Below are 72,089 nucleotides of genomic sequence, written 5' to 3' on the forward strand. Positions count from 1 at the left end.
ATCGAAACAGATTATTACTGCTGGACCTATTTTATATTTTTTGTAGTGAGTTTCAAATCCTGCTGTGCTGCATCAAATCCAAATTCAAAAATGTTTTATTCATGTAGACCTTAACACTTATGAAGACGTTCATACATATAACATGTTACCACTAATGTTAGGTGAAGGTGATAACTACATATGCTAACTTAAAACTAAAACTTGGAGGGTTTCAAAGAACTGTCTCTCAGCCTGTTTTTTTTTTGTTATCACCATCTCACAGTCATCCAGCAGCTCCTGCAATCAATAATAAGCATCAGATAATTAACTTAAAAAATCTAATTATAAAGCTACGAATACGACTTTATATCTTTAATTTTGTGAATTGGTAGAGCGATCTCATTTTCATAAAGGCAAATAAAATTGTCGACCCGTGAATTATAGTCTCGCATAAGTTAGAAATTCTCGCAATAAAGTTAATGCTGTACACAGGCTTCTGTCATATTTATCTTATCCAGATACAAGGATTCTAAATTTGTTAAATATTTCTAATGGGCTTCAGAAAATATCAAGGTTAGGGAAAATGAACTCTTTTTTCTTATGATATTATCCTTTAAGCTCTACACTATATTCCCACTCGTAACAGAGGAAGCCGTAAATCATCATTCTATAAGTTTTACGTTGTCTTCTATAATTGAGGAGGCCAGTGCCCATCAGTAGTAATTGAAACATAAATATGTTTTTTTTATGAAAAGCTAAAAATAGCACTAAAAGTTAAAACAAGAATAAGCTTCTTCACAGTATTTTTAATAGGTTCCTATTTCATAAGTCAAATAAACTACCACTATGCAAAAAAAAAAAACGTCGATCTCAAAACAAAACAAACATATCCTAGGGGAACCTTTATTTGTCCATAACATTTTGATTTGCCTATTTGATATCCTAGACTATAATCTATGTGTGTAACGAATTGTATTAAAATTCACCTTTCTAATTCAAAATCTATCCAACCTAACTTTCTTTTATATATAAGTAGGTAGTAAGGAATAAGATAATTAATTAATTATAACAATAAACGGGGCTATAGATATACAAACTTAATAAGCCTCAATTTATATCTGCTTGCTGTAAATTGTCGAGCAAATATAGCTCTTTTGAATTGCTCTCATCAACTTTATTAAATTTAATGAGGTTTACTCAATAAAGGCCACTCCTCCAAAATTAATATTCTTCTTAGAATATTGTTATACAAGATAATATTAGGTGAGGTGTTATAATATTTTTGTAAAGACAAGACAAGAATAAAGAGCTACAGATAAAATAACTATGCTAATCTAAACTATGCTCTGCATGGTACGCCTTAGAGTATAAAGTATAGTGTTAACCACAGTTGGCTTAGCATGTACCTTATGAAATTAAAGGTAAAAGTCAAATTTAGACTTTCAAAGCCGGTCACCCATTCATTTACTGACTTGGATCACTTCCCATAACCAGCACAAATGACCGATTTGCTCTCTTTTCAATTTTCTTTAATTTCTAATACTATACATTTGTCTAAAGTATTTTTAATGAATAAGTACATTTTTTTTAATTTTATAAATTTAAAATGCATATGAAAAATTTCGGAACCGACAGGAAATAATTTTTAAAATTGATAATTCAAGTGTTGGTAAAAACACTAATAAAAATTATAAAACAATACATTTTTGTCCAAAATTTAAAAAAAAAACAATTTCAACATTTGCTATTATATCTATTTGATATCAAACTAGATCCATTTATGTACTTACGTAACATTTTAAATTATTAAATACATGAGAGTTGAGATACATAGATTTTTACTTTCTCTTTTATATTTTTTGAATACCCACACTGGAGTGATTACGTCAGTGAATACCCATAAATAATTGAACGCCTAGCGAAAATAATATAAATGGCACCGTTTTACTCACAAAAAGAATCCAGTGGGATGTGAACGCGTGTACAACGCAGAAAATTGACAAATTGGTGACGACAAAGGGATTTAAGAATCCCTAATAACGCCGTCTCTGGACCAGCCTTTGAAGCCTTATCTAGCCTTTGATACTGTGTCGAAATTGGATACAATAAATACCTCAATAGATATTGGTAAATTTCACGATTCGGCATTCATTAAGCGATGGGAATGACTGGGTAACTACAAAGGTAAATTAGATAAAGAGAACTTTCAATTATACAACGACGTTCACAACGAGAAAATTCGGATTCGGTCTAAAATCTATACTTTAGGTTCGAAATCATTAAAGTAGTGCTCTTAAATCGATCGTGGGTTACTCACAGTGACCTGAAGTATCGTATTAGTTTATTTTGGTCTTCCAATCTCAGTTATTTGTTTACGTTTGGATCAAGAAATAAAAAAATATACTTTTGCAGGTGGCTGATAGCGAGCACCGGTGATTGAGTTTTGATAACCAGCGAACAAACATTTGTGTGTCGTTAGTAGTTTTCCGTTTATCCGGCTAGCTTAGTGCATATAAGACGTATGAAGTTGTGATAAGGTTTAGTTTGGTACTATGTATCTGTCTTGAGTAGGTCAATACAGCGTTTATAGTAGCTTATTTATTAACAGCGTTCAAGAAGCGAATATTCTGTTCCGATAATCAACATGAACTATTCTAAGATCATGTTTAACACAACTATGTCCTACGCGGCGTTAAATAATAAGTTCAGAGAAATCCAGTGAAAGTTACAGAGTAATGCTCTACATATGAGAAGTTCTGTAGAAAACCAGAGTAATTAAATGGGTTAGTCAGGGTTACTCAGAATTGGTAAGCCTTTGCCAATATTTGTTTTAAAAAAATGTAATTTCAAGAATGGAATGGAATAACAGAGCATAGGGTGATACAGGAGATGATTATTTAGTCTGATAATTATGACGAACTGCCTTGCTTACTTCTAGTAAGCATGTTCAATTGCGGATCACGAGGTTTTGGGCTCGATTCTTAGGTTGGGTTAAAAATTGTTAGGTGCTTGATTTCTTTGTTAAAATTTCTCAGTGGCATCTCGAAGTCTGGAGATACCTCCATCTCTCGGAGAGATGGAGGTATCTCCAGTTAAGTCGGTCATTAACTGTTTATGAAGCTATAAAAACATTAATCGTTACTAATGAAAGAATGAATACACTTTTATTGTACACCAAAGAAAAAAGTAGTTACAGAGATATACACATAGAGCAAGAGAGTACAATTTGGTGACCTTATCGCTACATAGCGATTTCTTTCCCTGATATAATTTGAAGCGATGATGGGCTATCATCGCTATATTTTTTTTTTCAAATGACCATCCCTTATAGCATATTATATGTGATAATAATTGATAAAGCCTACCATATAAATTGAGCAGCGGGATAAGTCTAAGCTCTAAAACCCTCCTTTCTATGATGATACCGGTTTTTAGCAGTGGGACTTTATTTGGCTGATGACTATTGGCTTTTCGACATAATCGATGAAAATAACATTTTTTTTTAGCAAGTACGTCAACTGATAATATGTACAATAAAAGAAATAAACGAAATAATTCATATGCGCAGTATAGTTCGACCTCAGATATATTTTTCTGTTAAACGATCTGTAATAGATGAGAAAAATATCAAAAGTAATATTTTTTTGTAAAAGTAAAATCTGAAAAGCGTAACAAAGGAATCAAAGACCCGAATCAGCTTCACAGTTGAAGTGTCAACTCGGCTGAATTTACGTGAATACATAAATCTCTGCAAACGTGCAGGAAAGAGTAAATCTTTCAGCAAATTTCCATTCGCGATTATACATTGCTTTGGGGTTAGGGTTTTTTATATTCGTACGCGTTTGTATTTGTTTTGAACAGATTATTTGAGAGATGTGTGGCTTTCAAATTAGGTGTAGTTCTGCGGATATTTTCAATGGAGTTCGAATCCCGGCAACTCTAACTTTTCTAAGCTATGTGCATTTTAAGTCATTAAAATATCACTTTTTTCAACGGTGAAGGTAAACACCGTGAGGAAACTGCATGCCTGAGAGTTCTTCATAATGTTTTCCGAGGTGTGTGAAGTTCACCATTCCGCACTGGGCCAGCGCGGTGGACTACGGCCCTAATTCTCAGTGTAGGGGGAGATCCGTGCTCTGTAGTGGGCCGGTAATGGGTTTATGTGATGATGATGATACTGATGAAAGTACTTATTATTATCAGCGCACGCCAAGTATTGAATTTTCGAGGCCCATTTTTCTATTTTGTAACACAACGTTTAGTATAGTAATTATTGACAGACCAAGAGGATGGCCTACCTGACGGTTACTGGAATCGTCATCTATAACCAGAGCAACACTCAGGGCAGAGCATGCACGGAGGCGTAGATGATAAGCCTCATGTGCCTGTAATTACACCGGCAACCTTAAGACCGGAACCGGAAGAAATAAGAATAGCGGTAATACGTACTCCTTCGATCGAGCTCTGACACAAATAGCTGTACAACTATATAGTGTAGCGTTAGATAGATAGATAAATACTTTATGGCGCACAAAAAAGAAAAAGAAACAGCACAAAAGATAACCTAATAAATTTATTATAAAAATTAAGCTTAATTTGCTATGCTCCGCGAACAGCAAGACCGTATACTCCACACCAAACAGATCCTCGGCAATGTACTCTCTACGCACGTTTCGCTCCGAAACCGGAGCATCCTCAGGAGATGATGACTTTACAATGAATTGTTAAGTTAATAAATTTAAAATAATATTGGTATGTAAAGGCGGTCTTATCCATTCACCCACCATTTAGTATTAGAGCTTTTTGTGTCAGATAGTAGTAGAACTTTTTGTGACAGAGCTCGTCCGGGGAGGTACTACTTAAAGTACTACATAGTTTTTCTTGCCGGTGTAATTACAGGCAAATGAGGTTTAAAACTTGTTATTTAAGAACTCGCCTGAAATTGTTACTTATAGAGACAAAGGTTTGATATTTTCTATAATACATAAAAAGTGCAGTAAAAAGCCTATCAACGCTGAAAGTCAAATGATAGTTTTAGCTTTTTGTGACAGAGCTCGTCCGGGGCAGTACTAAATACTTATTCGTGCCAGTGTAATTACACTTGACATTTTAGAACTCGCCTGAAATTGGTACTTATAAAGAAAAAGGTTAGATATTTTCTAGAATACCAAAAAAGAACAGCAAAACGCCTATCAAAGCTTAAAAATTTCTAGACAGAGTAACAATTTTTTTGACTCGACCCGATGGTTGAACCCAGCGTTTTGTAAGATAATTATTTTGTGTGTATGCAACACAAAATATTAGTTATGATCATTTGTTATTTGGAATACCTTACGCCGATATTTAGGTTATTCCGTTTGAGAAATTGAGAATATTACTATCTCTATTTGCGAGCTATATTGCGTTTCAGTTATGAGATTGTGTAATAAACCATCGTTAGTAATGCTGCTAGTTCACCTGGGCTGGAAACAACAGTTATGTTTGGCTAACAAAGCCTTATAATACCCGTTCTCTGGCTGGGTAGTTAATTTAAGTGCTTTGTTGTGTTGATTAGTTACGTGTCTACTGCAATATTTATTCTAATTCCATACGTTTAATGTGTACGTATGCCAATGTGTGTTTTTATTTCAAACATCCATCCGAAGATTTTGGGTTGGATTGATTATATTAATTGCGGGTGTTAGTAAATAACTTTAATTGGAGACTTTGGGACCGGGGACTCGTGCTCTTTTTAAAGAATTGTCAAAAAGAGTTATCGAGTCTAACGTTGATCCTAAAGATGGCAGTCACTTATGACTCGCTGCGGTGGTTTCGAAGAAGTTTTTAGATTTTATTTAGTTTTATTTTGGTACATAGGTTATTTAAGGTTATTTTTGTTTATAAATATGTATTAAAAATAATATACGTTTAATAACAAGCGGGGATAAACTTCTGCTATTGCCATGCTTTGGCAGGTGGACAAGTAAATTTTATCCCTTGTCAGGGGATATAATAGAGGGATATTTTTGTCTGCTGCCTATGCTAGTCGTGCAAAAGAGGAAAAGACTCGAGAAACGGTACTCCAACTAATGACTATTATCACTACGACCACTGCTATGATTGCACGACTATGACAAAATAGTCATTTATGCTATAAGGACATAAAACAATCCTCGACTTCGGCTCGGTTGATAACCATCTTTGATAAATAGGGTTTATGACCGAATTTAACACTGTTTTGTAATTCGATTGCGAAGAAGAATAGACATATAAAAGAAAAAGAAAGTATAAACTTATTTTCATAATCCTTAAAACATTACTTGCTGGAGAAAGCTTATTATAAAATAAATTACTTCCTAAATGAGAATATTTAATATTGGCAATAATAAGTCCGCCTCTCAATCTAGTTACAGCGCCCTCACAACTCCATTTCAAATGTAAACATTAGATTGACATTCATTTTGAAAAATATAATAATTATCTAATCTATATGACATTGTAATGGACTTGTAATTGAATAAATAAATAAATAAAAAACAACTACATAATAATAGAATCTCAGATAAAAATCCCATAATCCCATAACTGAAAATAAAATTAAGAAAAAAACTACATGACTCTCAGTTTCGTGATTTCCCGCCACATAAATATACCACTCGTCGAATGATAAACGGACAATACCTACGTTATTATTTTGTTGTCGTTGCTATCATTTATTAATGAATATCGGTATTTAAAACTAAATAATAAATTACTATTAACGAGAAACGAAATATTAAAAATTATCCTCACCTTAAAAAATTATAAATAACACTTAAAACCAGAGTCAGAAAGTCAAATATAATCCATGCACAAGTGCATAAAATTGAGTTTTAGTCAGCCTACACATAGCCTAAGATACGACTTTAAGAGCATGAAACGTGAAAAAATTATTTTTTCGTAACAAAATTAAAAAGGAAAACCCTTGTATAAGAGAGATGGCCGCAGCTCTGCTGAGTTGTGAAACATTGATTATTTAGTAACCGATGACTTGCAGCTAGGACTTATCTTTTGGTTTTAAATGAATGATATAAAAGCATTCACTGTTCCTTGCGTTCCATAACCGGTTATTATTTGTGAAACCACATAATATTTTTAATCATCGTGAAAAAGTGTCTACGATACCACCTTTTCCTCCAACACCCTTTACCTTCAAAGTACATGTGTGTGGTTCAACAGTTGAACATAACGTAGGTAACAAACATACATACACACTTTCGCATTAAGGTATAATATTAGTATGGAAATGCAATTCAGGTGCAAATACTCAAAATAAAAGATAAAAAAGCATAGCCGCTACTAAAAAACGATAGGTACAGAGAATCGCGAAATACAACACGTCAATTCGCTACGTTAATTGACATGTACGATGTATGTCCATAAAAAAAATAGGAAACTTTTTGTATTCGTCACTAGTTTTAACTTTTTAACGGTTTTACCGGTTTTTTAAAGAATCGTAGTGAAATACCGCTAAAGTGATGCGCGATCGCGTAAGCTAAATGAATTACACGCTGCAAACCGGCGACACTGCCTGAATTATTCATCTCACGTTTTGTGCCCTTTCATTTATATTGCTCGGTTGAAACCCGCTGAAAGTATCTATACAATTGAAGTTCTATTCTGCTATGTTTGCCATTGGAGTGGTCTGTGTACAGCCACTATAAAGAAGGGAGACAAAAAGACTTTTCTTAGGTTAACTTTTCAGGGTATTTCTAGGGACCGGGACCCTTTTACTAAGCCTCCGCTATCCGTTAATCCGTCTCTCCGTTTGTCTGAAATGGGGCTATTTCTCATGAAACTTCATTGATGAAGTATTCGAATTTTCACAGAATATGTATTGTCTCTATCATCATCATCAACTTATTACCGGGCCATTACAGAACACAGGTCTCCTCACTGAATGAGCAGGGATTAGGCCGTAGTCCACCACGCTGGCCCAGTGGCGATTGGTGGGCTACACACGCCCTTACGAACTTCTAGTATAGCTCTCTCCATCGCTGAGTGAGTCTGAGCCTTCTAATGAGGTATTTAGTACACCACGTTCTAGATCCGTAAATCATCACTGGCAATACACGCACCGTTTCATGAACATAGGCACTGAGTGATTTTGGATGAAAAGATATCACGAAGTATCCCACACGCGGCCCATCCGAGCTCCACCTCTTCCTTGCGTCCTAGGTATAGTACTCGTCTACAATTTTGAGTGCAGAGCTCCCAATATTACTGGGTAGATCGGAAAATGAGCGTTAGACATCATTTTCGTCTTACTTGTGTTCATAGTTATACGTAGGCCCACCTGTTAAAAAACTCTACTGAGGTCATTAAGCATCGTATTAAGATCGCCCAGAGTCTCTGCTATTATGACTACATTGTACTTGAGGCCTAAAAAAATATTAATTCCCGAGGGTAGTGGTTTACAGCAGCATTCCTCTTTTTACACTAAATATCGTCCTTTCTTAACGTTTTAACAAATCAATCAAACAACTTATACATCGCGGGTAACACAAGCGTATAGTAAAGCTAGTAAGTAGTATTTACTAATGATATATTGGAAAATTGCAATTTCATCCGTCATCAAAATAATAACAAGTCGAAGCTGCAAATTACATACCAGTAGGAAAGCACATTAGCTTCCATTCATCAACGACATGTGCGACCCTGTAATAACACTTCTAACGTGTCAGGTTATTCCCACATACTGTCAGGTTAATAACACATACAGCTCTATGGGTACGTAATAGAGTTGAAAATGTTTCGCCAAGCTATGCAAAGATGTGGAATGTGTTCAAGGCTTATTAGTTGCATTATTAGCTTGTTTATTTCCATATTATTAGTAATATGACTAAGAAGGATTTGTTATTTAACGATACAAGAATATATTTTTATGATTTAAAAAGATTTTCATATTTACTTAATTAAATAATATTTAAACAGTATTTTAACAGATAAACATAAATTTAAATAACTGTATTCAAAGTGTACATTACTTAAATATACTCGTAGTTAAGCATGTGAAATTAGCCAGTGAATTTGGAATATACAATTCATATGGACGGCCGATTGGCGCAATGGGCAGCGACTCTGCTTTCTGAGTCCAAGGCCGTGAGTACGATTCCCACAACTGGAAAATGTTTGTGTGATGAATGAATGTTTTTCAGTGTCTGGGTGTTTATATGTATATTATAAATTCAATTCAAATTCAAATTCAAATTCATTTATTTCAAGTAGGCCTACTTTATAAGCACTTTTGAAACGTCAAGTATGCATGTTTGTGTGACTCTACCACCGGTTCGGAAAGCAGATTCTACCGAGAAGAGCCGGCAAGAAACTCAGTAGTTGCTCTTTTCCAACATCAACATTTACAATCATTTTGCTATCTTGCGGGAGATGAGAGCGAGGCTGGCTGCTTCCATTCTACCTTGTCATTGAGGAATTCATCAAATGTATAGTAACCTCGCTGTACTAGATGCGTTTTTACACATTTTTTAAATGTATGCATTGGTAGGTCAAGAATTTCCTTAGGAATCATGTTGTAAAAGCGTATACTCAACCCCACAAAGGAGTTCTGCACCTTTCGCAGACGATATGCAGATATCACTAATTTATGACCGTTTCTGGTAAGTCGATTGTTAATTTCAGCTTTTGATTTATAAAGATTAATATTTTGCCTCACAAAGACTATATTACTATAAATGTATTGCGAAGCTACTGTAAGAATACCTATTTGTTTAAATTTTTCACGAAGCGATTCGCGTGATCCAAGTTTATATATTGATCGTACGGCTCTTTTCTGTAGTATAAATATACTTTCAATATCTGCAGCTTTTCCCCACAGCAAGATCCCATAGGACATAATACTGTGAAAGTATGCGAAATAAACAAGCCTAGCTGTTTCAACATCGGTAAGCTGTCTAATTTTCCTGATTGCATATGCAGCTGAGCTGAGTTTACTCGCTAGGCTTTCTATATGGGTACCCCACTGTAGCTTACAATCTAGGGTCACTCCTAGAAAAACAGTGGAGTTTTCTATTTCAAGTGTTTCTCCATTTATTATGATGTTTTTATCAATTTTTTTTACGTTAGGCAAAACAAATTCCAAACACTTAGTTTTTTTTGCATTTAAAAGTAAGTTATTAACAGTAAACCAGTCTGACACATGTGACAAAGCACGGTTTACGTCGTCAAAATTATCTTTGTTTCTATCAGTCTTAAAAATGAGAGATGTATCATCTGCGAACAGTACAATCTCACAAGTGCCCCTGACATGGTGTGGCAGATCATTTATATACACCAGAAACAATAAGGGACCCAAAATTGAGCCTTGTGGGACACCCATTAAGGCAGATGATCCCTTAGACTTTATGTCTTTTACGCATACCCTTTGAACTCTATCACTTAGATAAGAGGCAATTAAATTGAGTGCAACGTTTTTGATGCCATAGTGGCTTAGTTTTAATAACAACGTTTTGTGTTCAACGCAATCGAATGCTTTGGACAGATCACAGAAAACACCAATGGCATTCTGCGAACGTTCCCAGGCATCGTAAATATGCTTTATGAGTCTTGCGCCTGCATCCGTTGTACTACGACCTTTAGTGAAGCCGTACTGCTCCGGATGAAGTAAGTTATTTACATTAAAATGATTTAAAAGTTGATAAAGTATAATTTTTTCAAAGACCTTACTAAGAGTTGGCAAGATTGAAATAGGCCTGTAATTGTTAAGGTCATTTTTATGACCGGATTTAAAAAGGGGTATTAATTTACTACATTTCATTAGGTTCGGAAAAATACCCATATCAACACATTCATTAAAAATTACAGCTAGATAAGGGGCAATAACGTCAATAATGTTAGAAATGACCATCACCGACATACCCCACAGATCACCGGTTTTTTTCAACTTTAATAACCTGAAATTCTTTACAATATCTATTGCAGATATATGTTTAAAATTAAATAAAACATTGCACTCTTTAACATTATCTCTCAATATACGCTGAGCTGCTATTGGTGAAGAGCTTAGAGAATCTGTTAACAAAATGGGAACATTCTGAAAGAAGTTTTCGAAAGTATTAGCAACCTCCCTGTCAGACGTCACTTTATTGTTATCAACAATAAGTTCAAAATCCACATCACGAGATTTAGTTTTTCCTGACTCGTAATTAACTATTTTCCAGGTTGTTTGTATTTTGTTATCAGATTTCATTATACTATATTTAATGTGTAGCGATTTCGCATTAGTGCAAACATTCTTAAATATTTTAGAGTATTTTTTTACGTGTTCTACGAAAGTTGGAGTATGATTAAATTGTTTTTCATCATACAGCTCATACAACTTCTCCCTACTTTTATATATACCTACAGTAGCCCAGTCACTAAATTTTAATTTATTACTGACATTGATGTGCTTAAAGTTGAATACTCTATTAAATTCGTTGTTTATAGTATTAAATAGTGCACTATAAAGACTGTCCGGATGAAAATGTTCGCACGCAATACCAGGGATTTTCGCAGTAATTTCACGTTTGAATCGCATTAATTTAGTCTTAGTTATTGGCCTACACTTTATAATCTGTCTGCTTTTATTGATAGTATTTAAAACAGTAATAAGTTGACCACAATGATCTGACCTTAAATTATTAATTATTCTTTTATCTAAAATGTCACAATTGAAAAAAATATTATCTAAGCAGGATGCTGAAGTTGCAGTTACTCTAGTAGGTTCACTAAAAGTGTGACACAAATTAAAACATTTAAATAAGTTAAGCAATCTAGCAGTTGTTGCATTTTCTAGTAAAATGTCGACATTGAAATCGCCACATACAATTACTTTTTTATAAGTATTTATGTATGTTATTCATAAAAATATTAATCAGTCATCTCATCTCACCCTTAACTGGAGCTACGCTTACTTTAGGGCTAGATGGCGATGTGTGTATTGTCGTAGTATATTTATTTATTTATTATTATATGAAATAATGTGATTGGGTAAAGTAATATTTTCATTAGTGAGTGAATACTTATAATAAACCATAAATAGGACATTTTAAATTTGTTTTTGGTTTTTTGATAAAAACCTCTGTTGTCTCTAAATTAGTCTGCAACGTATCTTACTATCAATGCAATTTTTTTGAATATACGACACATATGCAAAATAAAAAAGGAAATTGTAGTTTTAATGCCAAATATCAAACCAGAAAGGTAGGAGTCGGTATTTTATAATATTTATCCTTAGCGGCTATTCGCTACTTTCCATTACGTTTTCGGTTTATTTTATTTTATTTTTGAACTTGTTATTTATATATCAAATTAACTACGTATTATATAATAATACAAAGCTGTGAAAGCCTAGTTCGTCTTCACTTTTGGAGGACCGAGTTAGCAACCCAGCACGCACCTATAACTTCTTAGTTATGAGTGTTTTAAGCAATTAAAATATCACTTGCTTCAATGTGAAGGAAAACATATTTATCTATTTAACATTAGTTATTTATTTTAATTATTATTCATTTTTCTTACACATTTTTGTGTACCCTATAACGGTTACCCACGTTATATACTCTAAAACTGTATGTATACAGTAGAATGTACAGAAGAATGTATTCTTCAATATAATTTGAATATGTTCCTTCTCCTGAAAACTGAGTCGTTTGTAATCGTGCCTTTATTCTTACTTAGCATACGACAATTTTTTCGCCCTTGACATTCAGGGTGCATAAGCAATGTGCTGTGAATGCCAGTGGCACCTAATGAGTTGTGAACATCGAGCTGCCCTCGTTGTTAGAATGACTTCATACAGCTGAGCGATACACGAGTGGTTAAACAGGCAGCATTTATAGGAGGGTGATTCTATTATGGGTCAGGCGCAATAATTTATTATCATACACGTATTTATGGGGTTACCCTGGGGGGCTAGGGGAGAGCAGTTGCCCCCCTGGAAATCTCGGCGACAATTTTTGAACTCTCTTAAAAAATGTGTGGAGGCCAAGATACAGAGAAAATGAAAAAAAATATCGTTTTGGCTTCAGTATCGATTATAGAGGGCCCACATCCGCGGCTGTTTTGTGTAATTGATACACAAAACAGTCACGAATGATCTGACCTCAGAAGCGTGCCCACTGCAACTGATCATCCACGTATTAAGTATCAGAAGTTGAATAGGACATCAATTAAATGAAGTATCACTGTTATATTGGATAGAAGCAGGAGTTATTTTGCGGAATTAAAGTACTCGTATATGCAAATTAGATTAAACTTAACATGCTGTGAGTTGTTAAGGGAAATGCCGAAGCTACTTGATGCGGCAGTAACGCTCAACCGTTTCCAGGAAATAGCGGAAATGTGCACCAAATCAGTGTAACCTGTGAAAGTTGTTAAGACCCTTTTCTCGAGAAGGAAAAGAGCTGATGTTTTCTAAGACACAGAAAAGATCTTCATAAAGAATCTTTATAGCTGAAAACCATATCAATCATGACAGCGTTACTCAGAATTAACAGCATCAAAATCAGTTAATTTGTTTGGAATCTGAAAACTTGTAAGATACCAAATGCACCCGTGTTCAAAGAAGAAGCCCACATCAAACTAAGCATGCTTTTGGTTATCAGAACCGTGTCAGTTACCAAGTTCAAGTAATATATTTGGAGCATATTATTATACCCAAGCTTTTTTATCGGTAACATAATCTTTTATGTTGTAATAGGACTTTTATATCATGACATTCCTTACAAAATTTCTTTAACCAGCAAAAATCCGTATTCCCGAAAATATTCATAAATTCTCAAGAAAGGATGATCCATTCTTAAATTAAATTCCAAGGAAATCCTGAATGTCCCGTATAGAAAATGTGAAACTTGGATAAAACAATTAGAGATAATAGTTGTTTCCAAACTAATAGGATTCGGATGAAATTTTAGATAGATTTGCGAATACTTCGCAAATTAATTGCTTTTAAGAGCTTTTGACCGAAATTAATTCAAAATTAAATCACTATTTTATTCGTTTACTTTCCTTTCGTGCCTAGACGACGGATAATTAATTAATGGGACTTCGAAATTTCAAACTCAAAATATTCTTTATTCAATTAAAAGACTTGAAGCTCTTTTAGATCGTTAATTAATTGGTTCTATTTAGTCGACCGTTTGTAATTCACACTGTTTATAGTATAATATATATAATACAATATTTTTTCTCAAATTATCTTGGACCCCAAAAGTAGGATATCCCGTGTCTTGGGGTTGAGGTGTCTTCCCATATGTGCATTGAGATAAGTGCAAAAACAGAGAGAATACATATTTAGAAGTTTACATTATCTACATTCAATTTATTATGTGTATAAGTGTGTGTGTGTATGTGTGATGCGTGCATGCGCGTGTGTTTGTGTGCGTGCGAACCAAGAAGTGGCTATTTTTTTTTAATTCGAATAAGTCAAATTTATAGTAGGTACTTAAGTTCCGTTCGTGTATGTGTCTGTGTATCTGTATTTCGGTTAAATAAACCAGTTTGAACCATCGTCATTTTATTAGTGTCCCACTGCTAGGAAATGTTCTCTTTCATTTTCACAGAGGCATTTATTTTAGAGCAAATACCCACCATCTTGATGCATCAATCGCATAACCTCTTGCGCGGCTAGCCCAATTTTTTGAGAAGGCTATAATCTATATAATGATGATTTGAACTTTTAAATTACAGCCCTAGATATCTCAGCCCTTAATATTATTAATGTTAGTATTAAAGTCCATCATTTTTCAAAAAACATGTCAGGCTAAAACTTTGTATTAAAAATATGGCTAACCACACCGACAAAAATTTTACCCCCAGAAGGATGAATAAAGAGGATGAAGTTAGTTTGCTAGAATTTGCTTTTTTATTCATTTTTAGCCCAATTATTGTGGAAAGCTATAAGTTAAATAACATCACGCTACGACCTTTAGGAGTCGGACGATGCAAGGCAGTGGGTGGCATGATATAAGTTTGTATGCGATAACGATAAGAATACGACTAGTAAATAATATTTGTATCTGCAATATAAAAACGTAAATAAGCCGTAATTTAAGCCTACTGCAGAATGTTTAATAAAATTTCGGCCGGCTTAATATCGTAATGACTACGGGGTCGATTGATTAAAACGGTTATCACTAACGAGCAGGACCTTTTTTGTTATTTGGTCACGTACTTATAACAAAAAAAAAACACAAAGCCAAGGCCTAGCTGGGGATATTAGGTTATTAATTAAGGATATTTCATTATTTTTTTTGCGATTATATAGATGAGATGGTCTGTACGGATCACGATGTTGTATGTTCGATTCCGGGATAGAGTTAAATATTGTTAAGAGGAACCGATTCTTATTTAAATTCATTCAATCGATTGGAATAAAACGATTTTACGAACCTCAATTTCAGTTCTTTTATGGATTTACTGTGCGCGCAGCTATGACTACGAGTATTTTGAAGCGGCAGGACGTTTAAATGGTCATTAGTTATTCCATGCAGAACATTTCTCTTAAATTGCTTTCTTATTCTTTGAAATTAGTTAAAAGGGTTCCTCATATTTTGGGTACCTAAGTAATTTTTATTCCTAAAATTAAGCTTTTTCTATTTTAACTTCTTGCTTTAATCGACACAAATCTATTTTAAAAATTTGTATAAATTATTCCATTTTTGTTCTTGGCAGTGAATATGCACGTGGGAGGTTGGAGTTTACCGGAGATAAGCGTAAAAACAAACTCAGATGAGTTATATATATATAGTATTAAGTTATTGATATAGATTTCAAGGGTTCAAAATGCAGAATATCTTACTATCAAGAGGCCGGGAACAAGCTGTAGGGAATGTAACAGTTAGGTACATGTATTGAATAAAGAGGTATTTATTCGCAATTTAATTTGCCTGTAGTCTAACTGTTAGTAGGTATAGTTCTGATTTCTGAGTACGTATAAAAACAAGAGCTTGCGGCGAGAGGTATATTCGGCGGCCATCTTGACACTTGCGATTTTGCGGATAGATTGAGAACGGTTCAGTCTGCGGAGAGAAAAGAAGATAAACATCTTTACTCACGCCTTACCTTTTTTACCGTAACATCTCAGTTGTGAGACTTCATGCCTTTTGCTTTTAAAAGAGTATCACATAGCAGAAACGACGAAGGGGAAATTAAATTGTCTCTAGAAGAAAATGTTTCTTGCGTTATTCTTTCCACTCAATGATGACGCGTTCATAAAACTCTCTCAGTAAAAGTCACGTCGCTGAAATAAATTATTACGACTGAAAATAAATAGACTGAGTGTTTCAAGTAAAACCTTTTCACGAGTATTCAGTTTTATGGTATGGGTATACTCAAGTTGTTAAGTTTATTATCAGACAAAATTATTGTGCTAGCTTTATATATTATGTTTCGAGAAGGGTTCGCAAACTTATTTATTCTTCCTAGTCTACTGGGAAACCGGCTGTACAAAAGTTACGTAGTTATTTTCTATTATTAATCAAAAGTTCCGCCACAGATGGTGTCGATAATTATTTATTCGGTTTAATAAAAGTTTTTGGACAAAAGTAGGTTAGAACATTATTTCTAACGAGAAGTTGAGTAATACTGATATACAATAAAAAAGTGGTTTAAGTTGTTATCTCAAATACAAGGTTCCTGATGGTACGACCACTTAAACGGCTTAAGGCTTTTCACACGTGCATAGTTGCTTATCGTACATTCAGAGAGGTTTCCAAGTTAGTAGAATGAGTATTAAGTATTCATGACAGCTTGGTAGTTACCATGATGGTATAAAGGCCCGCTTGCACCAGGGTTATTTTTTTTAACTTAGTTCTGCTAATCTGGGGTTAAATTACAAATATGCCTTGTACAAGTGCTAGGGACTAAGCTTGGGTTATATTTTTAAATTTTTTACCCACCAATACTGAAGGTTAAATAACTAACTCAGTTACTCAGGATTAGTAATGTCAACTTTTATAAGTACGAGAGAGCCTTTGAGTTCAATAAAGAAAGACCCATGTTCTTATTGAACTCAAAGGCTGTGTTCCAGCATTAATCATAATTATCAAATATAATATCCCATTACATTATTATTAATAATTATATTAATAATAAACAAAGTAATTATTTATTATAATACACGTTTAAAGCTCTCTCACGCATAGTACCCTATTTCATATTTGTTCGAATTATATTACGTGACCGATGTTACCAGCGTAAAGAAATGAAATCCCGGTTTAACTAACTGTGTTACTTTTTGATGACGCAACAAAATATAGCATTAAAATTTTAACCACTTAGTGTAAAAAACCCGGTGTTACATAATTTTAACCCAGCTATTTACGCAAGGTTTCCTAAGAATACTATTATAGACTAATTTTCAAAAAAATAAGAAAAAAAAACCTATAATTAAATTAAACGATTTCTCATACGGATGTCAAAAAACTTATTGCATTCGTAGGAAAGGTTATATCAAATGTCTAGTAAAGTTTTTGTTGTATTTAACATCAGGCTGGAGCTAAGCGATAGTGGTAAGAGAGTGTGGGTAATACGTGATGGTTCGGTGTATATCGTGTAGATAAAAGTTTGTATGGGACATTCGAAAGGCTTATAAATTACTAGGCGATATTCAACCTGTCAAACATTTTGTATGATCGCGTCGACAGGATGGGCAATTTTTTCGTGAAACAAATCGCCACTGTTACATTAATTCATGAGCACGCCGAGTAACACCTGCAGCCAGATACTGTAGAAATGTTTGATTACATGAAAGAGAGACGAGTGTTCGGGGTACTATAGCGGCAGATTTAAAAACTTTTTATACCACTCATGCCCCTTTTCACTTACGCCGAACATGCCAATGCCTTAATAAGTAATACCTAATCTATATAGTACCCACTATGCAAGCCTTATCTGGATGTCTATAAAAGTTTTGATTACTTTTCGCACTGTTTACGCTTACTGAAGTTTTTTCATAATTCAACTATTCAAGAAAGAGGCATGCACTTTTTTACACGTTTTTACTTAAGCCAAACAAGTCACTGCCTAAATAAGTAACACCTAATCTAAGGAGATTCATTGGATAACATACATATATTGGTATATATACATTTAAATTACAGTTTACACCAATCGATTTTCACTAGGCAACTCATATGCTCTATGAAAATGAGTTACCTAACTTGTCTTTGAATTCTTGTGACGTTGTCATAATTTGTGTTTGATGTTGTTTTGGCTTTTAACTGGCGATCTTCTATTTTTATTTTTCGTTAAGATTCATGAAGGTTTCAAGGTTATTAAAAAATACTGAATTTATATTTTTTAAAATCTTAAAACCAACATTAAAGATTCCCGTGACGTTTCCTAGGAAACTTTACTAAAACTATTTGTCACGTAACTTCCACACAAAAATCGTTCGTATTGTATAACGAAAATTTGGCAGTGAATATTATTTATAGCTGGAGAGATGAATGGAAAGCTACTAGGGGACCGACAACAGATCTCTTCGATCCCGCTAAGAAACCCAAGGGTTTTCATCTGCCTCGTAACCTGTGGTGACTAAACCGGCTAAGAACAGGGCCTGGACGCTGCATCTATCTTTTGCATAATTGAGGATGAAAACCATCCAACACATGTGGCTGTGGCGAATATGATCAGACGATGGAGCACATAATCCAGCGCTGCCTATCTATTATACTAGGGATTGCCCAACGACTTTTTGATCTCCCTGTTCGGACTATCACATGGTTGGAGAATCTGGAAATTGACTTATAACTGATTAATTTTTAGATAATATCAATAAAATAAATCGCAGTAACATCCCTCTTTTTTTAATTAATACTCGTGCATAACCGGAGGAGTTGCTAGTTCCAATAAAATACATCGATGTCCAAGCATCTTTAAGGAGAAGCTTATAATAATTCCATTACGCAAGGAAGACTGTTGATATTCTATTGAATAACAATATCATGCTCTGCTGATTTTCCGATATAGGATATTGTCGGTTCCATAATAAGAATGCGTTCTACACGATATTGGGTTCCGAGGAAGGGTTCTTTTATATTTTTCTATTACACTAAGGCAATGTGGCTGTTTAACATCCGATACATGGACGTCACGTCACGTCAAGGGTTATACGGTTTTCTCATTTACAATGAACAATTTATGGCTGGACAAGAACACGGTTCATCGTCATCATTGTGAACCAATTACCAGTCTACTACAGGGTTTCCTGTATATCTACCTGTGTATCTTCTTGATCTACTATTTACGTATATTATATATATTCATCATCACAATAAACCCGTTACCGGCCCAATGCAGAGCGCAAAGGATCAGCTTGGTTGTTCAGCACTGAAATGCAGCCAGCATTCTTGGCACCATTTCACGTGCAGTGGCGTGCATAGAGGGTATGCACAGGGTATGCAGATGAAGAAAATGAAGAAAATCTCCTGTATGAGTTATAAATACTTAAGGGTGGGCTTTTTATAACTCTTACAATGCCTATCCTTAAGTTTTTTATAACTCGTACTGGAGATTTTCTCCATTTAATATCATTTGCATACAATGTGCATACCCTCTATGCACGCCACTGTCCACTTGGCTAGGACTTGTAGAGTAATTCGTTTAGGAATACGTTGTATTGTATCATGTCCAATAAAAAAGTAGTTATACTTATATTACGTAAAGACGCTGTTTTCGCAAGTTAAATAGCAGGGAACTGCTAGTCTATTTTAACAACATGATGAGCATTAAAGCGATATGAAAGGCACTAAACCACGGCAATAGATTATTTTTCCATTAGATCACATTTGCTTGATAGCAAAAATTTCTCATCATTTTTCCTGTGTCCAATAAAGGAAATGAAGGTATTTTACGAGCGCCAATAAATCCGATATAACGTCAAATTCTATTACTTACGAGTATATAACGCTATGAGAAATTGTTTTTACTGACATCATAGCTCTAAAAACTTTATTGAATGTTGATATTTGGTGGAAAACTCGGCGACCTGAAACAGTGCTACTTTGATACATTAAAGGGTTACCCAATTGATAAAATTGAAATTTATAGTAAATAGCATTTTTACCTACATGTAACAACTTCAGGCATTTAATGTCCCAATGATGGACACAGTCGTCCGCTCTCATAAGAGGGATGTAGAGGTTTTGTGGGCATTGTAGTCTTATAAGTGTTAGGTATCTCTAAATTTATGACTGCAAAATTTTCTCGAGTCTGGTCCGATCTTTTAGCCGTGGCTAATTACCACGCTGTCGACAAAGATATGCTGCCAAGTGATTTTGCATACTGGTACCTGCCAAGTAGAAACCGATTAGTCTTTAATATACCATAGTGCCAACAGATAGCTGGCTCAATCTTGAACAGCGATACAGCACAACCAGAAAATAAACATCTACCGTACATACATATATAATATATATACATATACATGTATGTATGGGAATATCAATCTGTATCACCTATTTAATATTTTCAGGATAATTTTTCCCTGAATATTCAATAGATCGTATTATAATAGAACAGCAAATTATGTAAGGCATTAATAACATAATTTAACATTATGATGATTGTACACGTCATTTTCAGCGAAGTTTTTAAAAAATGTTTGTAAAATAAATTTCATCTCAAATATAAAGTCTCTAATATGATTTTGTTTTATATAGGATTTACTTATCGTCGTTCCCATAAAAGCCCGCCTCTTCTATTACGTAGGCATAAAAAGACGCGAAATTTCAATTTAGGGTAAAACTAAATGTACGAGTATTTTACGGAGAAAATGGGACGTGTTTTCTTATAAGTAGAGACTTATTTGAGCTCAAAGCCTTTATTGTGTAAAAAGATTTATTTTGAGGGTTACGTACTTCATAATGGAAAAACAGGACCCCTAAAGGAACTCTTTGTTATCCTTCCGGATGTTTGCTTATATCGCCGTATATCAAGGCCATTTTAACCACTTCCTTTTAAAAAAGAGAGGATGTTCTCAATTAAGAGCCTCGATGGTGGAGTGGATGGCATGTTCTGTAGGCCAGCATAGGGGACGTCAGGATGGAGCAATTTCATCTCTCTCAAACGTTATTTGAAACGTAACTTTCAGGAAATAAGATACATTATCCAATGTTCAGATATTGACCCGGGAAGCCCGCTTTGTTGCCAACCCAGCAGAAGGATTCCGTTAACGTGCATAAGTATTTAATTATAAATAATTAAAACCTCAATGGCCTAACAGTTTCGGCGGAAACTGATAAAATCCGATAATAATTTTTCAAATCATTTCAGACTGTTTCCCTGAGATAATTTTTTACAAGAGATATAAACATTAAAATATACCTTCTAACAAAGTCTTTAAGCCTGAAAAATATAGTACAACTCATATGTTAGTTTATTTTATCATCCCTGTTTTATGTATAATAAGATAATATAAAAGCAATTAATTAAGAAACTTTAAATGCACTTTGCCACATGTGCATATGCTTATTGTAAGTAATTGCTTCTGTCTGTTTGTTTGTGATAGAAGTCAAAGGAAACGAAAATATCTCGAACTACTTATCTTGATCGATGGCACACTGGCCAATTAGTTTTTTTTTCAAATTAACCACGATGCAGAAAAGAATGATGCTTGAAATTTTACTGCTATTTCGGTCTGTGTTTCTATTTCATCGAAGCGTTCAAACGGAATGACTGCATCCTCGATTTTTTCGGTAATTTCAATACCCTCCGTATGCCGTTAGTATTAAGAAGACGAAGATTAAAAGTATCGTAGATGCATTTCCAAGATGTGATCAATTTCATTACTATCAGTGAGTCGAACATTAGATCGTACAAATGAGCAAAAGAACAAACATGCACACTTTTACATTAGTAATATATGAATGAGTGGAAGAAGAAAAAGAAGATATGCTAACCCTTTAACGTGCGATAGTGGCAAGAAGGAGAACATTTTTTTTTTAATTACAGTTTCTTCCCTCTTCTATTTTTTACTGGTCATTTGCTATAAATGTTTCCCAAATTATACCAGATAATAACCTTATTTTCTTAACGTAGTTCGTCCGTTGATTTATAACATTCGCGTATCTTTACAATTTATGAGCCTCCGACAAAAATCATAAGATTTAACGTCTTTTTCTACGAAAAAGTGTTTTGAATTTACGCTTCTTTTAACAATATTCTCACAATATAAAACTTCCAAATAAATAATTAAATGTAGACCATAAATTCAATGGTCCAATCAATTGATATACAATTAGCTCAGATAAGTGAGTAGGTAAAGACGGTAATTTGTTACTTTAAAAAATATAAAACTGATATAAGATAACAAAACCCAATTAAATTTAAAATATATAATATAAAAAATAAAAGGAGTGCAACTATCCTAAAAATTACCCAATATGATAAAGAATTTGTACTCTAACTCTTTCCCTGGCTTTTCTTTTGAGGCATTAATATAAAAACAGCCAAGTGTGAGCAAGTAAACGTAAATATTATTATTTTATTTTACTGAATGAAAAAAAGAAAAGAAAAATGATTTATGCTTAAGGATATATTTTAGAAAAAGATAAGGTAGTAGACTTTCGTTGCAAATGTCAAAATGTGTTAATATGACTTAGAAATTTTGCTGTTTTCACAGCTCCAAGTGACTTTTGTTTTGAGTGTTTGATATTAATTTCAACTTGATATCACCAAGCGTTGCTAAGAAAAGGATCTTAACTGACTGACAGACAATTAAATAATCTTGAAAGTGTACTTTTACTGTCTGAGGAACGAAACGCTAATGAAGAGCATGACCCCCACCAAGGTTCAACAATAAAACGTACAACAATTATGAAGATATTAGCAAGTGACCCCTATGTTCTGATAAGAGCGCTCGTTATGTCTTATCGTTTTGTTGTGAATTAATATGTTACATATTGTATGTTTCGCGATGTGCCGTATTATAACAACCAATCAGTCAGTCGAAGCACAATCATGTCTGGTAAGTAAAATAAATAAATCAGATTTAATTATCATTCATTTTTTTTTATGAATGTTATATTTTAATACTTATTATCCTATTCCGGTCTAAGAGAAATCCAAAAAATCAAATATCAAACAAATTGGTCCAGCCGTTCTTGAGTTATAATTGGTGTAACTAACACAACTTTCTTTTATATATATAGATTTTATAGTTTTGCTGACTAACCTTTATTTGTATATTCATCCGTAATAAGCTTAACACAATTGTTAATAATTATTAGGAATTCGGCGGTATCCCCCACGTTATTTCGAAAGTGGTAATTATTAATGAATCCTTGAAGCCCACCAGCCCGCATTGTGGAATCGAGCTAAAACCCTATTTCAGAATAAGAGAGGGAGGGGATCGTGCCTAGCAGTGGGATGTTAAAAGGCTGATAATGTTCATGATGACGTTTGGTGTTGTTATATTTAAGTCTACTATAGTTAAAATATATGTCCACCAATCCGCAATGGGCCAGCGTGGTGGACTACGGTCTAAACCGTTCTCAATGTAAGAGGAGATCCGTGCCCTTTAGTGAGCCGGTAATGGCTTGATGTGATGATAACGATGATAGTTAATATTTCTACAGTTCTGAATATTTAGACTTAAAAATACATAAAATTTCATATAGAATAACTACTTTATGAGATTTAATAATGAAGTATCATTGTAAAAAAAGTTGAATAAAACTTTAGAGAAATCATAGAACTTACGTCGCTGCCTATACAAAGTCTAGTAATTGCAGTAAATGTCAAAGTGAATGGTCAAAGTGGGCTATTAAAACTGCTGGACTAAAGGCACTAACTAGGCAAAAATACGTGACTCGATTTCAATGGGTCTTTGAAATTGTGCAACTTTTTAAAGCTGGATTATGCAGAACGTTGCACAAATCTTTGTTGTTGGTTTGTTTCTCAGTTCTCACTTCTATCATGAAGAATTTAGTAATCATCATTACTAGCCTATTGCCGGGTAATAATCTGGGCACGGATCTCCTCTCAGAATGAGAAGAGCTTTGGCCGTGCTTCACGTTCACCACGCTGGCAATCAGTAGAATGGTGGACTTCACACGCCTTTAGAACATTATGGAGAAGCCCTTATTATGCATGCAGGTTTCCTCACGATGTTTTCCTTCTATTCTACGTACGATATGTGCGAGCGCTTGGCTTCCTAGACTCTAAGTCGCAATACAAAAACTGGAATTCTCTTTCCGCTGATGAGTGCTTTCGAATAAAGTTGAAAGAACAGCATTTACTAAAGCAAGCTCCAACTTAGTTTATAGGGTACGGTAAATTGATTATGATCGATTGCCACCAGCGGTAAATAATTGTGACTGCATAACCTCGTATTACCTAAATAACAACCATTGGAAGATGCAATTCCCATAAAAAATATTTTTTTCGGGTTATATTATTTCTCTTCAAATTTAATTAATTCCTTTTTTGTTCTCGTGCGGAAATCCTTATGGATCCACACTACGGGTAGGTGCAGTGGTTATGTCGGACTCTTACCGACTAATACCCTACGGTTATCCAACAAGTCACCTTGTGACTGGGTCACAAGAAAGCTTTCGCAGACAACCGAAACCCAACCAGCGGCGCCCACCGAGGCAGATCCCCCTCTGAGAAACACACTCACATCAATATCCCTAAACACTATCGAAGGCACACCAGGAATATAGGGAGTATCTTAATTTCATTTAGGAATAAATTAAATTTAAGTATCCAGTATTAAGACAAACAAATCAAAAAAATATCAAATTGGTCCAGCCATTTGCGAACTCTTCTGAGACACACGCATGTTAATTTACTTTTATATATGAATAAGATAAGATTAAAGATAAGACATTACAATAGATTTTTTTTCAGCTATTCAATCAGTAAACATTGAAGATAGAGCCTTAAAAGTTCTCTTCAATGATGGAACGTCTATAGTGTTCGAAGACTGTTGGCTTAGAGATAATTGCAGGTAATTCCTATATCTGAACAATTACGAGGATCTGGTTCAAACCAGCGTATAATGCATTAATTTGTCTAATTATTAAATAGGCTGCAAATTTGCACTGTCCTATGGTTTCTGGTGGAACGCTTTGGTTTGAATGTTAATGACGGAATAAACTTGTTGGAATATGACCATATATTATAAAATTATTTTCAAAGTATTTCGAAAATATTTTCCAACGTAATGACCAAACAATCAATACGTGGCATTCTCACCTGGAAATACTACCTAGTAGAATTAGGAAACTAATTTGGATTTTTACACACACAAAGAAAAGTCACAAAGACGCATAAGAATAAGAATAGAAACAAGTATTGTGAAAACCAAACTTGCGAGTAGGTATACTAAACTATCAGCTTATTCAACGTGTTAATAAAGGCTTTAGAGGTGCATTATGTACTGTCTCTGAGACTGATCTGTAAAGCTGAAAACCTAATAGATTTTGCTGCACTGCCATAGTTTTTACTGAAAAATCCGATACAACCCTAACATCAACTACTAAACTCCTGTCACTTTATTAGGTACGTCGCGTACCGTAGGTACTATGCGCGTGTCGGTCTTTTTTCTTCAATAGGGTTCTCATAAGTAAACACTTAGAGTGTTTTGAATTCATTTGTATGGAAAAATAAATATGCTTCTTTTGATTTAATATGTTTACAGGGTTTCCTTATGAAATATACTTATGCATTCTTCAATATTATTTCGTAATTCTGTTTCACGTTGTATATACAGGAAGGTAAAGAGTCTGTTAAAAATATATTCATTTAATGATTGCGAACTTAAACATTGTCTAACCGAGTGGCTCATGATATCATATTATGAAGAAATTAAGGCTTTACTCTATGTTATCATATGAAAAACGTACACGTATTTACAATTTTATTTTATTGTCTGATAATCCAAAAGTTTTAGTTATTATTTCCCCATAAAGCTTTTTTTACGGAAGGGCGGGACATCCTGACACAGGTGTATTACTTGTTTATAAGTATGTTACAACAACGGATCAATGCTTTGTAAAACCTTTTTATGAATAAAAAATTGTTATTTTTTTCATTTCACGTACCTACGAGATAGTTGCCGACAGGACGAGCTGCCAAGCTATTTTGTTTAAGCGTTTAACGTGTTATGGGTTTCATATAACTTAAATCATCATTTACTTCTAGTTGAGATTGCAGTTAAGGACTAACTTCATACATACAATTAAAAAAAAATTGCCCGTAGGTGTTCGATGTGTTACGATGCAAAAATTATCCAGAGATCTAAACATTTACTCGACATACCAGATGTAACCATTAACAGCGTGGAGTACGACGCAAGTAAAGTTCTAATAATATGTAAGTGTTAAGAAAAGTAATATGCACAAAACAAAAGTAAAAAAAAAAACCCAAAATCGTAGTGAATAATTAAAGTAAATTACAATATAAGAACTTTCTTTCAAAGTAAAAAATAACATTACTGATATCGAATAGATATAGCAAAGTTTTCTTTTTTTCGAATCAAAATAAAATGAATACTGCATTAATTTTATTTTGATTCCGAATAAAATATTTTTGTATTTTCTGAATCTTTGTTATTAATGATATTGAGATATATATATATTTCCGAGTCCTCCAATCCGCACTAGACAGCGTGGTGGACAACGATCTCAACCCCTTCTCATAGTGGGAGGAGACCCGTGCCCTGTAAAGGGTCGGTAATGGGTTGATATGATGATAGATTTTTTTTCAGGGAGCGATAATCATGAGTCCATTTATAAGGCAGATTTTTTATCGGAGTTTGAGTACAAAACTTGGACAAACAAAAGAAGACGACGGCCGCTTCTCTGGCGTGGAAAAGAAGTGGCAAACAAAGTACCTAGAATCCATGTCGACAAGTTTCTTGGCTCCGTGGAGGGTGCTGAAGCTGTTTTCACAAGCATTGTAGATTATGGATTTGCACTTATTGATGGAGTACGTATATTATAATTTTACAAAAAATACGCATCAAATATCACACTTAAGTTTTGAGTATTATTAAAAGCATAACATTTTAATTATAACGATATATTTAGTGATAGTAGATTGTGAATCAAGTAAAGTTACATTGCGTTTTACAGTCGAGGTGGAATTAGGCGCATGACTTTTTAAAGCGAATGCGCTAAGAAATCCTAGAAGGTAATAAGTAGGTATTGTACCATACACGTCATACCCAAATTTTCATCACACTTGTAAGGATAAAGACCAAAACATCTTTGTTGATTAAAAATAAAAATCTGTAGGTATTACCCGGTAAGATTAGAATGATCCATCTGTAAAGGTGCATATAACTTACAGTGAGGTACAAAATAAACTTAATCAGGTCATCATAAATAAAGCACAAGTACGGTAAATTTTAATAAAATACGCGTGTCTAATAAGTGACAAGGTCCACGGTACGAGAAAGAAAATATTGCCTAATTTTCTATTATATCAGTTATTACCATGATATGTGAATGATCTGTTATGTATCTACAATAGTATAACCTTCTTATTCTCACAGGCAGTGGTTTTGGCAAAGCCAGACAACAACCACAGTCTGGATAACATATGCATAATAACACATTACGATATTTAAACAATAGCGTGCATTTACAAATCCTAAAAATAAATATCTTTTAATATTGCTGAGTCAAGAATCATGCAATCAAAATAATTTTAATTTGTCTATGAGAAATGGGTGACGTTATGAACACTTATTTCCAGTATTCAATAACACGTCGTACGTGTTTGATAACATAATAACACGCAGAGTGGCTTTTCTAGCAGCGGTGCGCGTTGCTGCCTTATAAATGTCGAGGTCGCGTAAAAACCGATTAGGGGTTGAATCACATTCCATACCCTACCTAGGTTAACGCGCTTCCATCATATATTGCATCGTCGCTTACCATGAAATGAGATCGCAGTCAAGCGTTAATATTTCTGCAAACGTAAATTACTTTTGAAAACCACATTGAAGAATATAGCCATATTTGGAAATAAATAAGGATTTAGAGTTTTAAATTAATGCAATGGATCATTGGCATTGTAATAAATCATGAATTGCACACGCCAGACTTAGGTCTAATTTAGGTTACGTAACAGCCGAAATACCCATTTCTGAATTAACAACACATCATCATGTTAAACTATCACATTTTTCAATTCAATGGTATTCTTATATATAAGTAGAATGTAGAACTACCAAAAAAACAGGCATGAATTCACCATAAAGGCGAGTCATATTTGTTTTTTTTGTAATGTACAAGTATTAAACAAAAGTTTTTAGTACAAGAATTTTTTGTAGAAGAGCGTCCGGTCAAGTATCTACTACAGCCATTCTTATTTCTGTCGCCAAGCAGCATTTTTATGTGTTCCGATTTGAAGGGTGTTGGAGTAGTTACAGAAAGTTTACTAAAGTTAATTAATCTTCCTTAACCGTTAAAGCAAATAGTACTTTAATTGCTTAAATTAAAAACGTACATAACTCCGAAAAGTTACAGGTTCGTGCCGGTGATACAGCTCAGCACCCTCGGAAAGTCAAAGCTGTAATCACTAGGCTATCACCGCTTCATATCACCGAAAGTGATAATGATTATTATATATATATATATTTTTTTTTTTTTTTTTTATATATTTTGTCTGGCTTTGGCCGTGGCTAGTTACAACCGCCAGACGCGCCGCTCAGCGATTTAGTGTTCCGGTGCGATGTCGCGTAGACACCGATAAGGGGGGGAATGTAACTTGTAATGGAATAATAAAAAAAAATATTATTCAATACTCTTCAGCTGGAAGTATCAATGGAGGCGACAGAGAAAGTTTGCAAAGCTCTAGGCGGTATTCAGCATACGATGTTCGGTGGGATGTGGAAGGTGCAAAACAACATGTTGCATTCTGATACCGCTTACACTAACATACCGCTGTCGCCGCATAATGATAACACTTACTTCAACGAGGCCGCGGGGTGAGTATATAACAACGAGTTTTTGGAATAACATAATTAATATAGAAAGTTTTTATATTATTAACACCTGGTCCATGTTTTCCCGGGAAGAGACTGATATTTTATAGCTATAACGCCGCCCAATTGTATACGCTCTTTGGTACCTGGCTTTTTTGTGAATTATTCCTACTTGTGTTAGTTTTTTTGATCATAAAACGAAAAAGTAAAGCAAAATATTTTTGTTTAATAACCGCATTTATTCTCTATATAACTGTATGTTATACAACAATAAGTTATAATACCTTAGATAAAAGATAGTTAAATACCACAAATGGTCAAAAGTATTTTTTTTATTTTTTGGACTAAAATTGAAGAGAGCAAGAATTGTTTGCTTGTATAAATTAACGCACCTATTTTATTCTTAGTATCAGCAGCTACTTAAGGTTTCGTACCCGAAGCCCTAAGCCTCCACTGTCTGTCTGTGCATCTATCCATTTATAGACAGTTGACAATATAGATAAAAGTTCATGAGATCAACTCAGAACTTGTAGAGTTCATGTTTCCACAGAATTTGCAGTCACTTATAATAGCGAGCAACAAAAATAAGAAATTGTAGATTAATTATTCTCTTTTTTTCCACGAATCGTTATTTTTTCTTGGTCTTATTAATGGTATTACTTTAAAGTATTTCATAGTGGTCTTTTTTTTATAAATTGATAATTTTTCCAAGTGTAGGTAAAAACATTAATAAAATTTTAAAATTATAGTGGTCCTTGTTACAAAAACTTTTGCAAGTTTTGTTTAAAATGACTATTTCAGGCTACAAATTTTTCATTGTCTGGAACATTCCAATGGAACTGGCGGGGAAACGATCCTCGTGGACGGATTCTACGGAGCGTCACAGTTGAAGAAAGAGTACCCAGAGGATTATGAATTTCTCACTAAATTTAACGTTGAAGCAGAGTACATGGAGGACGGTCATTACTTAAGATACTCAGCACCAGTCATACAAGTGGATAATTTGAAGGATATTACGCAAATAAGGTGCTTATCTTTTGCCCATCCAATTAATTAGTTACTTAGGTCAAAGTTGTTTTCCAGCGCAATCGAATGATTGTTTGTTGGAACTAATTACTGGAAGCAAGACAAGGGTGAGACAATGTTGTCTTATTTGCAGAAGTCTGCAATCTTTGGCAGCCCTGAACACACGCAAGCTGTCTTTAGGGCGGGCAAAAGGCAAACTACTCTTTTTGATTTCTCTGAACCATGCGCATGTTTCCTTTGGGGCGACAAACTGCTATTGTAAACAGTGACTGCCAGTGCTATCTACTGCGTCAATTAATCGCCTGTTGATATTACCCAGTAGGTAGCACTTCACTTTCGATGGGCGAATTCGAATCACAGCACGCACCTCTAACTTTTCTAAGCTATCACTTGCTTCATCGGTCAAGGAAACATCGTGAGGAAACCTGCATGCCTGAGAGTTTAACATAATTTTCTCAAAGGTGTGTGGACTACCAATCTGCGCTAGGTCAGCGTGGTGGACTACGATCTTAACCCCTTCTCATTTTGGAGGAGACCCGTGCCCTGTAGTAGGCCGTGAATGGGTTGATATGATGATGATGATGAGCTATTATGCATTCGCATCTATAATATTAATATGGTTTCTGGAACAGAACCTAGCACACTTAATTTCTAAAATATTAAAAGCATACAGTTCGCAGACAGATTTTATGCAAAAAATCACATAGGTCCGTACGTTGCTCTGTTGCTTATAAAAAAAGGGATCACGAAATAAACACGTGATTTCGTATTTATAATATTAGTAACGATTTGGCACCGGGACTAAGATAAAACCTTCTCCAAGGGTGAATGAACGGCTGGTTTATGGTTGTCGCTGCGTATTTTTATGATAACTTTGTACAGTTATTTCTCTAAAAGTTTCAGAAAAAGTTGTCAAACCAGTTCTTGATTACGAAAATGGAAGCCATCGACTTTCCAACGAGCCTTGTGTATAAGCACTTTTCCTTACTCGTTAATAATTATAGAATAAACTAAATATGTCAAAATATATCTAGTACTTATATCATTACACATTTTGTTAGGTTCAACGTTTTCGATCGTGCACCGATGGCATTCTCCAGTCGAGAGGAATGCCGAGCGTACTATCGCTCGCTGAGGAATTTATCAAGATACTATGAAAATCCGGAATGTCAGTTGAAGTTTAAACTTGTGCCAGGTAACGTTTTAATGAAAAATATCAGTGATCATTACCAAGAATGTGCTGGGAAACATAGCAGGAGTTTATTCTATGTATTAATAATTATTATTTTCATAATTTTGTCTAAATACTAATATATAACTCAGTTTGTTTCTGAGGGCCTAGTTTAAAAACCGGGATAAAAAGAAAATATCCCAACAACTCAGATTTTTCGCGTTATTCTTATTTGGTGTTTATCGCAGTCCTAACATTTTATCGTGATCACCCAAGGTCCAAGTCTTACAAGACATGCTCTGGTATAGTACGTCAGCAGCGTCCTCTTTGCTACGAGTACTACTAATGTCTACTGCAATCATCAACCCGTCGTTTCCACGTAGTTATAATAGGGAACTCCCATATGCAGGGCCGTTAGGATTGGCCTTTATTCCAGCATTGGACTCGTATAGGCTATTGATATTTGATAATAATGATGCACAGTTAATTTAGACTGTTAGATGCATTTAGTATAAATTATATATTGTTTATTCATGTAGGACTATCACAGGCACATATTATAGGGTGAGAATAGTATTAAGAATTCTTTGTGGAAATTAAAATATTTCAAAATAATATTATATACCCTTTTTGACGTGACAACGTCTTATAATTCGATGGAGCCGGCTGCACGCACGAAAAAACATGACGTATGCGGCGTTACCTCGCTCTGAGGCGTTCCATTCTAGGCTTGAAGTGCAAGCAAGAGCGCGGAACGAGCGACAAAGAGGCACAGTCGGCCTCCGCGTTCGACATCTGTCTCTCTCCTACTTGAGTGAGCTATCGTCCGCGTGGACAGCTTCTATACAATAATACATTTACATGTTTTCGGCAAGGATGAAGTGCAGTGAAAAGTGAATGTGGTGTCAATTGTTTATAGCAACGATAATATCTATCAAACAAATAAAATTAAAATTTTCTTTTGAAAAATGCAACCATTCCATCAGTATTTTCTTACGACGTTGTCACGTTTAACTATAGTCAGTAAGCCGACTTTACAGACAACCAATTTTTTTTGTCATAAATACAGTACAGCAGTACAATTTTGTCAGTACATTCTATTGAACACAGCCAAGAGAAAAAGTTAAGGTGGCAACATAATTATTTTATTTTCAGGACTTGCTGTGGTAATAGATAACTTCCGTCTTCTTCACGGTAGAACAGGTTTTACGGGTAAACGCGTGCTTGGCGGTAGCTACGTAGCGCGCTCTGAATGGCTGAACAAAGCACGAACATTGCGCGTTATCAACTAATTGTGTATAGCGTTAACTTCTTATCTTTTGTCTCCTTGCTCCTTTAGTAGTTTCTTCCTTATTCAATTGATGAACTCCGGTCTTCAAAAATCTATACTGACGGCTCATGGTATACATAACCTATCTCATAAGAAACGAATAATTAAAATCTATTAACTCAAATAAGAGTGAAAAAACACACCTCATAATAATTCATAATTCATTTATTTCAAGAAGGCCCAGTTTGTAAGCACTTTTGAAACGTCAAGTCAGTCTGTTTGCAGTGACTCTACCTCCTAATCTCTACTCTAACATTAACATCTACTGTATTTTTGCCGTTGTATCTATTTACGAAACTTAGAAAAAGTCATATTTATTGCTAGCTAGACAAGATTGACATAAGGCTAGATTGACATATGAAAACTTGTATACAAAACTCTTCTTTATCTTATTTAAATCAAATAGGGTTAATTTGAATATTTCCGCACTAGAAATAGCTGTGTCTGTTGATCCCTCACGAGGTGGACAGACGATAAAGACGGGTCTCAAGGAGTTACCGGAACCAATCATCACAATACCGTACAGAGTTGAAATCCGTAATAGTGAGTTTACCTATTAGGGGTATGGCAAGTTATAAGCCAAACCCCTAATAGGTTCCCACGCGACATAGTACTGTGATCACGTAAATCGCTTAGTGGCACGTAGTGGTCTTATAACGCGTCTTCAGGTCAGCTCACAAAAAGTAAAACAAGTAAACTAGCCAAAAAAATGAAAATTTGGCGTTATTTGGCTGCGAAGAGCCTTTCCCACGGCAAGAATATGGACAAATTTTATAGCAAAGATGGTGTAATAAGCGGTATTGACGCAATGAACTTTTTTTGTCAATTTGATTATTCATAAAGAGCTTCTATTATGTTTTGTGTCCAACCTCGCCAGGACATTAATAACATCCTGTCCTCTGCCGAACAAAGCAGCGTCCTTTAACAAGGATTACATGTAATGACGGATTAGTATGGCATTAATATTACACACGATCTTATTAATGAACATGGGATAGGGCTTGTGGCACTAATCCATAGCTTATCCTTTTCTCGCCTCGTTCCATTATCTATTATGTACGTTTGACAGTGACGAATCATGGCTATTTTCCGTTCCTGCATTTATTTAATCAATATATTTTTATTTATATAGATAGTCTTTTTATTTATTATTAAACAACAAGTACCCGAAGGTAAGCCTCAGAAAAGTGAAATAGTACGGGAGGTGCGAGAGAACAGTTACTTTTTTTTTTAGTTAACGATTAGCCAGCGCTTGACGTCAATCATGTCATGGACCACACTTGCTTAGAAAATGCCTATTAACGTGGCAGGCAACATAGTTTCCACATCTTTATTGTCCATTTTCAGTATTCAATCTATCCGTAATCTGTGGATTTATTACTTGGCAACGTCGCTGTCAATAAATATCATACAATTTTTAACAAATAACAACTTTGCTAAGCGGCTTAACAACGGTTTGTGGATGCATTGCATATTCAAAGCGGACGTAAGTAGGTATTGGTACATGTCAGTTCTTACTCCTCGTCTTTGTCTTGTTTTACCGCTTACTATTGTATCTGTATCAATTACATGATCAAGCTTATAATATAATTGGTCATGTTATTATTATTATTATTAAACTCTTTATTTGTATATCACAACATTAACATATACAAAATATAATAAAAACAGAAACATATAAAAAGAAGTAGAATACAAAAGGCAGCCTTATCGCTTAATAGCAATCTCTGCCAGGCAACCTTTGAATTAGGAAAAAAAAGAAGAGGAGAATAGACTGCTGGTGGTACAAATTTTAAATTACATACATGCAAATAACTACATGTTATAATAAGACTATTTGATAATCAGTGTATATCAGTTGTTGGTGTAAATAAATAAATACATTACTCCGTACATTGGCACAGTTGTTTTTTGGGCTTGCTGTTAGTCTTGGAGGCGAAAAACTGGACCACCAATCGTGACCTCCAGGGACTACCAGTTGTTCCACGCTGAAGTTCACGAGTCGTAAATTTACACATTACGTTGTTAAGCAGTGTACAACACAGCATCGACTGTCACTACTACCTCAGTAGTCTATGGTGCGTCGTCGAAGAGTTTGTAATGTGTGGTCAACGGATGTTAAGCGAGCTCTAAATGGTACGACGGGTGGACAACAACAACTGCTAACAAATCACTATGTCCCTCACGAATTAAATCTCACTTTTACATGCTCCTATTTGAGCAGAGTTGCGTCAAGTCGCGATTGTGTCGATATGATTATATGCAAAGGCCTTTTAAACTTTGCCGAACACTAAGAAAGTTTTACTGTTAACTTTAAAACACTTTCTTGGCTTTGAGTTAGTCGGATAAATGATATTCTACTTACATCAGCAGATGGCAAAGTAACCACAAAAACTCACAAACAAAACCAATATTACGAACGAAAGCAAACTTTTATTACTAAAGCAAATTTCATTACCTACTTTCACAAACTTTTGTCGTGAATATTTAAAAGTTAGGCTGTCAAGGTTCCCGACTCAATATGAAGGCATAATAACCTAATAAATTGATATAAAAGCTTTTATTAAAAAAAACTTTCTGTGTCTGATTCTATGCTATCAATTTATACTATACCTTAGAAATCTACCCTGCGGTGTATTTGCATTTAATTACAAACAAAATATTCCTTCGTTGATATTCTTATATCGCGCTATAAAATTAATATATGCGTGAGTATACTTTAGACGACCGAAACTTTCGCTAAAGAATGGGAAATGTTGGAAACAAACTAGTTAAATGATTTTGTATACTAAGTACCAGGATTATTAACTTTATACATACTAAAGCACTTTTATCTGATAATGCACGGAGCAAGTGCACCTGACGGTAAATTTAAAACTCATCTATAAACAGAGCAACACTTCGCAGAAACTAGGAAGATGTCCTACAAAGTACCGACGCGTGTCCTTCAACCTGAGGCGTACCGCGTAGGTGTTAAGCCTAATGTGTCTATAATTGCTTTGATTATATATTTTTATTAAAGTGTTCTTATTAAATTTGTAGGAAATATCAATGGCTTGTTGGCTTAGTTGGCAAAGTACACAGGCCGATTTTCTGGAGAGATGAAGATACAAATCCTACCGGTTTCGATTTTTTTTTTATAAATTTGATATTTCCTTTAAGTGTGTAAGATAACACGTTAATAAAATAAATATAAAATTAAAGTAAAATTCTTTAAAATAAAGTTAATTTTCCTGGTAGGAAAATGTATTTTTAAACAGTACAGTTGTTTCATGCATTCTGGTCCTTTGTCAATATTTTTATATAATTAATTATATGTAGTTAGGCGGTATGAGAGTATCAAAGTCAACAGCTAAGCTCATCTTTAATCGCGTTTGTTTAGTTTTTTTTAATACCGCAAGTTTTTTTTTTCCTTCTCATTTTTCATCTGTCCAGGATTCTGGTACGCCAAGATCGATTAAACTGTGCGATAAGTAACAAATATAATTATTTAAATCGCGCGGAAGCATCACCTGGTGATTTTCTACGATCATAGGTATCTTAAATTCATATCTACGATTCTAGCTATCTCTATGCCCAATTTCATCATCTGGAAATGTTGAGACGCGGCAACCAAAAAAGACAAACAAATAGAGAGGAGTAAACAAAGCTGACTGTCAACCTTCGTTAGTCTAAAAGATCGATATCATCTTCGATGGAAAATATTATTAGAACAACAAAGCGGAATCCGAAACAATGTTTTGCAGCAGCTACAACGCCGAGTAGGTATAACGATTTATAGGCCACTTTACCCGAAGCAGCACCTGTACACGTGGTTAATGAATTGTTATCCAACTTGCCCAAGATTAGTGGTTGCAGTTGTCCCGAGATAACGGTACTTAGTTACAATTTTCACACACAAAGTTTTTTTTTTTTTTCTTTTCTTGATATATATGTGTGGCATGTTATGATGTAATCTTTACCATTTCTGTTGTTTGGGTACACTTATAACCTTGGCTATGATTCTCTAAAACATTAAAGTCGTGTACACTCGTAGCTGCAACGTGCGATTACGTCACAACGTGTATTTCGTTCGTAGATTATATTTTTTTATGTCACATATTATTAAATGATAAGTTAAGTACTACTACACTAGCAAAATAATATTATAGCTGAGTTGGCAATAAAGGAAACTTAATGTGATATTGATATCCGAAGAAGCGCAGGGCTATTAGAGCAAGGTATTAAATCTTAGCTTTACGTTTTAGGCTAGAGACACAACTAGTGGATAATGTGGTGCGGAATTTCGCGCGCACCGTGCTAAACATAATTGGTTTTAATTATGCCAGGCCCAGAGATATTAATAAATAAATATAAATAAAAAATATACTAAGACAATACACACACCGCCACCTAGCCCCAAAGTAAGCGTAGCTTGTATTATGGGTACTAAGATGACTGGTGAATATTTTTTTTATGAATAATATACATAAATACTTAGAATATACATATAAACACCAAGCAACTGAAAAACATTCATGCTCATCACACAAAAATTTTCCTGTAGTGGGAATCGAATCCACGGCCTGGGGCTCAGAAAACAGGGTGGCTTTAAACTGCGCCAATCGGCCGTCAAATAACTACGCTGATAATAATAAGTTGCATTTTAAGTTGATTAAACAATTATTTTAAGATAATTGTTGTGTTTACGTAGTTTTGATGGGTTCGCCACAATTGTCTATACCTATTTAGTTTCCGATGAAAACCTGTCCAGATAATCTTAGTTCACCTCAGTTCGTAGTTTAGTTTGCAGTGCTAATCGCGCTTTATTTGTGGTACCTAGAAGGGCTTACTTGTACTTACTTGTACAAGATTATTTCCCGGACAAGAAAAATAAGTCCGATTTCCCGAATTTTACGAGGATTGGTAACTTTTGGGAATCGTTTTCACAAAAGATACGAAGGTACTCGTATAAGGTTGGCCGCAATTATTGGCTGAAAATTAGTTGGTGTACAGCTAAAAAAAGTGTATTTTGAATTTGATCCATAAAAATTACTGTTGCTGATGAGCAGTAGTGATAAACGGCAATTGAATAAGATTTTTTAAAACAAATAGATATACGGTCGCTTATACAGCTGGATGTTTTTAAAACTCGACTCAACTCAGTAGTTTGTCACTTAATCGACCCGTGTAACCAATTAAAGATTTTAAACTAAGATTTTCGTGGTTAATCAAGATTTCTTAAATATAGTTCAACGGGTACATACTACGATAATATTTTTGGATTTGTCGATATTTCGACCCAGTTGCATGGATCGCGGTCACGACGGGACTGCGTAGGTACGAGATGTCAAATTGCATGTCAAGGGCAGAATCTGACTATCCGCTTTTGTGTTCTTTTTGTCGGTATTTCACGAACTGTTCGACACACTTCACTAACAACGTCACTTTTAAATTGAGAAGCTGTACGATGCTTTCTTGGTTTGCCGTGTAAGCAAATTTCACACAGGTAGTTTGAGTTAATATGTTATTACGGTTGCATAAAAAAGATAAGCAGAAAAATACTCGGTTGGGGGAAACGGAGTGGTCAGTTTTATCGATAGTGCGTCAATGTGCGGTCAGCTTAAGGGTGCGGTACTCTATGTCAATATGGGGAATTTATGTGAGCACACGAACTTGTGGGTGGCTGAGTAGAAATCTGCTAAAGGCGTGTTTATATTGGCTCTGTTTGTAGTAGGTGGATACTATTTCAATAATGTTTTCATACTTGATTTTAATTCTTTGTTCTTCAAAATACTAAAAGTTCTCTCTATCTTAGTGACTGTGTAATGTGCTGATATTGCACAACCATTGTTAAAGCTGTATTATTTTAGTACTGTTGACTCTGGTTTATATACAGACCTATAGTGCGAATGGGACCAACTCCCAAAACCCTTCCAAACAAAATATTTGAAGTCATAATATTTATTAACATAATCATGTCGACAGATATAAATCTACTGCTGCAAACAGGTTTTTCACATTCCCCAATTTTGTGCCTCTTTCAATCCAGGATAAACTGGACAAATATGTAACTCTTTATTCAAGGGGCCATAGGCCTTTTAAATTAAAACTATATAAAAAAAATGAAATATCATAAAAAAATATATATTTAAGGGTGAGTACGTTCATGAGTAAGTTCATTTATTATACGAAACGGAGTTTGATTTACGTATGAGTAAAGAGAGGTTATTTTTAGACGTAAATGTACTTTATCTCTACGCTTGTACATAAGTATTTTGCTATCGTATATTATATTAAGTGCCTCATAAGTATCTGCTTATGAATGTTGTTGATCTTCTCAATCCAATTTTATGAAAGACTTTAATTGATAAGGTTAATATTATGTACGACGATATTCTACTCCCAGTTCTTCTCTTCTCAGTCTAGGGGATTTTTTTTCTCCACTACTTGTGCTTTATTTACGTGATGTTTGGGTAATACTCCGAAAAATGTCCTATTGAAATTCCGCTTACATTTTCTAAATAGTATTTAGTCATACATAAGAAATGGAAGCAACTTATAAGTTTTAATTGCAGTAAGTAAGTGAGTCGTTTGGTATGAAAAAAAGGTTTGAAAGACTTGAAAGAGATTCAGGTTACTTATTCGTGTATAACGGCGCTACAGTATTCAGTAGAAATTGCAACAAATTTATTTATAAGCCAATTTAGAAAATTATCTTACAGTAATCTAATCTATGTCTTAATCATTAAATTCTGTTCAGCAGTTTAGTTTTTAAGTCAAAATAGCTGGCAAATATGTATCTCCCTCGTGTATTTTTATAGACGAATAATATAATTTAGTCAGTTTTAAAATTTTCCAAAATCCTAATAATCCATTTTGAGGTTCGCCAAAATGAACAAAAACTTAAATTTCATTGACAGTTGTTCATTACTTAATAATAAAGTTACTTTGTTCGAAGCCTTTTGATAACCTTTTAGACGGGATCCCCGCTGACCAGCTATACACAGACATCGCTAAACGACCTACTAGTTTAGTATAATAATGGTTTCAGTTATTAGAGTGCTTCTGAAATGTTCGCAAAGGCCTGTACTGATGACATTTTTGCCATTAGAAGAACGATGACGGTGACATCCTTGATGAAAATAACGTGGATAAGGAGAAACAACATCGGGTGCGTTAATATATAGATTCGACTCTCCAATCTACAAGCTCTATATGATTTAAGCGGATGCCCACGATTTCGTCGGCGTAAGATTCCTGATTTCCCGTGGGCTAGAGGATATTCATGGTGGTACATTTGCCCTTTTGCAGAAAGAGACGAAAGCTACAGGCAGATTTTGAATATCCTTAAGATCAGTTCAAAATTTTAAACGGTAGATGGCTACGTACAGACGGAAAGACTCGACTTGAAAGAATTTCAGCGTTTAAAGTTATTTTAATATATTATTAACCTAAATGTGAATTTTCGTGTCTCAAAGTCAAAGTAAAAAATATATTTATTCAAGTAGGCCCTAAGTGCCACTTTTGATGCGTACATTACACGAGAATTACACTACAGTGAGATGATGGCGATAACCAAATTCGTAAACTTAAAACTGAAGCTACGAGTGTTCCAAACGCGTTCTGGTCTAAGAAGACGCCCACAACAAACTTAGCCGGGTGTTTTTTTTTTCTTATCGCCATCTCACGTTGTTATTTTAAATTATTAGAATAGCAACCTGGTTAGAGCAATAATTTTTACCGTTTTTTTATCGATTACGTAGTCCTTTATACTATAATAGGATTTTTCTATAAGCTTACGTTTAATACAAACTTTGAAATTTTTAAGAGACAACTCCAAGATGAGAATGGATAGTTTATTGTGTGCAATTTCCTTTAAACGAATTATAAATTTTATGTAGCCTCGTATATTGCAGTCTATGTTTATTCTCACTTCTAATGTTCAAATTAATGATCTCTCTCTGTCACATTTTTTCTTAAACTTAGAAATTTATATAGACTATACATTGTCATTATTTTAATATCTTAAATTTATTTCTCTCTATCTTCAAACCCCTTTTTTACCTCTTTAAATAAAATATTTTCTTTACTGATGTAAATACTTCAAAATAAACCTATTTTCTATATTTCAGGCGATTTAGCAGTAAATAAAAGGTAGAAACTTCCATCCCCTATTTTACCACCCCTAACCCCACGTATCTAACTTCAAAAATATAGGACTTTCATAAAAACTTGCGTTCCATATTTCGCCCACTTTAAGATTAATTTTTGAGACAACTTTCATTAACAGACAGACAGAGTTCCTATTATATTAATATTAATGTTTTTTTTTTTGATTTAGTGTTTAATTATTAGTCTATTTTAATTTATTCTGTTTAATAATAGTATAGAAATTGTAATTGAGTCTTAGTTACCAAAATAAAGAATTATTATTATTACAACTTATCACTTTATATACATTATATCAATATCAATACACCTGGTACCCAAAATGATTGAACGTGATATTCTAGGCACACTAAGCTGAACTAGACGGCTACTAATCATGTTCAGGCACTACAATAGGTCAACGAGCACCTGCGTTTCGATTTCTCAATGTCGACCAATCTTATACACGCACGTCTGTGTGCAAATGGGGCCACATAACATCGACGCAAAACGTTCTCATTAAATAAATAAATATACAATACACACATCGCCATCTAGCCCCAAAGTAAGCGTAACTTTTGTTATGGGTACTAAGATGATTGATGAATATTTTTATGAATAATATACATTAATACTTATAAAATACAGACACTGAAAAACATTCATGCTCATCACACAAATATTTTCTAGTTGCGGGAATGGAACCCACAGCCTTGGACTCAGAAAGCAGGGTCGCTGCCCACTGCGACAATTGACCGCCTAAATTCAAAAAATGTAAAAACTTACAAAAACATGCACGACATAATTGAATGAACTATTTCGTCAGCCTACTTTTACAGCGTTTCCTAATAGGATTTGGGAATAATTGCAATATACCCCATTTAAATCAGTTCATACTTTTCAGTCCATATTATAATTAACGCACCTCTTTTTGCGTTAAGCAGAGTTCCTTTACTGGGACCTATAATTTAATATTGCCACGATGAAAGTTAGCATTAGTTGTGTTAATATATTTTTTCATTTTAAAAAATTTCAATATAATATATCATTTTGAAACATTAAACAAACATATATTATTGTGGAATGCCTGCTATAAAATTTCTGATTGAAACTGCACTTTTAATTTTTAATTTAAAGTTTGAAACCTGTCGTAATACTTTAATCGTAGAAGTTGATCTTTTATATTATAAAGAAGAAAGATTTATTTTTGTTTGTTTGCACCGAATAGGCTCCCAAAGGACTGGACCGATTTTACCTTTTTCTTCGCCAAAAGAAGGCTTGACTATTAAGAAGTAACAAAAGTATACATTATTTGGATAAATCCTTATTATCCTTAACAAAAATTGCAATAATGTCCGATGTCCAAATTGCAGTAATCCCATCCCATTAATTGCAGTAAATCCATTGCAGTATAGTAAAAAAAAATTGCCTATAAATTTTATTACTTAGCGTGCGCAGAGAAAACTAATGGTGATACAAAAAAATATTTATTACATGATTAAAGTAATATTATTACTTACAAAACATTGCGTGAGGGAATATTATTATCTATTAAGGTAGGATTTTTTTACAAGAATACGCAACTTAAAAAATAAATGCGGATGAAGTCGCGGGTAACAGCTATACTAGGGACTATACAAAATGTATTCTGTATAGTCTCTTCTCTTGGGTATATCTGCAAATCAAAGTTCGAATGAGTTTTATGGACGAATATGAAACATGCGAGAAATTCCCAGAAAGCACGCCAAGAGCCACAACCTTTGCAGACTTTGCTCTCACTTGAGACTTAGATACATACAACTTTGAAATTGACCTTTTCTATTCCTGGCACTTTGTTTATGTAAGGCTATCCCTTCATGAAAAGTTTACGACGCGTAGCAAGCGATGTTTTTCAATACCTTTACAAGATTTATTAAAGTCAAAGTCAAAGTCAAATATTTCTTTATTCAAATAGGCACAGATGTCACTTTTGATGCGTTGATTATATACAATATGTGTACATAGCAGTAAGTAGTGATGGCGATAACTACAATCGTAAACTTATTAGATTTATATATGTATATTAAACCTTTCTAAAATTTCCTAAACTTCATTATCTTTTATTAACTATCACGCATCATAATCTCAAAGCTTATTTTATGTTGAAACTGAAACTTGTAATACCAAAAACTTATATTTCCATATTAGTTTAGCACAATAATTGTGAGTAGCTAAGTGAATTAATCCAAAGAGTTTATTATAATAGGCATTCTCAAGAGAATGAAATGGAAATTAAATATATTTGGAATCCAAATCAAGGTTTTATAAAATTATATCAATCTCAGAGATCTTTTATTTCGAAACAATACTGTGAAATTCACCGAGAGACGTCAATTTATTATTAACGAAGAGAAGGTAAAATGAAGACATTATCGATGGTGCGTGAATCGAAAATTTATTTCTATTATATTTTGGTTCTTTCTACCAAGTTGATAAAAAATGAAACTCGTGTTCAGTCAATTAGAATACTTTTTTTATGTATCTTTTGTGATCGACATCTGTATGTCTTGTGATTTTTAGAGTTCTGTCCCGTTCCAAACGGAACAAGTTCAAATTCTATTTTAATAAAAAATCTTTAATTATGTATATATTCTTTTAGAGCATTCAAAATTCAAAATTCAAAATTCAAAATTCATTCATTCACGCGCCCACCACAAATTTAACCGGGTATTTTTTGTTTTCACCATCCCACAGTCAATTCATATTTAGCGATGAAGCTAGAGCAATGTAAAAAGTTAAATGTGTAAAATTAAAGTGTATTAGGCTTTTGTTAATCATTCTTGGTTTCCTCAGTTGGAGAAACATTATATTCTGAAAAAATTACTTCATCCCTGGGTTCAATGATTTTTCATTTAACATTAGGAGCTCGGAATAAAAAGTTCGCAATGTTTGTTGTGGGTCATCTATCTTCATCAGAACGCTGAGGTAGCCCCTTTGACAGTTTGAATTGATTGAAACGAATTCCAATTTGGTTTTTATGAGTTTTGTTCGCCTTTAGCGAACCTCTAGTGAACGCTAACCATCTCTTAATTTCATAAAGAGTATCGATACAACAAATAAAATAAGTTGCAAATAAAATTACAAAAAACATTTTTTTCTGGTCGATTTTTATCTCTACATTTTGCATAAATCAATTTCATTAATAAATATGGTAGCGGCCAGGTTAGGCCTATATCTTTTTGATATTGAGATATGGCCGCTGTAAGCCATACACATGATCGGTTTCGTACATAAACCGTACTGGAACGCTAAATCGTTTGGCCGTACATCTTTATCGGTTGGATAGAACTAGTTACAGCCTACGAGCTTTTCACGAGACCTGACAGCCCTTCCGCCAGGGATAGAACCCGGGACATCCTAATTGTAAGACCACAGCGCTCTCCACTGTGGCAGGGAGATCGTCCATCTATCGTTCGATCTTAGTAATTATATTAAAATGTACTGTTTCATATTGCAAGTTCGTATGGAACATTTCGTGTGCAAAACCAAACAAAAACAAAACTGGCACCACACTTAGCAGTTGTTTTCTAATTCTGCAAGTTTTTTATTGGCTACAAAATGTTGCCCGCGTTCTTTGTTCCCGTTTATTACGCTTATTTTACAAATCCCGTGGGAACTGTATGTTTTCCTTTGATTTATTTTATCTTTAATACAGGTTAGCGCTTGACTGCAATCTCACCTGGTGTTAAGTGATGATGCAGTTTAAGATGGTAGCAGGGTAACCTGTTAGGGAGTATGGTAGTTATACCTACCTAAATCGGTTTCTACACGACATCCCCCCCCCTTTAAATAGAGCTGCTTTGTCACAGAGGGTGCTGCCGAGCCGCACTGTCACCCCATTGCAGTGCGATAGCGACCACTCTCCCTAAGCCGCCTATGTGCAGGTATTGAACAAAACCCAGAAAGCATCACAACCAAGCTTCTCTATCTCTACCCATCGCCATAGGACTTATTGTTCGGAGTCCGATAAATAACAGAGCCAGTCAATTGCGCAGGATATATGAAAGTGCACAAGTGAACGCGCAAACACAGATGCACTCCATCGACCACACTCCCTTAGACCCGATGGTACGGAACACGACATCGTACAGAAACAATGAATTGCTTAGCGGCACGTCTTTGTCGGTAGGATGGTAACTAGCCACTGTCAAAGCCAACCAAACCAAACCAGACCGGTGAAAATTCTGAAATAATAAATTCCCGAATTGCCGAAGCCGGGAATTGAACCCCTCCTACTTTAAGTCACAGCGTTAACCGTTACGCCAGGGAGGTCGTCAAAACAGAGGTGATATAACGCCTATGTTACTCTCCGTCCTTTTAATTAACTCTATACCAAAAATAAAATTGGTTGTTCATTAAGGGCGTAAAGTAAGGACAAACACACTTTCGCATTTATAATATAAGTATGGATTACCAAGTTAGTATATACGGAGCAAGTTTTAATATGCGTATAACCGGCTTAGCAAACGTGCTCAGAAAGAAGAAGTTCACCGTGTTTTTGTCGGCACATCCATCTTCATCTGTAGACAAGAGCACTCGGACCGAAAGATTGACAGCCCTAATTGAACGGAACGAACGCCATTTGGGGTCTTTAAAAGGCTTGGCTGGGGGTTGTTTTATTTGAATTGTTAATACAAGGATCTACTTTCTTCGAAATCTCTAACTTTTTCATACTACATCTAAAGCAGCAAAAAAAACTAAGTCAATTGCGCAGGAACGAGAAACGTCAACTTACTTTGACAGTTTTTGCGATCAACAAGAGCAAATATCGTTTTACAGCTGTATCGGAATGTATAGACAAAATAGTAGGTATATAATGTAATACATCTGCACGTGTTTTTGTCACCCAAGTCCAACTAAACCGCTGGATAGATTTGGGTTCACATGTGTTTATTTCGTGGCTATATAGATTTAATACACAACTTAGATCCTGTACCTGACGCTGTTTTACCGAACTGCAGGGCTAGCTCAGGCAGGAGACAAAAATAAATATCCGCCGATTATGTCCTCTGACACGGGATATAATTAACATTTCCACCTGCGAAAGCATGGGAACATGGAATAATTGAAGTATACGGCCGTTTATTATTACAGTGCTCTGAAAGTGGATCAAGCTGTTGAAGAAGATACATTTTTATCTATTCTCCGGGGAGAAAATGGTCCCCTGCCCATGCCAGGAATCGGGTGCTATCGGGTCCACAACGGTCTATCAATATTTATAATAACATTTATATTGTTTATTAAATCCTAATCTAAATGCTAAAAACTAAGAGTTGATTTTAACGTTGGACGGCCGAGTGGCGCAGTGGGCAGCGACCCTGCTTTCTGAGTCCAAGGCCGTGGGTTCGATTCCCACAACTGGAAAATGTTGCTTGATGAACATGGATGTTTTTCAGTGTCTGGGTGTTCTGTATTTTATTATTTATATGTATTTTTGTATATTATTCTTAGAAATATTCAACAGTCATCTTAGTACCCTTAACACAAGCTACGCTTACTTTGGGGCTAGATGGCGATGTGTGCATTCAATTACCGTTTAACGCAGAAGTGTATAGTTAGATCAACGCATCTGTATTTAGGAAATCCTCACTCGCAAATCATAACAATCTGGCATCAGTAATTATGGTAAGTGTTACAATATTTAGGTAATTATAATATTAGATCAGAATACAGTGATCTCCAACCCTCTTCTTTCCGCTTTGGTCGGTCATCATCTACTGCGATCACAAACCCGTCTGCCCAGCGTGATGATTATGGGCAAACCTTAAAGTCCAGCAGTGGGCTGATATCGGCCATTGATGAATAGTAAAGATGAAGAGTTTTTTTCTATTAAACTTATATTTTTAACATTTATATGGCGAAAAATTATTGTTAATAAAAGTCGTAGTGTTAGACTCTGACACTTGGTTGATATATAAAAAAAACGCAAAACACAAGCACTCGGACTAGTTTATTTATTATGTCATGATCATCCTGCAATTATTGACGTCGGCTTTACTTAATTCCGGTAATTAGTGCTCAGGAGGTTACCTTATTTTTGAGCAGCAACTTGGCTAATACCAGTAGCCTTAGTACGAGATTTGCACGCTCGAAATCGAGGAGTCGTTTTCGCATATCAAACTCTGTATCGTCAAATAAAAATAGACCTAAAGTCACTCGTACAAGAGCCGCAAATCGTATACTTCTGATGTTTGTTTTACTAACGTTCCGACAAAAGCCCCAGATAAAGAATTGTAGGCAAATTTAAGCTTTAAAGTAATGTATATAAGATCCATTTTATTACGATGTTATAACTAATAAAAACATATTCGACTTTATAATTATACAAGCTTATAATACTATGTAAGCACTATTGCTTCTATTGTACATACCTATGTATGAATGCTAGTATTTTTGGGATGTCATAGTACGCAGACGTGCAAACAGACACTTTTAAACGTGTTAACCTTCCTTCCCTTCGACGTAGGAAGGTAAAAAAGAATATAACAAAAGATTACGTATTTTGGAAACAAACGGCTGAAGCTGACGGGAAAATACTTTCAATTTATTTGGTTTGGAGGTGACGCGAGCTGTGAGGCAGGATGACAGGCAATGCCAATATTACGCCTTGCTGTCTTGGAAATCGAACGCACGTAATACGATTTAGAGCAGTTGCTTACAAATATATAATAACATATTAAATCAATGATTTATAGTATCACTATTATTTAGTAATGTTAACTACTTCCTCCAAAAGCACTGAACCCTTGAAAAAATTGGTAAACCAGAATTTTTCATTTCTATGAATCCTGTAATAATATTAACTTTCCAGCTAGCTTTACACACGTATTGATATATAAGGTATGAGAAGATAGTTAATTGATTCTTAGTTTGAGGAAGTTGAAATAATAAAACCTGTCTCTTACTGGATAAGTTTATTTCTTATAATCTCTTTCTTAATAACTAGCAGTTGCCAGCGACTTCGTCCGAGATGAAATTTTGTTCTACCCCAAAATTAAAAGAATACCGCGTTACCGTCTACGGCTATTCCTTTATTTATTCGTTATCAGATCACCGTCAGATAGAACTTCATACTTTATATAACTCTCTAAACTATAATATGATACAATTTTTACAAAAGCGTAGTTTTAAAAAATACTGATAATAACTCTGCATAATAATTATTTTCCTTTTGTAACATTACAATAAAACGCAATACTGACCCGCTAACACTAGATGGCGTTAGTTGTAGTTGCGTGAAATGTAAATCGTGCCACGGCCAACCATTGTCAATCACTCCGTAATTGTAAATCACTAGCGGTACCTGCCTGTAGTGCTTCAGCAAACGCTTTCCACTCGGAGACACTTGCCGGACGCTGTAGTTAGGAACCTTGCTAGTGGAGCCTACAGGACGTGCTTCCAGCTTTTGCTTCCACTGCGTGGGACTTTAGCCAGGGACACTGTTCTAGACTGTCAAGTAATTCTAAGTGAATTCTAAATACAACTTTGTTCTTCACACGTGTCTTATAATTCCGCCTCGCTCCTTTTGCCCCGTCACGTAGTATTGGTTACACTTTTATTATAAAATTATCTGTTTATAATAATTATATTCTTTCAATCTCATGATTAGTGAGAAACTATAGTGGCTCGTGCCTTTTATTCTAAGAGTCTTGTATTAGTCGCAATCGGAAAAACCTGAGGGGGGAACTAGATCAAATAGTTCTTGAGCACACTCTCCGAAATATATCCTATAGAATACCGAAAGGCAGGCAACCTTGCGACGATGTAAAATGACGATGCCTTATCGAAAGTGCAGACAATATAATGAGTTACAAGGGCATTACGGGTGTACCGACATAATAACAAGCAGTAGGCTACAAACCAATCTAGTATTATATGCTCTAATACATAAATACTTAAACTCAGGTGCATATAAAATTTCACTTTACTAAAAATAGTACAAAATAATAAAAATGTTATGTTTAACGTTCATTCAAAGATACATGCAAAATTAGTATCACTCTCATACACACTCATATTTAACAATAATAATAAAAAATCATTTATTCACACGATTATTAAATAGTGACAGAAATCATAGCTTAGTACTATGTTTGGTTGAATCACTGGTACTGGTACGAAGTAAAACCTCGTACTATAGAAATCAGTGCTCTATATATAGTACGAGTATATATTGTCACGTTAGCTTGAAAAACTACATTAAAAGCTCCTTATGTGAGGGTAACTCTGTTTAGTTTTGATTATATAGACAAACTACATATCATAAGATATATATATATATATATATATATACTATAAAATATACTATACTATAAAACCGTAGTTTGTTTTATATATATGCAATAATATTGCGCTACCAATGCGGGCAGGTTTAAAAAAATGCGGTTAGAGAAATGTATATTACTTACTTTCTATTCCAACAATTTTCGCAGACATAACAGCTGAAAATTAAGGTTTGGCAGTGTAAAGAGGGTCGTTAGTTTGTTAGTTTAACCACGTAGCACACACTCGGTCCGACCCATTTCAGTTCAAGTCCAGACTTAAAGTTTACGGTAACCTCATGTTCGTGGAGAGTTTGATACTGTTGGGTATATTAGGAACATAATAACGTACATGAGTTTTGATAGTGTTTGGAATTTCCCTACTATCATCATACTCGTGCCATTGCTTTGCCTGGCAGTAATAAGCTCGCCAATCGAGATATAAACCGAGCTGTCAATTCATTAACCATTATGAAAATAAAGCTTAATTTGCTATACTCCGCGAAAAGTATAGCAAATGACGCTTTATTTTCATAATATTTCATGGATTTTCGCAAAGTAACGCCTGCTTCTATCCAATATCCAAAATTCATTAACCATTCCTTATTCCTACTTTATAAAACTCATTTGTATTTTTACGAATTTCATAATAATTCGTATTTATATTATGAAATAGGCTATACTCTATTTTTATACCTTCATAAACTTCAACAGTAGAGGAAGATGGTAAACAATAAAGGCTTTGGTTTGATTAGGGGTTTCGGTCACAGAACATCGTACCAGCGGTAGCCATGCCATCCAATATAGCATTCCATGAAGATGCCGCGTAAACTCATTTCTCATCCTCACGCAATTAAATTCCCACCCCTTAAAATAGGTTTAATAAATCATAATATTATTTGACTTACCGCGAGTGTTTATGTCACGTGATGCCTGTGGGTATTTTCTTATAAATATCTGTGCTATTTGCTTGTTACGTAGTTGTGCTGTTTAATATAAACTGCAAGCTCTTCCCTGCAGGCATTGCTCAGGCAGGAGACTAAAGTTATATCCCCCGACTATATCCCCTGACAAGGGATATAATTAACGTTTCCACCTTCTAAAGCACGGGAACATGGAGTAGGAGAAGTTTACCCCCGTTTATTATTACACATGTATTATTTGGATATTATTTCCACTTATGCGCTCTAAGAAATTTCCTCGGGGATATAATTGTCTCCTGCCCAGGCTATCTGTGCTGAGAGACCCAGCAACCAGTCAATGTATAACCTCTAGGTTGTATATTTGATCACTGGCGCAATGACAATCGCGCACAATCAAATATATATCCACTTATAATATTTTTCGATAAAAAGGGTTAATTAATGCGAGTTGTTGTGGCAGATGCCCGCCATCTTGAATATTTATATTAATATTAATTGCAATAGCAATTCGCATTAATGAACTCAGTTTTGGATTCGATGATTGTTTTACATTTTAAATTAAATTTTGTTTTGTTAAATTAAATGTTAATAATGCCTTATTAAATACACATCAATTAATATTTAAGATGTGACTTTGATCGTGTAGCATATCCAAACTAGTTCATATTACTACTATCCTTGTAAGACATTTAATTATCTCTAGTGCTGCTATATAATAAATTTCTCCATCAACTCATTCATGTCACGAGCAGAAGTAGGTAGGTTGGCTTCACAATAGCGTCGAGGGTCGACAAGCAATGAAAAGAGCGCCGCAGTCACTTGCGAAGACAGATGTTATAAGGGGAAAACATTGAGCGATAACATACTACTGTTGGTTCGCGTATTTTATCATGTGTTTATATTTTTTAAGTCTTACTACGAAGTAAATTTAAGAGCTTTAGGGAGTATACGTAATACTATGAAGAGTAGGGATAGGGCGTTCAGCTACACAAAATAATATTTAAAATATATAAATAGCAATAAATTAAAATAATAAATAATATGTATTTCATATAAATACAATATTTATCGCATCGGAGATCCAAAAATTTTTCTCAAGCCTAAAATAAAATTGTTAATTTTATTTCTGGCTCTAGGTCGAACATAGTAATATAAAATATTTTATGTACTAAAATTCATTTAAACCGTAAAAACGGGGTAACAAATGTATACATGTTTAGCCCAGCGGTAAATGTCTACACAATACTTATCACATATTTTTTTCAAAGCAGAATGACAAATCCTCTTTCAACTTGTCAGAAAGTTTGTGTAGGACAAACAAACTACGGTTTTATAGTATTAGTTGTTAGCTATTTCAAATATGATTAGTGTCTGTCAATGTACCTATGAAATAATAAGTGTAACCATGTCAATATACCCTTGTTGCATACGTTTCATGACGTGCATTGACAGTTAGCAATTTCAAATATGATTAATGTCTGTCAATGTACCTCATGAAATAATAAGTGTAGCCATGTCAATATACCCTTGTTGCATACGTTTCATGACGTACATTGACAGGTAGTGATACCGATTTATGTATAGGTACATACTGATGAGACTTGTTGGCATTGAATGATTGTGGTGGACGGCAGTCTATTCTCGGCTGTGATCACGTTCGGACGTGGACATAAAATATATTACTGTGAATAATTAATGTGATTAATGTGTGATAAATAGGAGATAAATAATAAAATGATTTAATGAAATTTTATCAGAGTATTATTCCAAATTACCCTTCTGAGCTTTCAGCTCAGAAGTGGGATTGCCGGGAAGATACGTTTATCGTCATCCTGGTTAAGGACTACGCCCAAATAACAGGTGAAGTATTATTCTTATTTAAATATTACTATTGTGTTTTATATTTGCTATTAGCGCTTTAATGTTTAATTCTTTTACTTATTTATTTTTCTGTGAAAATAAAGTCTAGTTCAATTTTTATTTTATTTATCTTTTAAAACAATGTTCAGAGCAAAATAAATTTATTATAGTCAAACTAAGAACTGTGAATAAGAATGTATACTGTGTATTTTTTTTTTTTTTTAATTTTTAGTGAAATATGGAAAACAAGTCAAGGTCTCGCAAACGCCTGGTCATCCCCGAGACCAGTTCAGAGTGTTCGCGCTCGCGTAGCAGATCGAGCAGCCGGTCGAGGCGTCACAGGAGAGCAACGCCGCGTAAGCGATCGCGACGGAGCGGAAGATTTCAAGAGAATAGTTGCCGCCGAAGGGTTCGGGGTGGCACACACACATTGAACGCAAGTCTGACGCCGTCGCCGTCAATTAGTCGCTCCAATGACGGTACTTCTGGTACAGCAGGTACGTCAGAGAATGCAATTATTTCTACACTTCTTGAGTTTATGCAAAGTCTAAAAAGGGACAATAATAGTGAACGCTTTCCCGTGATGAATGTGATTCCTGAGTTTGATCCATCCAAACGAAATCAAACAATTCACACGTGGATCTCAAAAGTTAACGAATGCGCTTCCATTTATGGATGGACAGACAAACAAATAGCTTACTATGCGTTACCCAAGTTAGTAGGATTGGCTCAACGATGGTATCAAGGGTTACCAAGTGTAAAATTTTCATGGTCAGAATGGGAAAATAAATTAGCTTTAGCATTCCCAAGTGAAGAAAACTTCGGACAGTTGTTAACGGAAATGCTTGCTTGCAAGGCACGTTTTAATGATTCATTAGAAGAATATTTTTACGATAAAATGGTTCTATTAAATAGATGTAAAATAAGTGGAAAAGATGCAATTGACTGTATCTTATTTGGAATTGAAGACAGGTCCGTCCGAACTAGCGCAGAAGCAGCTCAGTTCAGAGAACCTGATAAATTGTTAGTATATTTAAGAAATGTCAAAGCTAATAAACGACTAGAAAAATCAAACATAACCTTGCAAGCGAGTACTTCAGATAAACGTGTTAAGCAAATAGGTCAGAGTAGTGTTCCTAGGTGTTATAATTGTGGGGAGGAAGGCCATCCATATTTTAGATGTAAACAACCCATTAAAGAAATTTGTCACAGGATAGGTCATGTAGGTAGCAACTGTGCTATCAAAACTAAGGGTAGTTCAACTCGCTCTGATACCACGAATAATAAATCTGTTTCGTGTATATATCAAAATCAAAACAGTGACGAAAAGTACTATAAAAACGCTGTTGTTGAGGGTCGTGATTTAAATTGCTTTATTGACTTTGGAAGCCAGTGTACGATGCTCAAAGAATCCGTTGCTAAATGTTTAGGTACAACTTGGTCGACTAATGATTTGCCAGTTTTGAGAGGGTTCGGTAACTCTCTAGTAAATTGTTTAGGTAAATGCTCACTTTCTATAAAAGTAGATTCTGTTAGTGCTCAAGTAGATGTGCTCATCGTACCTGACAGTTATTTGCGCGAATCCTTATTAATCGGACAAACATTTACGGAACAAGATCACGTCGTAGTATACAAAACTAAAAATGAATTGAAATTGTTAGATAAATGTACACAACTAAAAGATAAAATTCTGGTATTTGTTTCCGAATTGGTGACAGTCAAAGATCTTACAGAGATTAATGTTCATTCTGTACCTGTGCATGATGGGGACATATTGGTGGAGTCAAGCGTTAATCAGCAAAAAAAATATCAATTAATAGAGTGCATTACTAAACTGCAAAACGGTAAGGGTAAATTGATTGTAAAGAGCCTTGACCAATCAGGCGTTGAGTTACAAAAAAACACCTTATTGGTTCGAGCTCAACCATGTAAAGAAATTAAAACTTTACTAATAAATAGAATCGGAACTGACACTAAATCTCCCCCAGCTATTATTACAAAGAAAATGATTAATACCAGTGAAAGTTTTGATAAGACAGAAGAATTAGCTAGTCTGTTGAATCAATATAGGGATTGTTTCGCTTTCCAAGTTAAAGAACTAGGTTGTGTAGCAGGGGTGGAAATGAACATTAATCTAAAAGACTTTACACCAGTAGTATACCGACCTTACCGCCTATCTTATTCGGAGCGAGAAGTAGTCCGGGATATGGTTAATGATCTAAAAGAGTCTGGAATCATAAGAGACTCTAAATCAGAATATGCTTCCCCTATTTTATTAGTTAAAAAGAAAACTGGAGATTATCGGCTATGCGTTGATTTTAGGAATTTAAATAAGAAAACCATTAAAGAGCATTATCCTTTACCGCGAATAGACGATCAATTAGACAATTTGTCCGGTTATAAGTACTATACTACATTAGATCTTGCCTCTGGTTATTATCAGATCCCTATGTCCGAAACCTCAAAGTATCTTACCGCTTTCATTACGCCTGATGGGCATTTTGAATTTAACAGAATGCCATTCGGTTTAGCCAATGCGCCGTCTACCTTTCAAAGAGCAATTAATAACATTTTAGGAAACGCTAGGTTTAAAGAAGCCTTCGCATATATGGATGATGTTATTATTCCATCAAAAACTATAGAGGAAGGTTTTCAGCGTTTAATTAGTACATTAGAACTATTTCGTAAAGCTGGGTTAACACTCAAACTTTCAAAATGTAATTTCTTTAAAGAGTCCATAGATTACTTAGGTTTTGAAGTTTGTGAAAATGGTATTAGACCAGGCAAAAATAAAATTGCAGCCGTAGAGAATTTCCCTGTACCAACCGATCAACATAAACTAAGACAGTTTCTCGGGCTTGCTAGCTTTTTCAGGAGGTTTATCAGAGGGTTTTCAATGATTGCCCAACCTTTAACTAGACTTCTAAAAAAAGATGTTAAGTGGCAATGGGGTGATAGTGAATCAAACGCGTTTCAAACTTAAAACGAGAATTAGTTCAACGACCGGTACTAACATTCTACAATCCTGAATATGAAACCCAATTGCATACGGATGCATCAAAGAATGGAATAGCGGGTATATTACTTCAGAGACCAAATAAAGAGTCCCCTTTCAGTGCTGTCGCTTATTATAGCAGACAGACATCCCCAGAAGAGAGTCGCTTCACTTCCTATGATTTGGAAACGTTAGCTGTGGTAGCTTCGATGCAACGCTTTAGGGTGTATTTGTTAGGGGTACCATTCACGGTTGTTACAGACTGCAATTCTCTCCGCGCTACGTTTGAGAAAAAGGATATGTTACCTAGGGTTGCTAGATGGTGGGGAACAATGCAAGAATATGATTTTAATATTATTTACAAACCAGGGGCTACTATGGGTCACGTCGATGCTCTCAGTCGGAATCCCATAGCAGATAAAGAAGTTTTGGATATTTTGAACATAGATTCAAATTGGATAGTAACAGTGCAGCAAAGTGATCCGGAATTACAGCGTATCGTAAATATTTTAAATGACCCCGAAACTAAAAATCTTGCAGAACTGAAAAATAACTTTATCGTAAAACGTGGGTTACTATATAGGAACACTAGCGACGGAGAACGTTGGGTAGTTCCCAAAGGGGTTCGCTGGCAAATCCTTAAAGCCAACCATGACAACATAGGGCATTTCGGTTTTGATAAAACGTTTGATAAAATTCGGAGACAGTATTGGTTTGCTAAAATGAGACGGTTTATAAAAAAAATACATAGACTCGTGCTTAGAATGCGCGCACCATAAAATACCGTCCGGTAAAAAGGCTGGCGAATTACATCCAATACAAAAGGTTGAGTGTCCTTTCCATACTGTACACGTTGACCACTTAGGTCCATTTGTACGTAGTAAAAAAAGAAATTCTTATTTACTACTAATCATTGATGCTTACACCAAATTTATTATGTTATTTCCCGTTAAAAGTACTAAGTCAGTTCATTCCATTAGGGCCATCAAAACTTATTTCCACACTTTTGGTGTTCCAAAACGATTAATATCAGATCGAGGTACTTCTTTCACATCTAAACGTTTTCAAGAATTCTTGAGACAGCTTGGTGTAAAACACATTTTAAATGCAATTGCGACACCTCGTGCCAATGGCCAGGTTGAGCGGTATAACAGGACAGTGTTAGCGGCTCTCTCAGCTAGCAATCACGGTAAATCTGAATCTCTGTGGGATGAATGCGTGTCTGAAATACAAATGGGGCCTAAATAATACGCTTAACAAAGGTATAGGGAAAACGCCAGCTCAAGCACTTTTTGGAACAAACCTTGTAGGAACTTCTGACTCTTTGCTAAATATTCTTGATGAGGGCACGATTAGCGTGGATGAAATACATAACAATAACGATCGAATCGATGGTTTGGGAAATGTACGAACCGATAGTTTAAAAACCGTTAGGGACGAGATATCTGAATATGTCACTAAAAATCAATGTAAGCAAAAGGAACGTTATGACAAGAAAAGAACTAAAGCTCAGTTTAATTTAGGTGATTTGAGTCGAAAGGGATGTTCCATCAACTGGTGGAAGTAGTAAGTTAATTTCTAAAATCCGTGGTCCTTATCGAATAACTGAAGTCCTCCCAAACGATAGGTATATAGTAGAAGACACCCCGCTATCTCGAAAAGGTAACAGGAGTTTTAAAGGCACATTCCCTGTGGATAAAATTCACACTTGGTTAGTTTTTAATAGAAACAGTGAAGATTCTACTAATCACTCGAATATGTCTGATAATTGAGTCTTTATACAAAAAAAAAAAAACAAAAAAAACATCTTTGAATGTCTTCCCTCCCTACGATTAAGATTATACATTATTACTCTTTATATTGTTGTTAGGTTAATAATTGTTAGTTAAGGCGATTGAATTTAGTGGTGTTGTAACTAATCAAATAGTATGATTATGTAAAGACTGTGTAGTATGAATTATATAATTATCAGATTATAGATGTAAGCAATGTCTGTTTAATCTACTTTGATTGTAAACTTGTGACTTATGAGTTAAGAACTAATAATGAGTTACTGATTATAAAGGTTTTGATTGATAGTATCATATCAACGAGGTTGGTTTCCATTAGAATATAATGGTTATCCATTAAGTGGTATAATATAATTTGAGATAAGTGATTGATTATCCTGGAATAACTTATTTATTAATTATACCTCAAGTTTCATTTTACTTGTTGTGAACATGAAGGGGTCACTCAAGTAATTGTGTAGCTGATGTGAACATGAAGGGGTCACTCAAGTAATGATGTTGTTGATGTGAACATGAAGGGGTCACTCAAGTAATGATGTCCTTGATGTGAACATGAAGGGGTCACTCAAGTAATGATGTCCTTGATGTGAACATGAAGGGGTCACTCAAGTAATTGTGTAGCTGATGTGAACATGAAGGGGTCACTCAAGTAATAATGCAGTTGATGTGAACATGAAGGGGTCACTAAACTGATTTACTGGAAATATGAAAAGACCAGTTGAATAATTTAAATGTAATGAAATCTAGTTAGAGTAGAAGTTATTTTAAATTGTAAATGTGATACCTACCCGGTTGTTTCACGAGACGTGAATACGGTCAGGAAAGGCCGACTGTTAGCTATTTCAAATATGATTAGTGTCTGTCAATGTACCTATGAAATAATAAGTGTAACCATGTCAATATACCCTTGTTGCATACGTTTCATGACGTGCATTGACAGTTAGCAATTTCAAATATGATTAATGTCTGTCAATGTACCTCATGAAATAATAAGTGTAGCCATGTCAATATACCCTTGTTGCATACGTTTCATGACGTACATTGACAGGTAGTGATACCGATTTATGTATAGGTACATACTGATGAGACTTGTTGGCATTGAATGATTGTGGTGGACGGCAGTCTATTCTCGGCTGTGATCACGTTCGGACGTGGACATAAAATATATTACTGTGAATAATTAATGTGATTAATGTGTGATAAATAGGAGATAAATAATAAAATGATTTAATGAAATTTTATCAGAGTATTATTCCAAATTACCCTTCTGAGCTTTCATAGTATTTGTTTTTTCATACTTCTTAATTCATTTCTAACCATAATCTAAAATGATACGAACATAAAATCTTGCGTACAATTTACTGTAACTAAACTTAAAGTGAAACTTGCTTAGATAGCAATTTCGAAACTTACTGAGGCTCATATTGACTTGGGACATTGAGATTGCCCTGACGTAGTTCCGAGCGTAGTTGATGGTCTGTACACACGGCCGATCAGGTTATAATGGAACTAATTAGGAACTCCTCTCTTGCACGAACCTTGAATAGGTGCGAAGTTGGAGAGAGCATGTATACGTCTTGAATATGTAAGCAGTCCGTGACACGAAAGATGCAACTGATAGGTAGGACAGATGCATACAGTAATTTTACAAAATCTCACACTTTGCTTAGAAATCCTTTTAAGTATATAGAATCAATTAATCTGACTCCGGGAAGGAAACGCGATTTTATTTCAAAATTACACCATAGATAAACTAACCTAGCAATATTTGAATCCAACCTGTAATAATTTCCGGATGCCTTGTGGTCTGTAGATGAACATCCTAACCACTAGAGGAAGGTAGCCGTATAAAGCGAAGATATACCAACTGTGTCTGGTAATAATAACAACTGTTTGTAAACTACAAACAATGTATTTATTGTCTTTGTTGTTACAAAAATCGCCATGTCTTTGTTGTTACAACAATCCTACCTGTAATAAAACTATAACTGGTCAAATTCTGTCGTCTGTCTGTCTGTCCGTCTGTCTGAATTGAAATTAACTGCATGATTTGTTCCGTGACTTCTTGAGATTGGCTATATTTCATATAAATAGTCTTTTATATGAAGTATTCATATGATTAGTACTTCTAATTTTCTTTTGTCATTATTTTAATTTATGATTATAATTATCGTATATTTTCTATAATTTCAAGGATATATTTTTAATTTTCAGTAACAATATTTGCACGCCTAATTGCTGGCAAAACATGAACGGACCTTGATCTCTAAGTTCCATGTTGTAGTTACCCATTTTTAGCAAATAAATAAAATATTCTATTCTAGCAGTATAATTAAAAAAGTATAATTTTGTGAATGACAGTAAAGTGAAAAAACACGTGATTAAAACATTGCCGTTCTCTTTCGAGTTCGTTGAGAGCATACCAATACTAACCGGTTTAAAGTTTTGAAGCTTCAAGAATGCAAGAGGCTTCATTTTCGGCACACATAAGCTGTTCCCTCCGCCAAATTCGCAAGTTAATTTCCTGCTCGTAGCAATAAGCTAACATTGGCACAAGCCCAGCGACGGGATGCAGTTTGGATAATTGCAGCTGCGTCCAGGCTTGTGTCAAAATAACAAACAATGTATGTACCCATAATGATTCTTATGTTGTCATACCAAAATGGTAGCGAACCAATGGTCGAAATTTTTACCGATTTTCTATATTATCACATTATGAACATAACCAAATTTATCTCATCAAATGCCCTAAAGCTTCAATCCTTGCAAGTAACTACAGCGTAGTGAGAAGACACATGATTTTAAATATCGTCGTTATAGAATAGCGTGAATAGGCATAACGATAGTAACAAAGAATCGCTGAAATATTGTATAAATGTAATGATAATAATAATTCATGTATTATGAAAAACGTATTTATCCTTATGTTCTTGGTGAGCTATTTATTTTCAATAATAATCTAGCGATCGACCATAACAGGTGAAATGGCGAATGACATCACGTCTATTTAAACATAATTTTGTGCCGCTTGCACTTCGAAAGTCGCTGTGTATATCAAGTATTTACAAACTATCAATTGCTCAGATTTGTGTAACTTTAAAATGCATTCTTTAACCGTTCCTGATAAAAATAATATAACTTATTTTTGTTACCTTCTAATCATGAGAAAATTAAGCTTAGATATAGTGGTGTTGAAAATGTGGCACTTTGTGCATAGGAAAATTAACGGTTTTCCGCACCCGACAATTTTTACTCCATTCAAAATAAATCTTCACACAATTTTTATTTTAGTAAATTCAACTGAGTTACTAAAACATTTTCATAAAATAAAACAACTTTGCTTTATGTTGGAGTAAAGAAAAATCTTTTCATTAGGTCAAGCCTCGGTACGTATACTGCACAGCAGATGTAATAACATACTGTAACTTTTAATTAATGTTGCTCCGCCGCAGACAAAGAACTGTGTTATAAGAGGATTTGTTCTTAATGCGATACTGTACATGCAGCGGATATACTGAAGCCTCTTACACGGATTTGGTTTTAATTATAACATACACAGTTCTGTAGTTTTAGCTTTTGTAGGATTCGAACATATTTAATTATTTTTTTTAATTCTTTATTTTGTTAATACGGGTAGGTGACCTTATGTTTCAAAATTGGTGAGGTATTATTTTTCGAGAACTAGTTTATGATATTTCTTTTTGAGAGAGCTGAAATTTTAAATCATTCAGATCATACATATACCTACATGTCTGATATGGATGACAAAGAATTTAATAATCTATTATTACACTGATCCTATGGTCGTCATTATTAAATGATATCATCAAATGCCTAAAACAGTCAGCTCTCCGAACAAGGTAGTGTACCCATAATCACCACGCTGGGCAGACTGGTTGGTGAACGCAGTCGTAATAAAAGCCGCGGGAAGAGGGATAGTGACTGATACATGTAATACAATAGTAAGACAATAGTATTATAAAATTGTGGAATGATATTCCACGTGACATTCGTTACGCTAAATCACACAGTATTTTTAAGACTCGTCTAAAGAATTATTATTTAACACTGTAAGTATGATTATTATATTCCACATTTACTGTCTGTAACGATAACATTATTATATATAGTTTTAGTATTATTTATTTTACCATATGGTATTTAATTTTATTTTATATATGTACTGTTTTTGTAATTTTTGTAATTATTAATATGTATGTATATTCTTAGAGTTTTGCGCATCGCTATAAGGATTCATATGTGAGCCTGATTCCTCATAATTAATAAGTTGCCTGGAAGAAATCACTATAAGTGATAAGGCCGCCTTTGTTACACAAATTTAATTGTACCTTTGTTGTTTTTGTCTCTTTTATTTATTTTTTTCTTGTGTGCAATAAAGTATTTTTGATTGATTGATTGATTGAATAGTCTCAGTAGTTTGTACACACTTTCACATGGTAATTTTTATAACGAGTGATGTCAACACTGGTATGTTTTAAAACTACTTCTAAGAAAATAACTTTTAACGAATGGCATAATAAAAAAAATACACAAAACATAGATGGATTGAATCATGATATAACTATTGCTAAAGTAAATATTAAAGCAATATTATTTCTGTACGAAAATACGATTTTTATATAAATGCAGAGTCCGAATGAAAAATGCTTTTATGTTAGCAACTAAAAGCAAAAATCAAGTTGAGAAAAGGCGCGGGTTGAGAAAAAATACTGCTCGTAAGTTAAGAAAAACATATAGTCAACTATTTTAACCCTTACACTCTTGTAAAAGCAAAAATATAGACCTAAGGAAATTGATCGTCAACGTTTCACCCTTTTGCTCGCATTATAGTCACGAGGATTTATGTATTCACATAAATTCAGCCTCGTTGCCTATTTTCTTTGCTTTGATTCCTTTGTTAACTGTTTTTACAACTATTTTTCTATGAATGCTAGTTAGATTGTTATTGACTTTAAAATGAATAACTGTTAAGAGAGTAAGAAATTATTTAACCAAAAAAATATAATTAAAAAGTCACTTAATCAATAAAATGAAAAAGCTTGAGTTACAGTGGCACCTTATCTTATACTTACATTTAAGTAGTAGGTAATATTGTTATTATTTTCAATGCAGAGCTCGGAATTCTATTGATTATTTTTATTTATTTTAGTCATTACATAGTCTACAAAAAGAGAGGACTAAAACAAAAATAGTCATTACATAGAAGTTACTCAATACATTTAATTAGTTGTAGACAAACATTGCTGAAAGGGTACATACATTTAAAATATTAGAATTTATAAAAGCATTTAGCTGGGCAGCTTTTTCAGTAGGACAGTAAGTGGTAATAAATAAAAGGTGAATAAGAAAATGTACATTACAGGTATTTTTTAAAGATGCAATTTTAATTCTCTCTAATGAGCTTTATTTTTTCAGATTTGTTGTTTATCTTAAGGTATTTTTAGAAGTCATTATCTGAATGAGAACGTTCTCATCTCTCGGGTGATCGCGTCGCAAGCAGTTATATCGCGTCCGTTCATCCTGAATAATTGATCTGACAACGGAGGCACGTTAAGCCTGTCTACTCAAACTAGAGTCGACCACAGTAGCTTTGGATTTATCATAGTGACATCTGAAATACCTTCTGTATTCATCAAATAACTCGCTGTGGCCAGCGTTCTTCGTCTTATTACGGTTTTTACAACTCCCATGGGAACCAAGGTATGTTACTCTCCGTCCTTTCTATTAACTCTATACGAATAACCAAGATTATTGGCTGCTTAGTTATTATTATTATTAAATTCTTTATTTGTATACCACAACACATACAAAATATAATAATATAGTAAAATACGAAGCAGAATAAATATGTAGATACTTGTATGTATGTACTAAAAAGTATACCCCACCTATTCGTTTTTTCTTTTTAGTTTTCCTAATCCTAAGGTTGGCTAGTAGAGATCGCTACTTAGCGATAAGGCCGCCTTTTGTATCCTGCTTCATTCTTCATGTGTTTGTTCTTTTTTTTTCGTTTTTCTGAGTGATGTACAAATAAAGAGTATAGATAAATCTCTTTGTAAAAACATTGCCATACCGAGTAGTAACAAAATAATACGAAACATTTATTTAGACGAAAAAAAATTTCTTTCGTGTAAACATTGTGGATTCAAATTTCTCTAACCCTTTTATCCGGAAGAAAAATTGCTTATAATAGGAGTATCAACTTGGACAGACCCTAATTCTTTACCTTTTACGGGGCTAAAAGCCAAAGGATTTTCCTCACCGTCAGAGAAACTTTTATTGCTTCGCGCAAAAAATAAAGGGTTCTAACATTTTCTATGATAAAGTTATGGTTAGTTTCGCATAACGTATGTACACGGGCTTGCTATACATAAGTATGTGTTCATAGTATATTTGTTTTTAAACAGTCTATATAATAAAAATATGGGTACACATGACTCCCAGACAGGCAGCAAATGGTATACACGCGAGTCGAGAAAATAAACTTCAATTCAGCGTATACGTGCGATCGAGTAAATTACGAGACAAGCTAAGGTGGAATTGCTCTAACATGGTAGGGGCATGACAGTTTATCAAATTCTACGTCGGTTTCTACGCCACATCATACCGGAAAGCACACATACGAGTAAGTACAGTTTTGCTTTTCGGGTGGAAATTAGTCAATCACACAAAACAAGAGATTTATATATTCAGAAATCTTTAATTAACAAATTACCCTCTTAGTAAATATTATAAAATATTTGTGGCATTACTGATTGAGAATGATTAAATAAAATAGACATAACGTAGCCAGCTGAGTATTTATTTTTTAAGTTATAATTGATGTAACAAGCATCGGGCCACCACATGGTATGGTATGTGGAAAACGATCGCCTATAAACAGACTAACATTCACAGGCCATGCAAAGAGCACGTCCTATAACATAACGCCCGGTATCTATCGATTTGAGGCGTAGGTGTTAAACCTCGAGTGCCTGTAATTAAACCGGACACCACAGCATTGACACACAGACCACCGCAGCAACGATGATGCTTAGCGGCATTTTTCCCGGACGAGCTCTGTCACAAAACGCTCTGCTACTACTCAATTTCACACGAGAATTTATAATTTAGAAACAAAAGGAATTTATTGAGGTCAAGAGGTTTTTGTGCTTACGAGTCTATAAAAACACAGTGTTATTACGGTAGTAAATGACGACGATGACAACGTACACATAAAAGAGACGTACACGAAATAGTAGTAATCGCACTTAATTTGAGAACGATTTCATGTGGAATCCAATTAGAGATAAGGAAAATCCCATCGCTTGCTACCTTTGTCAGGTTAACGTCCCATTACTGGGACTTTATTATCACTTATTCGGAAATGTGATATAGATTTTTCGTGAACTTCCGAAGATCACTTCCATATATTAATACAATTTTGTCAATTCCCAGAAGCGTGTAGGTGTACCAATACATTTTGTTTAACCTTGGCCTTTTAGTGATATTGAGACAACTTCACACCAGCGCCCTAATATCATATTGTACACTCCGTTAAGCTATTTTCAATCGTATGTGTATTGCAAATACTGTAGTGATTACATTGATCTATATTATTGAAACACGAATGTGGTTCTTGATCAGTACATTGAGCGTGATGATATCTATGATGTAATAATCGATACAAATCGACTTTTGACGGTCGATTGGCGCAGTGGGCAGCGACCCTGCTTTCTGAGTCCAAGGCTGTGGGTTCGATTCCACTGCTGGAAAATGTTTGTGATGAACACGAATGTTTTTCAATGTCTGGGTGTTTGTCTGTATTTTATACATATTTATGAGTATTATTCATAAAAATATTCATCAGTCATAGTACCCATAACACAAGCTACGCTTACTTTGGGGCCAGATGGCGATGTGCGTACTGTCGTAGTATACCTATTTATTTATTTACTTTTACAAAAAACTTTTTAAAAGAAACTTCGTTTGTCAATTGTTTTTTGATCTCACCATGAAACTGGAGTTAAGATGGAGGGTTGAGGTCCTAATGTGCTAGAATGGCGACACTGCAACAGAAAGCGTTGATATATCGGGTTCTTGGAACTATTCTAGTAAAACAAACATTATTATTATATAGTATGTATAATGTATATACGGCTAAGCAGTGAAAGCCAGTGGATAGGGCTTCGGCCTCCTTTTCGGAGTTCAGTTTTCAGAGTTATATGTGTTTTTAATTTAGGAAATTTAAATTTCACTTGCCTTTTTGACGGCTGATTGGCGCAGTGGGCAGCGACCCTGCTTTCTGAGTCCAAGGCCGTGGGTTCGATTCCCACAACTGGACAATATTTTTGTGATGAATATGAATGTTTTTCAGTGTCTGGGTGTTTATCTATATATTATAAGTATTTATGTATATTATTCATAAAAAATATTCATCAGTTATCTTAGTACCCATAACACAAGCTACGCTTACTTTGGGACTAGATGGCGATGTGTGTGTTGTCGTAGTATATTTATTTATTTATTTTATTTATTTTCGGTGAATGAGAACCTGCATTCAATCCTTGCAATCCTTAATATCTGTTCATACGGAATGCACTCTTGAGCTGAATTGACAATCCGCGAGCTTTTATCTTAAAAACCAGTGACCCATATTCAATCTAAAACGAAATGATAAAACCAGTAAGCAATAGCGCTAAAGACAATGAAACTGCACACAGATACTAAAATGTTTCAAAAATTATTAATCATGTAATATAGTGAATAGTAACTTGAAGAAGATAGAATAACTTTTTCAAGTTACTATTCTTAAAAGTCAAGTGTAATGTGTACATTTGAAATTTTTACAACGTTGCATTTCTATATGAGAGTGTTTGTATATACTTTTTATACCTAAGCTCGTAGATGAAAGGGGATTTATATCAGACTGAGTCACAGCTAGTGTTATACTCATTTCATAAAATAACAATAATTATTTTGGAATCTATGTCCTCTATTTGCAATTCGGTCATAGAGCACATTATCTCATCGAAAATCAACAAGTCTGTCTCCCATAGGCACGAATATTTGAGCGAGTGTCCTTGTAACCCACAATTTTATTACGTTGTCGTGCCCACACGTAGCCTCATATTGTAGGGCGAATAGCGCCAATAATGCGCGAAAGCGTATTCAATTAGGGATTAGGAGAGGCTTTTCTTCTTTATTTATGGGATACTTATATATAAAGATGAGGCTGTTTTATGTTAAGATGCTACAAATAAAATAGGAAAATTTCATCAGATACCACAACGACTGCCTTAAGAGTGTTCGCTTCATTCGTTTTTTTTAATATTTTATTTATTTTCATACATAATAATGTACTCATAATGATACTGAGTACAAAACGAATATATTATGCTTATGACTAAAACGTTATATAGACAAAAACGCCTCTTAAAAACATTTCAACATGAGTACCAACTTAGTTTATGAAGTATTATAAATTATTTTGGAAAGTACATTTAGAATACTAGAAGGAGACATAATAATGAAGTAAATAGAATAGAAAAAAACATAATAACTGCGTAACATAATTGAGTAGTTGAGTTTCATTCCTGGCGGGGATAAAATAGAAATTTATAATTTATTACTATGGTTTGCTACGTGAAAGTTATATAAAATCCAGTCACTAAATAGGTACCGCTAAGTGATTGAACGTATCAGTATGGTGATGCATATAAAATAAAAATATACTCTATATATTATGTAAATGAACCCTTACGGGATAGACATATATCAATAGATATATATTTTTTTAAGATGTAATCAATACTGTCGGAATCTATCAACATAAACCGCACATTGTAAACTCACTTAAAAAGTTTGTTTAAAATACAGTTCAAAAGCAAATCTTCAGAGGAAAAAACTCGTTAAATTATTTTAATTAAAACGTCAAAACTATCCAGACAAGTAAAAAAGCAGAAAGTTATTAGAATTCAACCCTTTTTTTGCTATCGTTTATTCACGCAGAATACATTTCTTGGGGAATTAGGTTTGACTGGTCTAATTTTGCGGTTCGTTGTTAATTGTCGCCAATGTCTGTAATTATTTCTGGTCAATTTAGTTCCTGCAGGATTTAACTAAATGAAATTCCTTGTACAGAATATCAAGTCAGATATTAATTTCGAAATCCCGTTCATTGTAAATTCTAGGTTATTTGCGAATAATTAATATGTTGCCATTCTGCTTTGTTTTTACATTATGAACAGTATTTTGTCAGTAACAATTTTAATACTGTTGAAACTCAGAGTACCGTAGATAAAGAAACTTAACTTGTAAATTAAAACTCCACTTTAGAAAATGATATTAATGTCGATAGCAAGTCTACAGTCTCTTTTTGTAAATTTACAGTTTATTAGAACTCTATTTCTTAGCTAAAAATTAGCCCGTATCTATCAAGTGGTATGAGATAGCGTGTAATGTCTCAATGAAGAAAAGATTTTCTATGAAGTATATTAAGTCGAAGAAACATATTAAAACTTAGGACTTCAGAAATAAATTTATTTTGATATATATATAAATATGTCAAACGATCCGTTTTGGTGAAGAATATGCAATAGATGTAACTACCGTTTTAAATATCAGGAGCTTTTGCCATGTGAGCTGTTGAGTACCCTATTGTGAAGGTCGTTAAATCTTTCATGGTCTCGCAGAATTAGCCCTCATTCCAAAGCTTCTAGAGGTAAGAAGTAGGTTTAGTTTTCGGAAATTAAGACCCTGCGATCAACGGCGAGTTAAAGCGATAAAAGCGCAAACTTTCGTCTCGTGTACTACTTTAACACACAATTTCACGTTCCATTACCAGTGCTCCAAATCGCGAACCGTTATCAACATAACTGCGATGTTAACACCCCGAACATCCTATAATCCCGCAGTATGAGAAGAATTCTGGATAATACGACACTTACGCTTGGAATTGTATCATTTATCTGCCGTCGGTATTTTATTGTACGTGTAATTTAAAGAATAACACCCTTTGCGAGAAATTTAGGAAGGAACGAGGTGAATATGAAATGGTAATTTAAAGATGCGTAATATTTGAACCGCAGCCGTTGTTTTCGGTCACTAGCATGTAAAAATAATCGGTAAAGAGCACCTATCCGCATTGGTTCTTAGCTTTAAACCCCTTTCTTTATGAGACAGAAGCCTCCGGCTGACTAACAAAAAACCCACAGAATAAAAGGTTCTACCAAAAGTTTTGAAATTTAGGTAACATTTCCTTTTGAAGAAGGCATCCCATATTATTGATGCATTAAACAAGGATTGAAAAATAAAAAATAAAAAATTTTTGACGACCTCCCTGACGTTCTAACTTGGTTGGAGGTTCCAAGTTCGATTCCCGGTACGGACAATTTGGGAATGTACAATTTTTTCCGGTCTGGTTTTATGACAGGTTTCTGGCGTGGTCTGTGACCACTCTACCGACAAAGACGTGCCGTGCCGTTTAGCGATTTAGTGTTCCGGTACAATGTCAAATATAACTACGATACTCCCTAACTGTTTTTTTATAATTAAAAGCTGTTTTAGAATATGTGTGAGATTTATTATATGTTTTTTTGTTTTCATATGAAATGAACGCCATCAGCTTGATTCGTCCCAAACAAGGTTAAAAGGATTTTAAAACTATTTTAGAAAATTAATTGATAACTATTTTGCTTTGCGGAGAACCGATGGACACCAACGTCCATCGGTTCTCCGACGATTATTTTTGAGGATAGACGTTAGTGTCCATCGGTTCGTGTACGTATTGTTGGTCAACCCCTAACGAGGTGGACATACATTATAACTCAGGACAGTGTCATTTGTAACTCTTACAAAAGACCTACGTCCAGTACTGGACTTCAATCGGTTGAGGTGATGATAATCTCAAAGAATTCTCAAGAAATTAAATAATAATAGAAGAATTATTTATAAAAATGTAGGTACGATTTTTCAAGTTCTCTATATATATTTGCGTAAGTACAATGAAAGAATTTGAAACAAATAATTTGCAACTTACAAAGATAGCGAAGTTTGTCATTTTGGAAAAAAATTAAGACTTACATTACGACCGCTCTTTTAGTTGGGGACATTTTTCACCTAAAGCCCCTCCATAAATAACGATCAGGTGACTATAGCTCTCGGTTTCAAGCAACTTTGCGAATTTATTTCCGACTCTCTAATTATTTTGTCCTACGGTATTGTCGGGGTAAGAAATAAGGAAATAGTTACATTTAACTCCACAGAAATTAAGTAAAATACTTGAAATAGCAATTTGAAATAGCTGTTGTGTCATTTTATTTCGTTTATTAGCCTATCATAGCTCCCGATTGTTTGATTTTGTGTTTTTTTGTTTGAAAGGTGTATTAGTCAGGAGTGTTTTTACTATTTTTAATGAATATTGGTCCAAGATGGCGGTCGCCATAAAATGGCGGATTACATTTTTTCACATGACTGTTAAAACAACTAGCGGGCGACACTATTTAGAACCCGATAATGGAAAAACTAAACCTTTATAGCTTCACTTTGTTTACCGTACGTACGTGTATCAAAAGCCTTTTTTTCTCTGGAACAGACAGAAAAATTTGTAATTTTCTCCTCTATACCTTCAAGTTAACTACTTCAAAGCAATTCTCAAAATAACTAGGTCGTTGATTTTACAATAGATAACGATGAAAATGAATGTTAAGGAAACTAGTTTTGCGGGCGACGCAATGTAGAAGCCGATAATGGAAAACTTAACGTTTATACCATCACTTTGTTTACCGTCTGTTCGTGTCTTCAAAGGCTTCTTTTCTGTGTAACAGCTTGAAATATCGAGGTTGAAAGTTATAGGTTCTGATTACTAGACTGAATGATTTATTATTGCTATAAAACCACGTGTTTCTACATAAACGCAGTAAAAATATTGTCACCTTTTTAAATGTGCTTTCAAATATGTCTTACTGCAGAGGAAAGTAAACGCGAGTAGATATTGAATGCATAGAAAAATTAATTATCATTAAAATATCAATCTCTTAAAATTATCAATAAGCCTTTAGAAATCATAAGTTATACTTCTTAATTATAGGAATACTATAATATAATTGAATAAATTCTACATTTTTTTCCAAGAAACTTACGGTACCCTGCTGTACACGGGTGTGAATTACTCTTAGAATAATAATACGAGTTTCTGACGCGTATAAAAGTTTCGTTAAATTGAAAATATGAAAATCATGCACCGCATTTGACACGTTTAAACGTTTCCGTTAAATTGAAAGTAAAGAGAAAAACATACACAGCTTTCGAAGTTGAAAACATTTCATTTTCTTCAGGAAAACTGTTCAATTTTCAAAGTATCGCAGCGTTCATTTCTCATCAATTTCTTTTCTATTGAAAATTTGTAATTAAAATGAGGTCGTATAGTTTAAATTATTTTACGTTACTCCCAGTATATTAACGAGATGATTCAATATAAAAAATAAATTCAAAGTTCTAGTGCACTTTGCAATAAATTCTTCTTTAGAGAGAAGTTTTAAAATTAAAGTATGGTATAACCTGGAGGTAAACTTTATACGACGTTAAATTTTATTCCACCGACACCTTTTACTACCGTGAATATATACTGCTATAAAGTGGAATATATTTGGTATCTTGTGTATATTATTTATATTCTTGTAGAGTTTATATTATCTAGAACCAATTTATAAATTTTATTATATTCGATGGTTATTCACGATGGACATAGCTATGCTTGGAGAATCTCAACATGGCGTGCTCTTCATGCACAAAAGCTCTGCCTACCCTAACATTTTTGTATAACTTATTAATGCAAAGAATGAGAGATGAGAAGAGAAGATGTTCCATTTTATGGCATCTTCCTTCTTTATGCATACCCTGGTCAAAAACTCTCTGCACGCTACTGAATCTCAATGTCGTGTTCAAATCAGGGATGAGGACTTCCGTAGAAGTACCTGAGTTTCAGACATTCAACGAGTCTTGAAACTGCTTTGTGCCCTGCCTATGCCACTTGAATAGGCAGAGCACAAAACCTGAAGAATCGATGGGGTCCCAGGGTACTGGAGTGGTGAACCCATACTGGAAACCGCAGTGTAGGCAGAGAGTCAATGGTAGACGTGTCGACGTCCTATGGTTAATGACCATGACGATAAAAACTATGTAGAATACATTTGTCTTGTTTTTAATCATCTGAGTTGTTGATCAAAATTACTGAGGTTTTCGGTCATTACCAAAACCAGCTCGGAGTTAGGAAATTGGCGTAATCTACACATGTGCCCTGTTTGCGTAGCAACTCAGCTACTTGAATGTCTTCCATGAAAATGCAAGTGATAACAACTAAGACACCGGGAAGTATCTTTGCATCGTTTGAGTCCCATACAAGACTGTGTTGCATTGAAATTGCACCAGTATTTATATCAAAATACCCACCGGCATATTATCATGAACATTGGCTGTCAATCAAAAATCATTATAAATATTTCTTTAAAACTATTCGTCAAACAAATTAGAATTATTAACACATTCATTAAAATGCTACTCAATTTAGTAAAATATCTGGTACGTACACTTTATAGTTATCTAAAGTTTATTTATTTACCCACTTTACAAAATTACTGTAACAGAAGCTTTGCCTAGGATGACACAAAACAACTTTGTGCATTCAGAAACATAATTAACCAAATGCATTGTAATTACAAAGATATTGTCGTGTTCTGTTATTATTGGAATTAAGTCATCGTGTGACGGTGACAGTTAATTAATAACAAACAACCTGTGTAAACTTGAGCCGAGTTGATTCCCTTAAACACGAATGAATATTTTAATGAACGAAAATAAAGCAAGAATAATCTTAACAACTTAAGCGTCATGTAGAGCTCGTAATTTAAGACTGTATTGTTTCTATCTTAAATCTGTAATTATTTATCTGCTGGGACAGGAATCCGTTTTATAGAACAGAGGGTTTTAGAGAATAACCTACCATGCTGATTCTACTATAGTATCGGTAATCTTCCTTTAAAGCTTATTTAATTCGGGAGCTACATTTCCACAGACCTACTTACTCCCTTTTAACCTTTTTATCAAACACATATGACGACAGCATTATAATCAGTCAGTTACTTATTCACTTCTGCGGGAACAGACATGATCTCCATGTGATGTGGGATTAACAACACCGTCCACTCTATTTGAATGCAAATAGACATAGTAACTAACTCTGTCTTGGTAATCATTATTATTAGGTTAAATTCATCATTTCGCTCGTTCGACCTGCGACGTTAAATCTGGCATATTACAGTTATACGGATATAAGGGGTGGACTACAAAAGAGTACCCCAGGATACGCATATATGCTTTTGCGAGGTAGGCTTTTTAACTTATATTACTCACAAGCTGGACTCACAAAGTCTCTACTCTTCAACACCACAAACAGAGAGAGAGAAGAACAGAGTCGACTTCCACACACTATCGAAGTAAGAAAAGTAGCTTGACTGGGACACGTATTCAAGCATGAAAAATACGAGCTCCTATAACTCGTAATTATGGGAATGTTTCTGGGAGGAACTTTAACCACAGGAAAAGTTTCTGACAAAGGAACATCTGA

At 34.4% G+C, this 72,089-nt stretch overlaps 2 protein-coding genes across 2 annotated transcripts; both read left to right on the forward strand.

Annotated features, from left to right (window-relative positions):
• The first annotated feature begins 22,893 nt into the window (after window positions 1-22,893).
• Window positions 22,894-33,597, forward strand: LOC120624024 (trimethyllysine dioxygenase, mitochondrial). The gene is made up of 8 exons (XM_039890332.1): window positions 22,894-22,966; window positions 24,853-24,952; window positions 26,207-26,319; window positions 26,714-26,934; window positions 28,767-28,942; window positions 29,741-29,965; window positions 31,027-31,160; window positions 32,292-33,597. Exons 1-8 carry the CDS (start codon window positions 22,906-22,908, stop codon window positions 32,426-32,428), a joined length of 1,167 nt encoding a protein of 388 aa, XP_039746266.1. The 5' UTR covers window positions 22,894-22,905; the 3' UTR covers window positions 32,429-33,597.
• Window positions 33,598-51,917: 18,320 nt separating this feature from the next.
• Window positions 51,918-55,922, forward strand: LOC120623961. The gene is made up of 2 exons (XM_039890254.1): window positions 51,918-54,145; window positions 55,655-55,922. The coding sequence occupies exons 1-2, from the start codon at window positions 51,918-51,920 to the stop codon at window positions 55,920-55,922; spliced, it is 2,496 nt and encodes an 831-aa protein (XP_039746188.1).
• Window positions 55,923-72,089: the final 16,167 nt, after the last annotated feature.

Source organism: Pararge aegeria, chromosome 5 (genome assembly GCF_905163445.1).
Source record: "Pararge aegeria chromosome 5, ilParAegt1.1, whole genome shotgun sequence".
NCBI classification, from domain to species: domain Eukaryota; kingdom Metazoa; phylum Arthropoda; class Insecta; order Lepidoptera; family Nymphalidae; genus Pararge; species Pararge aegeria.

Bases quoted from the DNA above. Each gene is read 5' to 3' on its own strand.
- LOC120624024 (XM_039890332.1), top strand. From the start codon at position 22,906: ATGTTTCGCGATGTGCCGTATTATAACAACCAATCAGTCAGTCGAAGC. The intron at 24,953-26,206 runs GTAATTCCTATA...AATTGCCCGTAG, and splicing joins TGGCTTAGAGATAATTGCAG to GTGTTCGATGTGTTACGATG. The intron at 26,320-26,713 runs GTAAGTGTTAAG...ATTTTTTTTCAG, and splicing joins AAGTAAAGTTCTAATAATAT to GGAGCGATAATCATGAGTCC.
- LOC120623961 (XM_039890254.1), top strand. From the start codon at position 51,918: ATGGAAAACAAGTCAAGGTCTCGCAAACGCCTGGTCATCCCCGAGACC. The intron at 54,146-55,654 runs GTATCTTACCGC...TCATTCCATTAG, and splicing joins CCTATGTCCGAAACCTCAAA to GGCCATCAAAACTTATTTCC.